Source organism: Chionomys nivalis, chromosome 12 (genome assembly GCF_950005125.1).
Source record: "Chionomys nivalis chromosome 12, mChiNiv1.1, whole genome shotgun sequence".
In the NCBI taxonomy this organism is placed as follows: Eukaryota; Metazoa; Chordata; class Mammalia; order Rodentia; family Cricetidae; genus Chionomys; species Chionomys nivalis.
In genome coordinates, this window is record NC_080097.1 from 31560378 (window position 1) to 31632466 (window position 72089).

Here is a 72089-nt window from a genome sequence, read left to right on the forward strand (position 1 = left end):
TGTTTAAATGTCAGAATGTAATATGAAAATCCAGAATACATCTAAGTGGTACAGCCACATTTGTCATCAGTTTCCCTCCCTGTGTGCTCTGTTTCCCCTTAATTTTTATAATTGTAATGCCATTGATACAATTTTATCACACTTATGGTATTCAGTATGATATCAAAATTCTATTTCTTTTTTATAAAAATTTGTTTTTCTTTTCTTTTTAATTTTTCTTTCAGTACATCCTTATCCTCTATTTCTCACAGTCCCACCTATCACACCTCCCTTTATCTTCCAGATCTGTTTTCTTTCAGAAATAAGCAAGTATCCTAGGAACTAACACGACACACACATTGCATACAAAGGGCAGATAAGATAGGAACAAACTGTTCTGGGTGAGGCAACCCAGTATGAGGAAAAGGGTTCCAACAGCAGATAAAAGAATCAGAGACACCTCCCTCCACTATTATGGTTCCCACAAAAAGTATCAAGCTAGCAACCATAACATATATGTGGAGGACCAAGGAGAGACAAAAGATGGCTCCGTGGTTGTGACTTCTGTCAATGTGAACCCTATGACCCCTGTTTAGTTGACTCTATGACCTGTGTTCTGGTATATTTAATTACTCTAACTCCTGTGTTTTTCTTCCTCTTCTTCTACAGGGTTCTCTAAGTTTTAAGGGGAGAGACCCAAAGGGGATTTTGCAGGTATCATAATTTTAAATTCTGATTCTGTAGTCAAAAGTCGTATTGTAGACCTCTTTCATGTCTATGGCTTAACATTATGAAGATATATGGAACACAAAAAATTATAAACTCTTTAAAAAGGAAATACAAGCTAGGAAGTGGTGGTGCATGCCTTTAATCCCAGCACTCCGGAGGCAGAGCATGATGAACCTCAATGATTTCTAGGCCAGCCTGGTCTACAAAATGAGTTCCATTAGAACCAGGAATGTAATACAGAGAAACTCTGTCTCAAAAAAACAAACCAATCAGGCAACCAAACAAATAAGCAAAACAAAAATAAAATAAATAAATAAATATAATAACAGATTTTATTATGTGTATACTAGTTAGAGTTTCCATTCCTATGATAAAACACCATGGACAAAAGCAACTTTTGGAGAAGAGTTTATTTGGCCTATACTTTCACATCATAGTCCATCAGTGAAGTAAATCAGGACAGGCTAAGAATCTCATGATACTCATATGTGCAAGTATATGTGGTCATATGCTAGAGCATAATCTCTCTCTCCTAGAAGATATACTACTGAAGACAATTCATGCTACTTTCTTCTTCAGCCATTTCTTGTCTTGAGGACCTCACATAGGGGTATAACTTCATGAAGACCTCTTCTGTACCACCTGGAATGTTGACTAGCTTGACTTGGTCAGGTTTTCTGTAGGAAACTGTACTTACATGAATTAATCAGGAATAATCTTGATGTGTCCAGATTCCTCTACTTTACAGCTGTACTCCATGACTTCTTGCTATCACAATGTCTTCAAACCTTCTTCTGTGAAGCTCCCTAAGCCTTGAAGAAAAGAGTGTAAAAATATTTATCTGTGAAGTTTGCTAAGCCTTTAAATAAGAAAGAAGTGTAAAAATATGTTCAAGTTAGTGCTAATCATGTAATAGTCAATGATTCTCTTCTTTCTGTCCAATTATAAATCTCTGTATTTTAATTATGTCTTTTTACTCATGTTTAATTAATGTTAGAGGAAATATCTACAATAATGAATATACATGTGATTTGTAAAATATACATGAATAATTTAATTGGCATGTCATTGTGGCTGTTTGAATAGGAATGGATTCACTTATTTATGTCTGGCGCATAGAGAGTGGCAATATGTGGAGGTATGATCTTATGAAGTAGGGGTGGCTTGTGGGAGGAAGTGTGTCACTGAGAAGGAAGGTTTTAATGTCTTACAATCCTTAGTCTGGCCAGTAGAACACAAAGTTTCCTTCTGCCACCTGCTGATGAAAATGTAGATTTCTGAGCTCCTTCCTGAGCACTATATCTGCCTGCATGCCACTATGTTCTGCAATGATAATAATGAACTAAATCTCTGAAACTGTAAGTCAGCCCCAATTAAATAATTTTCTTTATAAGAGTTGCCATGATCATAGTGATTCTTGGCAGCAATAGAAATCCTAACTAAGTCATTGACAAAATATGGATCTCCAAGATAGTTGATCTTAAAAGTTGTTCAGTAATGATAATTCTTTCAAGTTCTGTTAGTCATAGTTTTTTTTTCCCATAAACTAGGATCTGTCAGGATTGAAAAGTGTTACAATTTAATAAACTAGGGTAGGAATCAAACTCAATTTTGGTTTTTTTGTTTTGTTTTGTTTTTCGAGGCAGGGTTTCTCTGTAGCTTTGGAGCCTGTCCTGGGACTCGCTCTGTAGACCAGGCTGGCCTCGAACTGACAGAGATCCGCCTGCCTCTGCCTCCCGAGTGCTGAGATTAAAGGCGTGTGCCACCACTGCCCGGCCTCAAACTCAATTTTGAGTTGCAGTTTTAACATTGATATTAATGAATCAGAACCATGTGTAAAATTCTAATCTCAATATCACTGAACCTTCAAACTGGAAAGTAGAAATGCCTTTGCTTCTTTTCATGAGTTGTGAAAAACATCCTGTCATATAGTTTAAAACTGAATAGAATTAAAATATTAAGTTCATATAATATTGATCATGAATATATTCCAATAATTTTAATCTTGCTTAAATTTTTCTATGGGAGTGTAAAAAAACTTGACTTTTGATAAATAAGATGATAAATGAACATGATTTATATAAATGAAGGACAGGTACTTGGTGCTAAAGAAATCATAATAGAGTTTAGGAAAATATCAGTACTTTTCTCTGAAAATGGTGGAGTGAATTGCATCTAATGTTAATAATCAGAATTCACTAAGCACCGCAGGCTACTGGATAGGATAATCACACTTCTCTTATGCTAAAACCCATTTAGTCTTCACTTATTCAAATGATCCTAATGAGGACAGTACTGATTGAGTATTTTGACCCTTTGTATGACACCGTTTTCCCAGGCCAAATTTTACTTGTTCTCTTTCTCATTAAGCTTCTCTTTGAAACTGATTCATTTTCAGCACCGTAGGTGAAGAAAACTGGGCATTCATTCAGATAATTAATTAAAAAGAAAAAAAAATGTTTCAGTATGAAAATTTGAAATACAGCATCTCAGCAATGGCTGAGAATAAGATGTGATTCCCAGCAGCATGAATTTTTCCCTAGGGACATTGAAATTACTATCTGAATTAGACTCTACCCACTGAGCTGACTTTGGCACAAGGACAACATTTTTGATGTGCTGTTGTCATTCTCTTATAAGCCCCTCACTTACTTAAACAACAAATGTAAACTATAAAACTTATTTAATCACATTCTTCACATTTGTATGAGGAAACAGAATAAACATTTTCTGCAGAATGATTAAAAACTGACTTGATTACATGACGATTTTTTACACCTTAAAATAATAATAAATAGCATTATATGTAATAAATAGCCATATATAAATTGAGTGGCTTATATTTATAAATACATATGTATATGCAGATGTATATATGAATGTAAAAGAAATTAATGAAAAAAGAGAACAAACATTTGAAGGATAACAAAGAGGGGTACATAGGAGGGTTTGACAGAGGAAAAAGAAAGACAAAATGGTTTAATTAAATTTTAATCTCAGAAGTCAAGTTTTTATTAGTTACCAGATGATAACATGTTCATTGCTACCATTATTGTTTAGGTCATGTTTAGACATCTATGTTGGTGAGACTCTTTTGTAGCATTTGACATTCCAAAGAGACATGGAATCACAGAGAAACCAATTTCTTCGACTCTTAAAATCTTTCTACCTTCTTTCCTGTAATAGAAATATATATTCTCTCCAGATAGTATAATATTTGAGAATGTTTAACACCAACAGCCCTACCTTTAAAATAGTTAACTGAGAAACTAATAGGGATTAGACAGTGGCCTAAGACAGACTTCAGGCTTTAGAACAGCTGTTACAGGAGCCACTAGAAACTCACCTTATTGAAGAATCAACCAGTACTTGAAATTCTCCTGTATTTGTTTTTAAAAAGAAGTCTGGTAAATGGAGAATGGTGATAGATCTAAGAGCTGTGAACAAGGTAATTCAACCTGTGGGCCCTCTACAGTCTCGAATTCCTCTGCCTTCTCTATTTCCAAAAGGATGGGCTGTTATAGTAATTGATTTAAAAGATTGTTTCTTCACTATACTTTTACAAGAAAATGACAGAGAAAAATTTGTCTTCATGGTGCCTACTTACAATAATTCTCAGCCTATTAGGAGATACCAGTGGACAGTCCTCCTACAGGAAATGCTCAATAACACCACCCTATGCCAATACTTTGTAAGTCAGTCACTGGAACTAATACATAAAATGTTCCTAAATCTATAATTTACTATTACATGGATAGCATTTTGCTATATGATTCAAATGTAGATACTTCAGAAAGAATTTTTGAAGAAGTAAAGAAAGTTTTGCCAAAATGGAGATTATAAATTGCTCCTGAAAAAATACAGAGAAGAAATTCTGTCAATTACCTAGGTTACAGACTAGGTTTACAGAAAATTACAATAAAAAGGCACAAATTACGGGAGATTGATTGTGGACTTTTAATGATGTTCAAAGATTGCTAGAAGGCATTTCCAATTTATGACCAGCTGTTGGTATAACACCTGATCTTATAGTTCATTTAAACAAAACCTTAGATGGTGACAAAGACTTAATTAATCCCAGGGTATTAACAGCTGAAGTGGAAAAACAATTGATTGTCATTGCAGAAAAATTATAGGAGACACATATGGATAGCATGAATTCAAACTTAATTGCATTCTAGTCATATTGCCTTCCAGAATTTCCCCATAAGAATTTTAATGCAAAGGGAAGATATTATTTTAGAGTGAATCTTTTTACCACATAAACCAAATAAAAATTAAAAACTTATGTGAAAACAGTTTCTGAATTAATTATAAAAGGAAAATTGAGACCTCATCAACTAGCAGGTATAGACCTAGCAGAGATTATAGTAACTTTTACTACTGATGAAATTTTTTAAAAAATGGGAAGACAATGAACCTTGTCAAAGAGTTTGTGCTAATTTTTAGGAGAGATTAATAGCAATTTTCTTAAAGTGATAGAATTAACCTTATAAAGAGACCTCTTTGATCTTTCTCCATATTGTATGGTATATGCCAATAACTGGAGCCCATACATTCTATACTGATGCAAATAAATTAGGAAAGGCAGGTTATAAATCTGAAGAATTAAGTAAGGTAGAAAAAAATAGTTATATTTCTGTCTAAAAGGCAGAATTATATGCTATTTTCATGGTACTAAGGGATTTTAAAGAACCTCTTAATATAGTTACTAATTCACAATATGCAGAAATAGTTGTCTTGCATATTGAAACCACTGAATTTATAGAAGATGATACAGAATTTACTTTATTATTTATTCAGGTTAAAGATATAATCAGAGATAGATCTGTCCCATATACATTACACACATCTGATCCCATATGGGTCTGCCAGGTCCTCTAACACAAGGTAATGCAGAAATTAATTGATTGTTGATTGGAAGTCTGTTGAAGGCATCAGAATTTCATAAAAAAAATCATGTTAATAGCAAGGATTTAAAGAAAGAGTTTTCTATTACATGTCAATAAGCTAAGATGATTATAAAGAGATGTCCTACGTGCTTTTTCTATAACTAAACACACTACCTGCATGGAGTAAACCAAAGGATACTCAAAGGAATAAAATCTGGCAGATGGATGTGTTCCACTTTGTAGATTTTTGAAAATTAAAACATGTACACCACACCATTGGCACTTATTCAGGTTTTCAAAGGACAACTGCTTAGATCTCAGAAATGGCTGATTCAGTAATCACACATTTATTAGAAGTTATGACCATCATGGGTATACCTTCACAAATAAAGACAGATAACGGTCCAGTATATGTTCCGAAAAAATGAAATAGTTTTTTGCTTATTATAATATAAAGCATATTATAGGTATACCAGGTCAGGGAGTAATAGAAAAATAAAATCAAACTATAAAGGATATGTCAAACAAACAGAAAGGGATGGAAAATACACCCAAGAATAGATTACATAATGCTTTATTAATGTTGAAATTTCTTAAGGCTAATGAGAAAATGACAACAGCAGCAGAGAAACATTTGATAATAGAAGCCTTCTGAATTAAATCAGTCAGTGTATTTCAAGGAGGTGTTTACCTCACAATGGAAACTAGAAGATGTGCTACACTGGAGAAGGGTGTTTGCTCCTGTTTGTACAGAAGAAGAAACATTATGGATACCATCAAAATTAATAAAGATTCAATTTGAAAAAGAGAAATCTCTTGATTATCCACAGGGGTAAAAACCATACAGGTAATATGGAAACCTCACAAAGATTGGGGCAGGGTTCTGTTGTTGTCTTTGCAGGAAAATACTCATCTTCACAAAGTCAAGAGACCTTGGACATCTAGATGCCTAACAAGGAAAAGATATTTATCCAGATAGGATCACCAAGCAAAAAGAATTACGACTTGTGAGAATTGGTCATCTGAGGGTAAAAATTCTGAATACAAATTAGAATAATAGTCATGACTCACTGAAAAATAAAATCTGGCTTTAGAGTTGGACAATGGCTCTATCTTTTATAACTCCATAAAGCATGTTGTTAAAAGAAAAATTCAAGTTTCTGTCTTATGTCAGCAGCCATCTGGTATGGGACAGAAAGAAAAAATAATTCAGAAAAAATTAGTTTTTTATACTTATTTTTGTCTCTATTGTACCTTTCATTGAATATATGTCTGTATAAATAATGTTTAACTTTTTCTCAATGAACAATGAATTTTTTTGCAGTAATATTTGATGTTTCCAGGAAGAAGATGGGGCCCCACAACAATGACTAAACCTGTTTGATATGACATAATGATGCTGATATTGCTACTTTAAGACTTTGTTTTGAGTACCAGCTTCTCAATATGGTTACAACTTAGTTAGCTAAAATGGTGCACCTTTTTACAACATTCTGGCCAGAACTCCAAATCGGAACTTCAGAAAAATCTTACCAAATACTCAGAGACTTCTTGCGATTATACCAGACAGTAATCTTGAAACTTAATCATCATTTTACTTTCACAGGATCCCATAGAAAGAACATCACCCCTATGACAGCTGGAAGTAATTCTAGAAGATGACATCCTCTTTCCCAACAAAGTTTATCATCAGGGTTAGGGACATCAATTATGGGGTGATTATATGGTATAGGGTTGGGAGTTGGAGGAAAAATTATCAAGGCTCAGAGATCTCTTTGAAAAAATGGGGTAATAATAGATTAATGTGAGCTTGCTCACACTAATAATAATAGTGAGTAATAGAGTGAATACTTGTGAGCTATTGTCTGTAGGCAATTTACATTGGTATAGATTTTCATATATTGATATAAACTTAAATTTTATTAATATATTTCTATTTTTGTCTATAATATTTGTATATATAGACAAAGTTATTCAGTCATATTGTCTGCATGCATGTTTCTACCTCTTCTTAAGACATTTTGTATATTGACACAGATTTAAATATATTTTTCATATTGCAGTATACATTTCTACCTCTGATTAAGTTAATTATACATGGTTTACATTTTGAGGTCATTGTCATCATTTGTTGCACAGTTGTTTAAAGTTTGTTTAATATTTTAATATGAGGTCTTAGTGTTTAAGTTATGTAGGTTTTAAAATTATAGGTCAATAGTCATCTATGTTTGTCAAACTTATAGTTAGACTAATCAGTTACTTTAGATACATAAAGATTGTATTCTGCATAGATAGGTAATCTTCAACCACTTCAAAGAGCTGTAGAATATGGCATTTAAATAACTTAGGGTTCTGCTAAAGTGAGACACAATTGCACTTGGCAACACCTATCTATTCCCAAGAGAATGTTGAACACCAAAACACTGTTGACAAAATTCATGATGTCTGGACAGGACAAGCAAGATATAAGAAGAAAGACTGTCAAATCCTGCCAAGACAGGGTAAGACAGTTTTGAAATACTTCCTGCCTCTGAAAATGGTCTGTCAGTTACTCTAGGCCTTAGCCAAAGTTGGTTCTTCCAATATTGCAAATGAGACTTTGAGTAATTGCCCAGGTAGCCAATTGTCTCTGTCATTTGTTGTACAGTTTGGAAGCTGCTTGATTCTACTTCCTGATTACTCAAGTAATATTATTTCCCTTCATGGGACTTTGATGGATTTGAAGATAAGCTAGTCATAGTTACTTTCCTCTCATGACTTGACCAAGTTATTTATAATACAAGACTTAGACTCTTTAGGATAAGATAATTATTAAAACATTTATCATGTGTTTCTTGCTTGATATTGTTTATGCTAGCTGTAATTCTAAATTTTATACATGATATTTGTTCTTATTCTATATAAGTTTGTATAAGGCTTAGAACTGTATTATTTAAATAAAAGGGGGAAATTATTTAGAAAATCCTTCATCCAGTAGCCTTTAAGTCACACATCCACCTATGCATAGCCTCTTATACTATAAATGCTGATGTAAAGCATGTGTCCACCATCTCTTCCAGCTGCTGGATTCAATAACTGATTTCCTGTTTGAGTAGAGAACTTTGATCTGTGATTTTACCCCTAAATAAATAACCCTTTATTGTACTCAATTCTGAACTAATTTGAGATTTCTTTTTAGCAATTGTCCTCAACTCTCAGAGTTATCCTGAGCATAAGAACTGCCAAAGTATGCCAACACAATGACACACTTCCTCCAACAAAGTCATACCTGTAATGATCTGTTTGTCCCTTTAAGAGACAAGCCTGTCCACTCCCCCCTATGTTCACTGCCGAGGCAGGCAGATCTTCCTGCCTGCCTGCAGCCTGAGAACTTTTTCTTTCTGTCCCTCTCCCAAAGAAGTAGCTGCTGCCATGACTCCCCTCCTCTTCTCCCTTTCTTTCTCTCCTCCCCCCTCTTTCTCTGCCTCTCTCTCTCTGCTCTTCTCCATTTTCCCCTACCCTATTTCTCTTTTCTCTCCATAATCCACTAAATAAATATCAAAACCCACTCTGCATGGTGTGCCTATCGTCTGTCTGTCACCATCTGTGGTTGTGGCTTCTTGTGGCACTGATTGTTCTGTCTCAATCTCTCACCCACCACACAACTCCCTGCTTAGGCTCCCTGCATAGGAACCCCTGGCTCTCATGGCACATGGATCACTTGAGGTTCCACACCTGGAACTGGCTGCCATTGTGGCCTGTGTGGTCTCATGCCTGCTGCCCACTGCTGTCACTTGGGGAACAGTGATGTTTTATTTTTTATCATTACATTAATGCCATATCTCAGCCACTTGGGGACCTGCAGTGTTTTATTTTTACCGATTACAATACCCATTCAAAGTCACACCTCCTAATAGTCCCACTTTACACATGACTTTGAGGACCAATTACCTTCAAACTACCACACATGCTATTTGAGATTCAGAACCGAATTGAATAAACATATACAAACTTCCCAGTAGTCTTGAATCACTGGCAACTTTTTGTCACAGTTGGGGAATTGTGTAATGGATTAATTTATTAATAAAGATTACAGATGTAATAAATAAACTAACTCTAAATATGGCCTATTATTCCTTAGCTTATTTAATAAATGGATGTGGTTTAATGATGGTTTCCCAAACATTTATGCTACTGTGTTCAGTGAAGAATTGCTATCTATAGAGGAACAAATGCAACATCCTAAAGGCCCATCAAGTGATGAATGCATAAAGAATATATAGCATATACAATGATGGAAAACTGTTCAGCCAGAAAAATAATAAAATATATTTTGAAACTGGAATGAAAATGGAGAATAATAATCAATAAAATAGGTCAAATACAGAAAGGCAAACAGCAGAGCATCTCACAAATGTGGATAATTTATAAATGAAAACAGAATAGTATTTAACAAAGACTGGAAACATTAGGTAGAGGTGTATATCATAAACAAACCTTTTATGTTTCACTTAAAAATACCTTTAAAGATGTTAAAATGGTAATGGTAAACAGAACTAAAACAAATTAATGCAAACTCATAAAGTAGGGAAACATTGTAGGCAAAAATGTTTCACAAATATACTTAAGTTGTTTCTTGCTGGGAACTAGTTGTATCTCATTTCACTGATATCTTTATGAGGGAAAAAAGTCAAAGTGTCCCATAAAGCTGCTTCTTGTGCTTTTGAGACAATGAAATTGCTACCATTCTTTCAGCAAGAAGTATTTGCTTCACTAATGTCATGTTTATGCCCCACGGCTCTGCTTCTGTGCCTCTGCATACACAATAACACATTGCTTTCCAATTCTAAAGCACAGTGGAACACTTTAAAAGACATTTTAAATGGTAATCAAACTTGACATGTGTAGTTCTGATAATGTGCAAGATTCAATTGAAATAATTACAGTATGAATAGCTAAGACCAAGGTCATGGCTGCCAGGTAATGATAATTCTGTCAGAACTCAAACAACCTCTGAGCATTATAAGCATCAACAATGGTCAAATGCATTTCACTATTAGACTTTGTAAAATGTGCAACATATGATTCCTAGTATGACAAATATTGGCTCATAATAAATAAAGTAATATTTATGGATAGTAAGTACATATTTAGTAATAACTTTTAACCTTGATTGCCTTCATTTTTACTATTTCTCTTAAAAATAATAATTTATTAAAAATCGCATATCTTTATATTGTAATGTCTGTTCTAATAAATCTCATATAGTCTTTGATACCTAGAAATAAATTGTTTCTATGTGTTTGTATAACAATACAAGCATGTTAGGGCTGTTGAAAGTATTTTAGAGGTGCCGCAATTTTTTAAAGTTTAGTGAGATCAATGCTGAAGCTGTTACCAAATGCTAAAAAGCATTAGGAGTGTACAGTTAGAAAAGGTAAAGAGAAACAAGTGTAAAAGTTGTGTATACAAACAAACACAGATATGAGAAATTCAATGTAGTCATTAGAACTTAATTACCGAATTTTAACAAAAGCAAATATATTTGAATATATTCTGAAATGAAATCAAGAAGTGTTGGGACTAATTGAGTGCTGGCCTTCAGCAGCTCTTCCCTGCTAAAGCCTTCTAATTGAAGTTACTAAAAGCTGTGCTTTACCTGGAGGATAAGAGGATGGGATTTTCACCTGTTGGCCATTGACTGCAGGGTATTTAAGCCTTTGTGGTGCTATTAAAGAAGGGCTTTTGTACCAGCGATTAGAGGATTAAGAGGTCCTTGTGTGGGCCTGTCTCTGCCTGTGTTTCCTCAACCTCCAGCCCCTTACCTGGATTCTAGCACATAGAGCGCACGGGAGGGGGGGGGGGGGCTTTTTTCTGAGGTGCTATACTGAAGAGAAAAAAAAAAGTCTTTGTCATGTGGTATCATATGTAAGAAAATACAGCCATTTTTTTACTTTTTTATTTTTTCTTTATTTTATTCTCTTTTAATTAAAATTTCCGCCTCCTCCCTGTTTCCCATTTCCCTCCCCCTCCTTCCACACATTGCCCCCTCCCCCTCTCCCCACCCCTCTTCCCCTCCTCCCACTCCATTCCCCCTCCCTTTAGATACTGAAGAGCAGTCCAAATTCCCTGCCCTGCGGGAAGTCCAAGGTCCTCCCACTTTTATCCAGGTCCAGGAAGGTGAGCATCCAAACACGCTAGGCTCCCACAAAACCAGTTCATGTATTAGGATCGAAACCTAGTGCCATTGTCCTTGGCTTCTCATCAGCCTTCATTGTCCGCCAAATTCAGAGAGTCCGGTTTCATCCCATGCTTATTCATTCCCAGTCCAGCTAGTCTTGGTGAGCTCCCAATAGATCAGCTCCACTGTCTCAGTGGGTGGGTGCACCCCTCGTGATCCTGACTTCCTTGCTCATGTTCCAGGACCCAGCAATACCACTCTTAGGAATATACCCAAGAGATGCCCTATCATATTAAAGAACCATTTGTTCAACTATGTTCATAGCAGCATTATTTGTATTAGCCAGAACCTGGAAACAACCTAGATGTCCTTCAATGGAAGAATGGATGAAGAAAGTGTGGAATATATACACATTAGAGTACTACTCAGTGGTAAAAAACAATGACTTCTCAAATTTTGCATGCAAATGGATGGAAATAGAAAACACTATCCTGGGTGAGGTAACCCAGACCCAAAAAGATGAACATGGGATGTATTCACTCATAATTGGTTTCTAGCCATAAATAAAGGTCATTGAGTCTATAATTTGTGATCCTAAAGAAGCTAAATGAGAAGGTGAACACAAAGAAAAACATATAGTTATCCTCCTGGATATGGTAAGTAGACAAGATTGCTGGGCAAAAAATTGGGATCTTGGGGGTGGGGTGGGATGGGGGTAGGGGGAGATGTGGAGAGAAAAGTGAGAAGGGGAGGATGGAGGAACTTGGGGAGACGGGATGATTGGAATAAAGGAAGGGTGGATAGGAGAGCAGGGAAGCACATATCTTAATTAAGGGAGCCATCTTAGGGTTGGCAAGAGACTTGAACCTAGAGGGGGTCCCAGGTGCCCAGGGCATTGTCCCCAGTTAGTTCCTTGGGCAGCTGAGGATAGGGAACCTGAAATGACCCTATCTTATAGCCATACTGATGAATATCTTGCATATCACCATAGAACCTTCATCTGGTGATGGATGGAGATAGAGACAGAGTCCCACATTGGAGCACCAGAACAAGCTCCCAAGGTCCCAATGAGGAGCAGAAGGAGGGAGAACATGAATACAGCCATTTTGACAGAGATCAAAGTTATGTTACCATCACCAATTGGACAACCTTAAATACAAGATAGAAGACTACATAGAATTTTGTCCTTACGGCCTTCTTTTTGAAGTTATGATCGAACATCCTGTATCCACCTAAACTGTCAAATATCTCTTGAGTTTTTCAATTCCTTTCCTAATTCCTTCCCCCTACCTTTAGTCTTTTCTTTCTTGTATTTACAATTGCACTGTAATAATATAAACACTCTAAGGTTGATCAACAAGCATTCAAAGTGTTTGTTATGTGCACATGATGACCAGAATTTGAAACCCAGCACCTAATTGAGACGTTAAGCACTCTGCATTCTCCAAGCTTAGATATTTAATGCCTGTATTGAGAGTAAGAGACTGGGATGACTTGGACTTGTCGTCCAATTGGTAGGACTGAACATGCAACCTCTAGCATTCAGTGAGATAGCCTGTCTCAGCTAAGGGGAGAGTGATTGAGAAAAATGCCTGATGTTGAGCTCTGTCCTGTATGAACATGTGCAATCCTACCTTCTAACATGTGTGAACAAATACACAAATATTTGTGTAAATTACATACAAAACTTACAAAAACATAAATTATTGTTTGTGTTGGTAATATTTTCTTACACTATTTATTTGAAAATGTTCATCATGATAATTGAGTCTCTGCTAGGAGAAAGGGAGTGATGTGTAAATTATAAAAAAAGACTTAGAAATAGAAGACATAATAGCATTTATCATTGAGTAATGTTTTAGAGAAATTAATTTTGTATAAGTAAAAGATTCATTTCACATTTTTCCTTCTGAAAAAAAAATATGTTCATGCAACCATGGCTAAATTATAAATATATGGCTCAGGTTAATTTATTTTATCATTAATATCAGTTGGGATGACCTCAATATCTAACAAAACTTGATTAACATTTGATATCCAGCATTTTATCTGCAGTTCCCCATTTCTTATTTCCCAAAGTTAGCCCTTTAATTGACATATTTGAGTATCTCTCTTCAAACTAATGAATAATGGGATTATATCATATGTACAGGTGAGTACCTCTTTTGTTTATCCTATAAAAATTTACCAAGAATTTGGGTAATAGCATTTGACTCTTTTATTGAAGTAGATATTGTTATGAATACATTGTAAATTAGTTATTCTTAAAAGTTGTAAGAGTCTTGAGTTGTTTCTATTTTGGAGTTATGATAAATGAATACCCTCAAACACCCTTCATTAAAAAGCAAGTGTTTACATGTATGTACAGATGTTGTGCATAATGGTACATAGAATCTTGCATATATGTTATTTTAAAGGTATTCTACTACCAACACACAAAATAATCTCATAGAAGCAATGTTCACACATTTAGTGGCTTCACATCTTCAGTCATCTTTGGACTAAGGACTTCCTAGTATTCAAGCACCCATCACTCATGGGAACATTATTCTCTTTGTCAAATTCCTGTAAGTAAATTTTACACTTCTATTTGTATTACTTATGGATTTATAGTTTATGTAATGAGTGCTTTAAGATTTGTGTTCAGAAAGAGAAAATAGATATCTTTATAGTAAAATAAATGCATGCATACGAATCATCCCTATGGACAGGGAAAATCTAGAACCTTCATCTAGCGATGGATGGAGATAGAGACAGAGACCCACACTGGAGCACCGGACTGAGCTCCCAAGGTTATAATGAGGAGCAGAAGGAGAGAGAACATGAACAAGGAAGTCAGGACCATGAGGGATGCACCCAACCACTGAGACAGGGGGGCCGATCTATTGGGAGCTCACCAAGGCCAGCTGGACTGCTACTGGAAAAAACATGGGATAAAACCGGACTCTCTGAATGTGGCGGACAATGAGAGCTGACGAGAGGCCAAGGAGAATGGCACAGGAACTTTCATCTGGCGATGGATCGAGAGAGACAGAGACCCAATTTGGATCAACCGTCTGAGCTCTTAAGGTCCAAATGAGGAGCAGAAGGAGGGAGAACATGAGCAAGGAAATCAGGACCACGAGGCGTGCACCCACCCACTGTGACAGTGGAACTGATCTATTGGGAGCTCTCCAATGCCAGCTGGACTGGGACTGAATAAGCATGGGTTGAAACTGGACTCTCTGAACAAGGCGGACAATGAAGGCTGATGAGAAGCCAAGGACAATGGCACTAGGTTTCGATCCTAATACATGAACTGGCTTTGTGGGAGCTTAGCCTGTTTGGATGCTCACCTTCCTGGACCTAGATAGAAGTGGGAGGACCTTGGTCTTCCTGTAGAGCAGGGAATTTGGACTGCTCTTCAGTATCGAGAGGGAGGGGGAGTGGACTGGGGGGAGGAGAAGTGGAGTGGGGATAGGGGGAGGGGAGCGGGGGGGAGGGGGCAATATGTGGGAGGAGGGGGAGGGAAATGGGAAACGGGGAGCAGTTGGAAATTTTAATTAAAAAAAAAATAAATAAAAAAAAAGATTTGTGTTCAGAAAGAGAAAATAGATATCTTTATAGTAAAATAAATGCATGCATACGAATCATCCCTATTTAGAAATTATAGTGATACAATTTTTATCTAAGGCATATAATATGATAAACACATAAATATCACACTTAAGAGTCATTTGGTGTATCATCTCATTCAATGCCATATTATCTCTTTCACAGTAAGAGGAATCATAAGCCAAATAATTTTATTAACTGGATATATGATTATTGTAACCTTTGACCTGTTTTACCTAATATTAGATATTCTCATTGTTTGATAAACAATCTCCTTCAACTAATACCTAACTTTGATATATACATAGTTTATCACTCTATTTATGATCAAATTTATACATACAGGTGTGGTTTCAAAACCCTTTTTTTTTTTTTTTTTTTTTTGTTTTGTTTTTCGATACAGGGTTTCTCTGTGGTTTTGGAGCCTGTCCTGGAACTAGCTCTTGTAGACCAGGCTGGTCTCGAACTCACAGAGATCCGCCTGCCTCTGCCTCCCAAGTGCTGGGATTAAAGGCGTGCGCCACCACCGCCCGGCAAAACCCTTTTCTCTATGCGTAACTTATTAAAGTTAGCATAGCAGCAACCTAGCCATTTTATGAAAAAAATAGCTGGATTTCTTGCGTTTTTAAAAAACAAACACAAGCCGGGCAGTAGTGGCGCACGCCTTTAATCCCAGCACTCGGGAGGCAGAGGCAGGTGGATCTCTGTGAGTTCGAGACCAGCCTGGTCTACAAGAGCTAGTTCCAGGACAGGCTCCAAAACCACAGAGAAACCCTGTCTTGAAAAACCAAAAAAAATAAAAATAAATAAAAAATAAAATTAAAAACAAACACAATATTTATTTATTTATTTATTTTGGTTTTTTAAGACTGGGTTTCTCTATAGCTTTGGACCCTGTCCTGGAACTAGCACTTGTAGACCAGGCTGGCCTCGAACTCACAGACATTCACCTGCCTCTGCCTACCAAGTGCTGGGATTAAAGGCATGCACCACTACTGACCAGGTTGAACACAATATATTTTTTTAGAAATGGGAAACTGATATTAAAATTTTTCAGAACTTTTGAAACCATGAAACATTTTGTCCAATTATAAAAAGTGTTTATACAATAGTTATTTGTAATATAGAAAATAATTAAAATATTTATTAATAGGTGTACAAGTTGACAAATTGATTGTACACTGGATTATTTCCAGCAAAAATAAGAAATAAAATATTGGTTGGTGTAACAGCATGTAAAATAACACCCTAAATAGGGCTTTCAAATGATTTTTTTCTTCTCTATATCTATTCAATATCACTGGTAAAATGGTGACAAACATATCAATGAAATTTAATAAAGGAATGATGAACATGTGAAGTATGTGCTATTTTACATCTTGGTGCTGAACTGTTTGCTACATAAAAAATAATAAATAGATTACAGATTTCACATTTTGAAACTCATTGCATATCAAGAATATATCAGAAGACTAAGAAAATAGTTAAAAGAATTTGTGTATATTTGTTCCTCTAACTGATGAGTTTCATAATGAGATTTTATTCAAGTACATAAGATATTTTCAACATATTCATTTCCCTTACCCTCTCCTTACTCACTCTTGTATCTTACATTTTTTTCTTCATTCCAAATTGACCACTCTTTCATTTCATACAATATTGTTATATAACCATTTCCTCCAAATAGAAACATTATGTCCTACAGCAAGGACGGAGGCTTATAAGAGTTATGCGAGCATAAGAAAATTACAGAGCTCAAGATGTACAGAACATTGCAAGGTTCACAAGATGCCCTCCCCAAGACTATAAAAGTAGTAAATATTTGCTAGAGGAAATAGACTACTTATTCAGTAGAGATGACTAAAAGCTGTAAGAAGAACTGCAAGAATTTAATTGAGAGTTATCACAAGCTAAGGATGGCTTCTCAATGATATAGCTGTCTTTTATTATCCATATTTCTAATATTAACACATCACCCATGATTCTTGGAAATTCAACAAGCTGATGGTTTCTTTCATCTGATGTTGATGAGGTCACACCTATCTGAGGAAGAGATGTTAGTCACATTTCACTGGGAAAAGCCACATGACAGACACACATGATCAAATATATGTATGCATATTCATATATATATATGTCATTTTTAAAATGTGGCATTTGAATTTGGAATGGTATCTTAACACCTGTACACCAGCATTCCAGAATCTGAGACAGGATTATGCATTTCAATCTAATTTAGGCTACATAGTGATTACAGATTTCCTGTGTTACCTGTCTCATTTGGTTATATATCATTTAGTCCTTGTTTAATAATATGAGTAAACTATGTAGATTTATTCTATCTTTCTTCATGTAAGCATAACAACTGTTTTCTATTTAGCATAGGCGCAGAGTATCTGACAAGTAAAATAAATAACAAAAAGTATTTTTGTCAAATTAACATTTATTTTAGCTGTTGCTTGAAAATTTAGCATGTTAGTTTAGCTTTTAATTCTTTACTTAAACATATTTGCATAACATTTACTTGAAAACAAACTAGGTATCTGAAATTGCTTATTAATCACCGCACTAAAGTAGTCTAGCTGCACAATGCAGATTAGTTACTTTGACACTACTGCAGACACTGCATGATTATGTAAAATGTCAGCACTATGAATTTATGCTCACAATTCTAGAGCAATATCTTCTGTGTGCACAAATCACTAATTCACATGTGAAATTTTCTTGATTTTCATTCAGTTGTATTGTTAAGATTTGGACAAATTTGTTGGTTACTATTTTCCAAAATCTATTGTTGACTGCTTCATTCATGTTCTTCACATGATAAATAATATTGTGTTTTGTAATGAATGTTTGAAAAAAAAGGAGAGTAGAGACAACTTTTATCTGCATCATTTTGGGAAATTAAAAGCAGTTTAATAATTACATCATTGCTTGTCACGTACTAAGGCAATACAGTCAGTAGAAAGCCATGACCAAATGAGTGAAAAGGAGATATTCTGATAAATAACAACCCAGGAATGGATTTAAAATGATTTTATGTTTTCCAAAGGTTGCTAATATTCAGAACATCATTAATCAGAAAATGAATTTATAATTAGTGATGCCATCCTTGTTATGCCAGTTAGACATGTATGGACAGGCACAATCAATCATATACTGATTTTTTTTTGCACAAATAAGTAACTTCCCTTTTCTAGTTAGACCACACACACATGCACATACTCACACATGCCCACACTCATGCACATGCCCACACACACTCTCTCACACACACTAATACTCATAAGACAAAATAATTAATATTTAAATTTGGAAATAAAGCATTTTTTCTCCTTTAGATCACAAAAAATATGAAAAAATCTGTCAATTCTTTCATTGGCAATACAATTTTATATAAATGAAAATATTTCAGATTTATCTCAACATTGTCTTTAATTCTTTAAAAAAATATTTTTAAATGTCAACTATTAAAGAAAAAGACCATTATGTAAAACCACCTACACACTTAGTTGAAAAATAGCTTTCAGTGACAATAAATTCAGTAGGACAACTTTCACTTAGCTTTTATGATTGTACAAATTACTTCAATGCTAACTCGCAAATGCAGTTTTATGTTAAATATTTAAAATATAGTCACATTAGTGTCATTAAGTTCCACTGAAATTATTTATTTCTTTCTTAGTTATTTAAAACATTTTTTGAGTTTTCTTAGCTTGAATGTCTTTATTTAGATATGTTTACTAATTTTACACTAAAAGTTAAGATAGAAAGACCAACATCTCATTGACAATGGCAACTGCATGGTGACTTTTAGGATAGGCTAGGTTACATTAGAAAAAAATTTTACAAAACAATAGCAAATAAGCATTATAGTATGGTCAACAAAAATAATTGTAATATATATGCACAGAGTTAAACTGAAACTACCTTAAAATAGGAGAAACAATTTTCGTACAACAGAAACCATCAATTAAAAAGTCAAGAACAAATAACGCTTTCTTCTTTTGGAGCTGTTAGCCAATGAGATCTCATAGACAATTACTCAATAAATGCTGTTGTCAATACTCTTTGCTTATGGCTTATAACTTATGACTCTTAAATAAAATCGAGTCTCTTCTAGAGTCTAACAATTGATAACAGCTATGGCTTGAGGCAGGATTTTATGCCCATCTTCCCTCCTCCAGACTCTATGGCTGAAACAACTTATAATTGAAGAGGAAGAAATAAAGTTGTCCTGGAACCTTCATCTCAACTGGCTAGATTTCATAATGCTGGATTCTGCATGATATTTGAGAACAGTAAATTGAACATATATTTTGCACTCCTTCTTCCCATGTATCTGTGATCATTGTGGAAGATGAGTGGGATGACTGCAGAGGTGGTGAGTGGACTATGAGGCATCAGTGTCCTCTGCACAGAAGGACAGCCGCACATATTGGTTGTGACCATATCCAGAATCGGATGCTTCTAGACACTCATTTAGCAACACACACTCATACTCAATACAAAGTACTTTAAAGCTCAATAAGAAAATGAATATTCCACTAAAAGGTGCTTAAAATATCTGATTGGACTCCACACAAAAAAGAAATTGACAGGCAAAAAAAGAACATGAAAACATGGTCAATGATCAAGGGAGTAAGAAATTATGTGTTTAAACAAACTATATCTCCAAATTCTAAAAAGTTACACATCAAATGCTGGCGATAGTGAGACCAACAGAACTGTCAATCACAGCTTTGGAAATGATTTGCAAATGCACTCTGGATAGCAATTGGAAGTTTCTATTATAATTAATACTTTCTTGACATTTTTATATAGTAGTAATAGTTTAGTGTTTACACTTATAAGTTGAAAATCATTTCAACCAAAAATGTTAACATATGCTTGTTACAATTTTTTTCACAAATACCAATAAAATTATCCACATTTCTTTCACTGGCCAAATGAATACTCAAGCTTGTAATATACAAAGATCAAACGATGTTTTCAGCACTTATTGAGAAATAACTCTCAAATTATGAAAACACATGTCAGTATTCAGTTCCTTAATGGTGTCTACAGTGTTTGTAGTGGAAATTTTACGAGACAAGGTTTTGTGCATGCCTTCAAGAAGGAGAAAAGTAAATAATATAGACATTATATTCATTTTTATTCTAAAAATGTAATACACTGTTAAAACATATAATCTGAAAAATCCAAATGACGAACTACACTTACAATGAAAATATGATACTATGCCCAAAATAAAAATTAGTAGCTAAACAGTACAGAATAATTGAAAATAGTAAAATATAAAATAGTTATTTCTATTTCTATTCTAAAAGCATGATACTGCTTTTCCAGTCCCCCAAGGATTATGCTAAAGAGAAACACCCATTGGTTCTTGGTAGGAATATGAATTGTTACTAATCTTTTAAATTTTATTTTCAGAAATGTATAAAAATATATTTGAGTCAATATTTACTTATTAAAATTGTCCCAAAACATAATGGAAAAGTTTAAAAATTTAATAAGTATTTAATATAGGGCTTTTATATTGGACAAATATAGATTTATCTATTTTCTCTTGATTAGGTGAAGATCATTAAAATTTTATGTATATATGAATAAGGAGTTATTTAAACTTTTATTATTTTTGCAAAGGAAAACCTTGGCAAGAATTTATACCATAAGGCCATAAAATACCGTTTACCTTGTTCTTCTTACTCAATTATTAAATCAGGAAACACCTAATGTCAGCAATTATAGGGATTTGATCCTTGCTGCATTATATTACCCTTAACTAGCAACCAATTTAAATACCAATAAAAACTATGTAATTTCCAGTTCTTTTACGAATTACTATGGAGCTATAGGAAGCCAATAACCAGGTGGTAAGCTATGGGAGTTTTCTTATTATAAACTGAATTCTTGATTACAAATATTGTTCAACCTTCTCTCATTCCAGAGACAGTTACTTATGTTATTGATGGCTCGTTTAAAGATATAGGAGAGAATCACAACACAGACACCATCAATCTATTAATACTTTCTTTTCCTCAATACACATGTGGGAACTGGATGTATTAATTATCTATTATAGTTCATTCATAAACCCTTAAATATTATTTCACGTTCTGAAGGTGTAGTACCACTATTTCCAATTATAAACTTGTACTTGGGTTCACTATAACCTCCCAAATTTTATAGAAGAAGGAAATAAGCAACCTGATGCATTAACCCAACCAACTTTACTTCTCTAGAAAACTATTGGGAAGGGGTTTGCGGCTGTCTTTGCAGATGGATCCACTTAAATATTATGAATTATTTAGTTCCTCAGGACCCAAGCCATCAAACACAACAACCACAGAGGAAGAAAAAAGTCACAAAAATGATAGCAATCCTCCAGCTAAAGTGCAAAAGGAGATCTAGCTCCTATTATCTTTCTAATAGCTCTATGCTTGTAAATCAGAACTGTAATAGATTTCATTAATATGAAAAGGGGGCTATGTTTAATTTTTCCTTGGGATTTTAATCATTTCCCATTTGCTGAGGACATCATAACATTTGTATTCCTATTAATGGCAAATATAGTCTTACATTATACAATATAGCAGAATTGTTGATCACATGGGTCTCTTTTCAAGCTATTCTCTTGATTTTTCTCATCAATATAATAATGTAACCAATAGTACTAGACATAGTTTTGATTTCTGCTCTTAGTAACAGAGGGTTACAATCACCTTTAGTATTTTTAGAATAATATATTATAATTTGCTTGTTTATAGCATACTCACACAATAAATGACACTTAAATTTGCCTACAACATCACAAATCAAAACACTCTGGATATTCTGCATTTAGAAAATGAAAAAAATGGGAATGATGATGGAAAATGATCCAAGAATGGAGTAATATGAAAATTCTGAGTACTTGTATTAAAACACAATTAAAGCAAGACAAGTGCCTTGTGACCTCTTTTTCTCCAAAACCATGAAATTGCTCTTACAAGGTTTTTTCATCTTCCTTCAAAGTTTAGTAGATAGGAATGAGTTTACTTGATTATTCATTAACAGTGCTTTTGTTTGTTTGTTTGTTTCTATGCCTCTATGGAAAAACATGTTTTTTGCAACATACACCTTGTTCATCATCAAACTTGCCTACCACATGTGGCTTGCCCTTGGGATTGTATACTTTACTTATCTGACTTCTCTATAACCTCAGTGTATAAATTACCTGATGCTCTGAATAAAATTGCCTATTACATGGGGATTTAGTATACCTCATGTATCAGCTTCATCCTCCTAGCTCCCATAGCCTCCAGAGTAGTAAAGAATGAAGTTATCTTCTTTTGTATTTGGTTAAAATATTCTATTAGTCCACTTGCTTCAAAACATGCCTTAATATTTCTATCTTCAGTGTTTGTCTGGATGACATGCCTATTGACAAGAAAGGGGTTACTAAATCTGCCAGTATCAGTGTAAGAGGGACAATATTTAATTTATGCACTAGCAATGTTTCTTTAAGGAACTTGGGTAACCTTCTGTTTGTAGCATAGAGATTATGAACTACAATGTCCTCTTGGTGGATTTTTTCTTTGAAGACTATTTTATATCCTGTTGCAGAATATTTGTATGCTCTTTGTGAAGACTTGTCACCTTTTGATTGGTTTAATAAAGAGCTGAATTCCCAAAAGCTAGGCAGGAGAGAATAAGCAGAATTCTTGGGGGAAGATAGAACTCTGGAAGAAAGACAGGTGGGCAGACATAGCAAGATGCAAAACAAATTGGACATATAGTACAGAGAAGAGGTAACTGAGCCACACAGAAGAATATTGAATATTGGAGTTTTAAGAACTAGATGGGAACATGTTTAAGTAAAACATCATAAAAATACATCTCTAGTCATTATTTGTTGGGTGGCAGTCAAAAAATAGTCTGGCAAGAAAACTTGTTATGTGGTGTGGGAAGTCCTTGCTTTTATTGATTCATGAATAAAGAAACTGGCTTGGCCTATAGCAAGGTAGAAGGAAGGCGGAGTCAGAGAGAAGCCATATAGCCTGCTGTAGGCAGACACTGGGAACTTTGACCAGTAAGCCATAGCCACCTGGCGATACACAGATTAGTGGAGATGGGTTAATTAATATGTAAGAGTTAGCCAATAAGAAGCTGTAGCTAATGGGCCAAGCAGTGTTTTAATGAATATGGTTTCTGTGTGGTTATTTTGGGTCTAAGTGACCGGGAACAAACGAGCAGGCCCCTGCAACAGTTACAGTGCCCTTCCCTGCCTCTTCTGATTAATTTAGGTTTAAAGTCTCTTTTGTCAGAGGTTAAATTATCTATATCAAATTGCCTATTAAATCTGTTGGCTTGGAACGTATTTTCCTTCCTTTTACCCTAAACTGATATCTATTTTGATGGTAAAGTATGTTTCTGGAATCAGAAGGATGAATCCTCTTATAGCATTTTTTATGTTAGTCTGAGTATTTTTTTATTTTTATTTTTTATTGTTTATTTATTTATTAAAGATTTCTGCCTTCTCCCCGCCACCACCTCCCATTTCCCTCCCCCTCCCCCATCAAGTCCCCCTCCCTCATCATCCCTAAGAGTAATCCGGGTTCCCTACCCTGTGGGAAGTCCAAGGACCACCCACCTCCATCCAGGTCTAGTAAGGTGAACATCAAAACTGCCTAGGCTCCCACCAAGCCAGTATGAGCAGTAGGATCAAAAACCCATTGCCATTGTTCTTGAGTTCTCAGTAGTCTTCATTGTCCATTATGTTCAGCAAGTCCGGCCCACACACTGAGACAATGGGGATGTTCTATCAGGAACTCACCAAGGCCAGCTGGCCTGGGTCTGAAAAAGCATGGGATAGTCTGAGTATTTTCATTGGGAAATTGAGGCCACTTATTTTGATAAATATCAATTGGCAGAGTTTGATTCCTGCTATTATGTAGATTTATGTGTGTGTGAATTTCTCTTGTATTCATTTTCAAGTCTGTGATATTTTCCCCAGTGCTTTCTTAGGCCTTGATGGTCAACCAAAGTGTTAAGCTATAATATGATACGGAATTGCAGATACTTTGATCTAATGTATATTAAGTAGACAAATTTTATCTTTCGTCTCTCCAGTGCATGTGTCTATCCTCAGCCTGTATGTTCTTTCACTTTACCTTATGTACACAGCACAATATCTTCAGTTCTTTTCCCATTTTTTTCCTAACAGTTGAGGCAGCAGGATTTTAAGTTAGGATGTCTTCCTGGTCAACACAATTAGTCCAAGATCAATTTGTGCATCTTTTTGTGGACTTTAACTCAAAATAAGCATGGTAAAAGCCTAAGGGTAGGTTTGGTGTTGCATTTACCTTGCATGTCTGAAGTTCTAGGATTAATCCCTGGAATAACAGGAATAAGTAAACAAATGAATCAGGGAGAGAATTGGGGAGATTTAAAACCTTGATTAGGTTAGAATACTTTTAACTTAAAATAAGACAACATAGTCAATTCTAGTATAAGATACTTTTGAAAGGGCAACAAGATCCTTTAATGGGTATAGATTTGGTCACCATGGCAAATGTCCTGACCTTGCTCCCCAGGGCTTAAATGGTAGGAAAGAACCACAACTGACTTTCATTAACTGTCCTTTGGAATTTTCACATTCACTATGGCAGGTACACTCCACTTTCTTAAAAATAAATAAATAAAAACATTTTAACTGTCTTGTTGCTTGTATTGATGCTGTATAGGGACCCATGAAAATAATTTCCACCAATTTCATGCATTAAGACGGGATAAATATAATTAAATCACCAATAAAGTACAGGTATGTTTCCTCTGACAAATGTGCTTTTTTGCATATGCAAAGCATGCGATCTTCAATAAGTAAAAATATTAATATGTGTCAAAACATGCAGTGAATACTTTTAGTCTATTTGTCCATATTTCTATGACAATAGAAATAATTTAATTCAACAAATAAGTAGTTCGACTTAATTATTAAAAAGTCACTAAGTGTCACCTTTCCATGACAAATAAGAAAATGAAAACATAGCCATAGTAAAATGAAACATAACTATTTCACCCTTTGTTTATACCCTTGGGGCTTAGTCTGTCTTCAGTCTCTGAGTTATCTCAATAAACTATTTGGTATCTTCTGTTTTCAGAGTTCTTACAAACAACACTATTTAACTTCAACAATAACTAGGTAATAAGACAAACACTGAAGTGACTTCATGGTATTCTAGAAATGAAGAAATCTATTACACACTTTTCTATGAAAGATGAGATTGAATTGCTCATCTCTAGGACCTAGGAGGATAGAGAAAACAGAGGATCTGCTGATTAAACCACCTTAGAAATTACAGTTTTGTTGGGTGTTTTAATTTGCAAGAATCTGTCATATATGTGCAATTAAGAAGTACATCCACATGCCATATGCTGGCCCACAACTTCAAAGAAGACTTCAATTTTACCAGAGCCCAGGGTTGATCTAAATATTCCAGTCCCAGCAGAAATTTTTACTGCACTGGAAACCATACCATACTAGGAATCCCTGAAGTCAAGCCCATGCTAAGTACCCAGGAAGCCAAACAGTTACTTAGAAGCAAAGAGGCAACAGTGGTGCCCCAAACCCCAGAGTTTCTGTAGGCCCAGAAAAAACCCAGTAAAGAGACATTACTGGACCTCAAGATTTGCTAGTCACCTGAACCTTTGATCACTTAAGCCAGAAGACCAGAGAAGACATAGAAAACAAGGAAAAAAAGAACAAAACAATAAAGAAAAACACAGGGATCAGCACCTAAATATAATATCGTCCCAGACCCAGATGCTTAAATAGCAGTGCAAGAACACAATCAGTAACAGAAAGGGCACTATGACACCACCAGTGACCTACTATCTTAAAACAGCAAAACCTGAATAATCCAACACAGCTGAAGCATAAGAAAACAACCTTAAAAACAACTTCATGAAGATGATATTGTTTCTTGAATAGAATATTTTAAAAGTCCCTTCAAAAAATTAAAAGAAAAGACAAAAAATTTGAAGGAAATCAAAATTTCCTTAAAGAATGCCAAGAAAGCCAAGATAAAAAATAAACAGGTGAAGGAAACAGTTCATGAACTGAAAATGGAAAAGGAAGGAATAAAACACAAAATGAGGGAATTCTATGAATAGCAAATCTGGCTAAGCAAGCAGGAACTAAAACTGCACATATCACCAACAGAATACAAGAGATGGAAGAGAGAATCTCAGGTGTTGAAGACACAGTAGAGGAATTAGATTTATCAATCAAAGAAAATGTGAAATAAAAAAATCATAGCCAGGCAGTGTTGGCACATGCTTTTAATACCAGTAGCACTCAGGAGGCAGAGGCAGGTGGATCTCTTTGAGTTTGAGGCCAATCTGATCTACAAGAGCTAGTGCCAGGACAGACTCCAAAGCTACAGAGAAACTCTCTGGAAAAAAAACAAATAAATTCCTAACAAAAACAAGGAAATAATGAACACTATGGAAATATCAAAATAAAAATAATAGGAATAGAATAAAAAATCCCAGTTCATAAACACAGAAAATATATTTAGCAAAATCATATAAAACAATTTCCCAATTAAAAGAACATATCTTTAAAGGTACAAAAAGCTTACAGAGCAGCAATAGACTGGCTTGGAAATTAAAATCCTCACTCCACATACAGAATAAGGAAATAATAAATGTGTCAAGGGAAAAATATCAAGTAACATATAAAAGCAGACCTATTAGAATCACACCTGACTTCACAACAAAGACCCTTAAACCCAAAAGGCACTGGAGTGCTGTCTTGCTGACAATATGAGACAGATATGAGCCCAGATTACTATACCAGCAAAACTTTTAATAACTGTAGATTGAATAAAAAGGTATTTCATGACAAAGTCAAATTTAAAATACATTTGTCCATAAATCCAGCCCTACAAAAGATGCTAAAAGAGGAATTCTAACTCAAAGAAGTTAACCACACTCATGAAAACACAGGCAAAGGTAATCTCACATCAGAAAAAAACAAAAAGGTGATGTATACACACATGCACAACCACCACAGCCAACACCACCACCAACAAAATAACAGGAGTTAACAATGACTTGTAATTATTATTCTTCAATAACAATGGAATCAACTCTCTAATAAAAATATACAGGGTAAGAGAATTATTATGAAAAGAGAATTTAGCCTCTGTTGCAAAAAAGATACATATCTCAACTTCAAAGACAGACACAACCTCAAAACAGAGGGTTGGAAAAAGATTTTCCATTCCAATGGACCTAAGAAGCAAGGTGGTGTAGCTATCCTAATATCTAAAAGAGACTTCAAGCCGAAATTAATCAAAAGCAATAGAGAAGGGTGTTGTATACTCATCAAAGGAGAAATCCACCAAGATAATGTCTCAGTTCCGAACTTCTATGCCCCAAATACAAGTGCACTCACATTTGTGAAATATACATTATTCAAACTTAAATCACATATCAAACACAAGACATTAATAGTGGGAGTCTTCAACACACCACTCTCACCAAGGGACAGGTTGTTCAGAAATGATGGCCGGGCAGTGGTGGCGCACGCCTTTAATCCCAGCACTTGGAAGGCAGAGGCAGGAGGATCTCTGTGAGTTCGAGACCAGCCTGGTCTACAAGAGCTAGTTCCAGGACAGGCCCCAAAACCACAGAGAAACCCTGTCTCAAAAAACCAAAAAAAAAAAAAAAAAAAGAGAGAGAAATGATGGAACTAACAGACATTATGACACAAATGACCTAATGAATATCTGCAGAATATTTTACACAAACAAAAAACAGCCTACCTTCTTCTCAGTACTTCATACTACCTTCTCCAAAACCTATCATATACTTAGCCACTTGACGTGAGAGTCCCCTTTCTGTGTTGTGATTAACATTAATGAATAAAGAAACTGCCTTGGCCTGTTGATAGGGCAGAACATAGGTAGGTTGGGAAGATGGAACTGAAGATGGGAGAAGGGAGGCAGAGTTAGGAGCCACCACCACTGATAGATGTACTAAAACTTTGCTGTTAGGCCATGATCTCGTGGTGATATATAGATTAATAAAAATGAATTAAACCAAGATGTAGGAGTTAGTCAATAAGAAGTTAGAGCTAATGGGCCAAGCAGTGATTTAATGAATACAGTTTCTGTGTAATTATTTCAGGGTTAAGCTGTCAGTGCAGACAGGACAAACAAGTGGCCTCTCCTCCTACAGCAACTAAGCAAGTCTCAACATATAAAAAATAAATAAATAAATAAATTCCTTGTATCTTATCAAATCACCATGGATTCAAATTGGAATTTAACAACAACAGATGATGTAGGAGGTCCTTCTGTTTGTGTGTTGCTTTCACTGGTTGAATGAAGAGACTGCCTTGGCCTTTTGATAGGGCTGAACCTATGTGGGCAGAGTAGACAGAACAGGATTCTGGGAAGAAGAAAGCAGAGACAGAGATTGTTGCCATGGAGCCAGCCACCAGGTCAGAAACTTTCCCGGTAAGCCACGACCTCGTGGTGAACACAGATTATTAAAAAGTGTTAAATCAAAATGTGAGAGTTAGCCAATAAGAGGCTAGAAATAATGGGTCAGGCAGTAATTTAATTAATACAATTTCTGTGTGGTTATTTCTGGGGTTAAGCTAGCTGGGCAGTGGGATGCAGCCACCATTGCTCTTACTACAAACAGAAACAAGAGAAAGAGATTAAAGGAGTGGCCCACCAACTATTGGTCTAACCAAAACTCATACCAGGAGAGAAAGTCCACCTCTGATATAAACCGCAGCACCAGGGTCAATAGGCTGGATGACTCAGAGTCCTAAGCGAGCGGAGGGAGGAGAAACATCAGTCTAATAAAATAAATGAATATATAAATGCATCTGTAATTCATTGTATCTAAATTTCAAATGTCCCTTTTCAATTAAAACAGCTTTCAATTAAATCATCCAGAAACTGATGTAACCAGATGCAGGATGCAGTTAGCTCTGGGCCAAGCTCCCTGAGTCCAGTCCAGGAGAGGTAGAAGCAATAGTAGGAGCAAAGGGATCAAGACCATGAAGGAGATACCCGCTGACTTGAACTAGTGGGAGCTCACTGACTCTGGACTGTAGGGGAACCTGAATAGGCCCCAACTAGGCCCTCTGAACCTGGGTGATAGTTGTGTGTCTAGGGTAGTCTTTGGGGCCACTGGCAGAAGGATCAGGGTTCTGACTTTTTGGAGCTTATTATCTTTAGAGGAAAGGAATACCTTGCTCAGCCTAGATAGAGTGTGTGTGTGTGTGGGGGGGGGAGTTGTTCTTGCCTCAAAATGATGTTACAGACTTTGTTGACTCCCCATGGGAAGCTGTACACTCTCTGAGGAGTGGTGTGTGCCGTGCACGTCCTGGCACCCAGTTCGCGAGCTTTGACCAAGGGAGCTGGGGGTTAAAATACACAGACAGACAGACAGAGAGACAGCGGCACGGGTCATCCTTGAATTCCACAAGAATGCTCCCTTTATTGTGTTCAGGGGCAGATTATATAGAGATAGCCACGCCCGAGCCAAACCCACCAGAAACCACTCTCCCGCCATCAGGAACTCCTGAAGGTCTCCTGGATCAGGGGATTACAAGAAATTCAGAATCTGGGGTCTCACTGCTCCCAACAGTGTGGTTTACGAACCAGAATATGGAGGGAATGAGAGGAGGGGAAGAAAAGGGAACTGGGATTGGTATATAAAATGGAAAAAAAATTAAAAAATAAATATATAAAATGAAAGAAGTATCACTTTCAAGCACAAAGTGAATCTAACTTCAAATGAAATGATACTGAATTATCTATTATATTGTCAAAGTAATTACATTATAACAACCAATAATTTATTTACTTACTAATAATTTTCTTAAATATATTGGAGATATATATGTAAAATATTTTAATTAATTATTTTTGAAAATTAAATACTCTTCATACTGGCTTTGTAAAAAGACAGGATAACAGGACTTAAAATGATTTATGCCAATCATTATATGTACTGAAAAATTGGTAAAGAGCTATTTCCTTGTTTATGTCTCAGTAAACATAATGCCATGTTCAAATACTGACCACATACAGAAAATTAAGGTGAAAATATTTTATAATTTTTTTCTTTAATTTTTACTTAAATTCTCTATATATTGAATCCACCTATATTGGATATGTGTGAAGATAAAAATAAATCAATGTCAGACATGATTTCAACTGCAGAATTCAGTAATTTATGCAATGTAATTTGAAGGACTGTGTGCATGTTTTTTATTCTTTCTGATCTGTAAACATGCTAGCTTGAAAAGAAAGACCCCTTCTAAAACACTTGAAATCCATCATGTGTCTTGTATTTGATTCAGTAGCACTTTTGAGAAGTTCTATTAAAAAAGAAAATTCTGAGCCTTTTTATGGATCTGAAGGAAAGCAGAGTGGAGATTGCTCTTAGCACTGATAACTGCCCTGTCTTGCGTAGAGAATTTTTACTTCTTGTATTTTTTAGAATACAATACTTTTTATAAGTGATTAAGTACATAAAAACATATTATATGGGACATTATGAATTGTATTAAGAATGAAGTAGATAAGAAACCTTGACTAGAATATGCTATAAATATTTTAAATTGAAGCCTTATCTTCCTATCAACTTGGATGTATTAAATATAACCTTTACTTGGTATTTTGTCAGTACCTCAGTAGAAGAAAAACACAAATATTGGATTATTGCTCTCACTTGATAATATAAACCAAATAAAGGAAAGTAGGTGTTGCATAAATCTGTGCATTCAGGGTGAACTAAAAATACTCTAAAATTATTATCATAATTTGCTATCTCAGTCTTCTTCACAAAATGAAGCAAAGGTAAGGAAGGATAATAAAACACTTTATTGTTATTGTTTGATAGTCTTCATGTTGAAAGTGTGAATTTTTTTAAAAGAACATAAAAATGTGCCATGACACTTTAAAATTTCCAGCGTTTACTCACCAAGATCTGGTCAGCCTTTGCTTTGAATTGAGTATGTGTGTATGTGATGTCTGCCATGAAGTTATGAAGATGGTTTGCTGGATTCTGCTATCTGTATATACCTAGTGACAAAATACAACTCAGGTCAACATACTTAGGGGCATATGCTCTTACCTCCTGAGCCATTTTTGTCAGCCTCAAGTTATATTTTATAAAGTGAAAATTTTATCATTAATTGGTGCATTTCATTGTACAAAAGTAGGCAAAATTCTAACATTGGAGCATATTAAAATAATGCCATAGTTAATATGCAGATGTTATTGAGAAGGGTATGCTCAGAGGCTTCTTAGAAGAGGAACCATGGTATTATTATAAAAGTTAATTGTACACATTCTTAAAACATATAAATAGCTTTCTGCTGGGAACCGGCTGCTCGCTGTCGAAATGGGCAAATTCATGAAACCCAGGAAAGTGGTGCTCGTCCTGGCTGGATGCTACTCGGGACGCAAAACCGTCATCGTGAAGAACATTGATGATGGCACCTCAGACCTCCCTTACAGCCATGCCCTGGTGGCTGGAATTGACCGCTATCCCCGAAAAGTGATGGCTGCCATGGGCAAGAAGAAAGTCACCAAGAGATCCAAGATCAAGTCCTTTGTGAAGGTTTATAACTACAACCACCTGATGCCCACAAGGTACTCTGTAGACATCCCCCTGGACAAAACTGTTGTCAACAAGGATGTCTTTAGGGACCCAGCCCTGAAACGCAAGGCAAGGCGGGAAGCCAAGGTCAAATTTGAGGAACAATACAAGACAGGGAAGAACAAATGGTTTTTCCAGAAGCTTCGCTTTTAGGTATATTTTTGTTTACATCATCAAAAGTTTAAAAAACAAAAACAAAAACAAAAAAACACAAAAAACCCAAATAAATATAAAGCAAATTTTTCTGTATTGTTTATTATTAAAACAATGCCTCGACATTTCTTGAAGGGAATCTGAAAACTCATAAATTTTAGAGAAAAAAATGTCTCAGCTGAATGGAGCATGGGACATTCTGAGCACAAGTATTTTCTTATTATATTCAAATATATGTCACATGCTCATGCATTTAATCAGCTTAGAATGGAAATGTGAAAAAATGGTTGTACGAATGATATATCTTTTATCATCTTTATTTTCCAAATATTAGGGTTTTCACAATATTCACAGGATAGGAGGCATTATAAGTGATTGAGGGAATATTCAAAATTCATTGGCAAAAGCAAATAACCTGGTAAAAGACATAACTACTTTTTCTATAAATGACTTGAACATATACATGTTTGAGAATATCCAGGTTCCATATATTTAAATAAAAAATTGGTCAAAAGACTTTCTATCTTCATTTTAAGTAAAAATGAGTATTTTAAAAGTATGTATTATTTTAAAATTTTGATAAATATTTTAAACTAATTTATTTTGTCATCAAGTTAGTATTTAAAATTAAGGCAATTTTAAAGAATTTCAAATCTATGTTATGCCTAATCATTGAAGGAATAGATAAAAGACATTAAGGAATATCACTGTTATGAAACCACCCCTGCTTCTTCTCTAAAAGGTTTTATTTATGAAAACTAACATGATCACTGAAGTAATTTTTCTTGTTATTCTGACTTTTTTATGTTAAATAAGATAATTTCCTCTGTTTTTTTTCCTTTTCTCCTATATTCATTGTATTCCATATTGCAAGGTTTTCAAGGAAAGTGATTGAGTCTTTGAACTGACTGAGGTAGTCTTTGGGAAAAGGGGTTAGGGTTAGTGTTAGGGTTAATGTTAGGGATTAAGGTTAGGTTTAGAAAAAAAATAAAAAAATAAAAAGGTTAGGGTTAGAGTTAGAGTTAGGCGTTAAGATTAAAGTTTAGGGTTAGGGTTAATGGTTAGGGTTACAGTTAAAAGTTAGGTTTAAAATGTAGGGTTAGTATTAGGGTTAGAGTTAGTGGGAAAAGGCCACTGTGCTGTGTCTCATCTGCAACTGGGAATTAGTTACCATGGAGTTCTTATTTTCTTTTGTCTCAGTACTTTAAGATCTATATGAATTCTCTCAATTAAAAAACAATGAATTGCCATTTTAGCAATTTTTACAATAATTTCAGCAATTATTACTTTGTTACTTTTTTGCTTTATTTGTCATATGAAAATCATACAATACATACACTCTCGACCTCCACTTTCATCCTTCATTAGAACATGAACCTCACTGTTCTGGAAATTCATTTGGCCCTGAACATGGGCTTTTTTTGTCACATATACCAAATTCCCACTATATGGATCAGATATACTTATATGATCTAAATGTAGGAAAGATTAAATGAGGTTTACACATCAAATGAAAAAAGTTGAGGTAATAATGTTCAATATGTTCAATATGATTAAGTAATGCATCTTGAAGAATGTCTTCTTTAATATGAAACATTTTAATTTGTATTGAACTGCTTTCATCTCTATATGTTGGTTCTAATTCGGAAAAATTTATTGAGAAATATTGTTTATGATTATTTTGGTTCTATGTACTTGTTCTATCAAATGACTCTTTCCTTTGATGTGCCCTGGGTATTACATGAGGGATCAAGTATAATGAAAATTTATACAGAAGCCACATATTCTTTCAAGTTAAATTTCTTCTTAGACATTTTGTCCATGAGGATACTAGGTACACTCAATATTTAAATCAGTGAATGCTTTATACATTATAAAACATAATGTAGACACATTACTTGCAGAGAAAATATAATTATTCACTATTTCTTGTAAATCATCCCTAATTTCTTCTGAGAGAACCCCAAAATTTAATGTGTAGCATTATCAATCTATTTTAGGTCTATTAGATAGGTGTTCATTTTACCAATAAGTGCAAAACAATGAAACTCTGATTCGCTTGTGTCTCGTATTCTGATTCTCCTATTTGATAAATATAATTAAGTGACTTAAGCTGTTGTGTGAAACCATGTGAGGGCATTTGTTAGGAAATACAAGAAATTATGAATCCTAATAATTGTGACTTAAACAATTTGCCATTTCCATGACACCTATTTCCTAAGACACATTACTCAAACTTTCATGTTTCAAGGGATAATTTTGAAATAACAAAAGACATGTATACAAAGTTACATAAATATATCTGTATCACATTGGCAATCATTCTCCAAATCAAGAATTCAATGTTGCTTAGTAAAGCATATTGTTATAGTTTAAATCTACTAAAATCCCTGTGTTAAAAGGTTGTTTTGGGTAAGACGTGGAGTCCTGTTCTTGAATGAAATAACGAACCTCTAGCCTTTCCTTTCTTCATTTTATTCCTAGCTAGTGTTAGACTAGGAAATGCTCACTTGACAATATGTTCTAACCATAATAAAGTCACCACAAATTGAAAAATAACAGGACTAAAGAATTTCAGAATGAAATATCTGACTTTGGATTTTTTTTTTTCAATATAGGTTTCTCTGTAGTTTTGGAGCCTCTCCTGGAACTAGTCTTGTAGACCAGGCTGACCTCGAACTCATACAGATCTGCCTGCCTCTGCCTCCCCTGTGCTGGGATTAAAGTCATGCATCAGCACCACCTGGCTCAGAATGAAATGTCTGAAGACATTTGTTACAATAAATCTATCCTTACTTTAAGAAAATTTATGTCTAATATCTTATATTGTGGGGTGAAAAAAGTAATTAATTACACATGCTTTGTCAGCATCATTCATGTATTTTCACTTTTTATGTTAACATTATTAATAGAAATAAATATGCATCCTCACTCTAAGGAAGGGTAACTGTCCTCTCCTAGTAAATTAATTATTTTCTCTTAGCACATGTTCATTCACAAAGTGACTAGATACTTCAAAATGCCCAGATAAGGTGTTATAATATAGTCAAGCATATTGTGTTAATTTAAAAGTTTTAGGCTAGTTTTTAAACTTTGCTTTATTTTATATTCTTGAGTAATAATGCACAAAAATGTTTCAGACGTGATTGATTATTTTAATGTGGCAAAGTAGTTTGCAAAAATTTGTAATAAATGTAGTGAAGATTTAGTCAAATTTTAAAAAAAAATGATGTTACTTTGTTAAGAAATTCAGTTACTATACAATATAAGCTTTAAAAATTTCTTGCAAATGATATCAATTTCATATTAACAACTATTTTAAGTTGAGAGGAATAATTGCTTTGTTATCTATGATTATAAATGATATAGGTACAATCATAAAATAAGATTTTAAAACTATTTTATTGATGTGTAATGATATTACAAGTTCACTTAGTGTAGCCAATCTAAATTAATCTCCACAATCAATAATAATTTTAAATTAAAGGTAATTGTGTAAGATTATATTGATTTGGTAAAATACAAGTGTTTGGTTTTTGATATAATATGACTTTAATACAACTTATAAATCTGCACTTTTTTGATTTTCTGAGGCAGACTTTCTTTTACAACAGCCCTAGCTGTCCTGGAACTCTTTTACAAGACCAGACTGGCCTCAAACTCAGAAATTTACTGTCTCTGCCTCCTGAGTGCTAGTATTAATAGTTTGAAACATCTCTTCTGCTCTTCTTCAGAAAAAATTTTCGATTGCAGATTTTAAGACAGGAGGAAAATGTTGTAGGTGATTCTTCTATCGATGTGTTGCTTTCATTGGTTATTAATAAACTGCTTGGCCTGATAGGTCAGAACATAGGTAGGCAGGGTAGACAGAACTGAATTCTGGGAGGAAGAAAGCAGGGTCAGAGAGAGCTACCCACCATGAAGCTGCCAGGTCAGACATGCTGAATCTTTCCCAGTAAACCATGAGCTGGTGGTGACATACAGATTATTAGAAATGGGTTGAATCAAGATGTGAGAGTTAGCCAATAAGAGGCTAGAACTAATGGAACAGGCAGTGTTTAAATGAATACAATTTGTCTGTTGTTATTTCGGAGTATAAGCTAGCCAGGCAGCCAAGAGCCCGGCAGCAGGAAGTGACTCACAGCTCCTTTTACTACTAGAAAATATATATATATTTTAAAAAATATGCTATCCAAAAGTAACTCCATGGTTGAAAGCAAGTACTACTATGATGAGTACCCTAGTTTCATTCCCTGTACTCACCTTTAGTGGTTTACAAACTGGATCAGCAGAATCCATCACCCTTTTGAACTTTTATGGTCTGTGCAAAGAAGTGTGCAAGTCCACACATTCACACACACACAAATACATATTCATACACACACACACACACACACACACCAAACACAGAAAATAGCATAAATAAGATTCAAATAAAGAGGGAGAAAATGACATTAATGAGGAAGTAAGATTGAAAATTCCATGAAGCATTTTATTGCTAAAACTGTGTAATTATTTGATGACTACAGTATTTTCATGTACCTACTGTTGACTTTCAATTTCTAATAAAATTTATCACGTTTTACTTTTCTTTATGTTTCTTATTTTTCTATTGTGAATTCATAAATTTTCTGTATACTTCAACTGGCAACCATATTGCAGCATCACATTAATGAAAGTAAGTGATGTTTTGTGCTTCTATTTCATATAACAATTTTGCATGTCTAGAACAACTTTGATCTTTCATATTGCTAGTTGAATTAACTTCTTGACAACAGAATTCATAAAAATGTCTCCGCTTCCATTGTTTTATTGGCAAAGCATAAAGAACAATGAAACATTGCTCACTAGGATGTGTAATAGAAGTGAGAACATTGTAATGTTACATATATATGTTACAAATATGTGAGATAATATTGTTGACACTTAGACATGTGCATTGTCATACAGTAAAATGATATGGAAATTATACAATTTCTTAACATTAATACATCCTAAATTGTTCCTGTTTTTGTTAGGTTATTTTTAAAGTTTATTTAAATCTTTTTTTTATTCTTGGTATTTATGTGTTCTTTGAATGTGTGTTAAACATACACAAAACTGTGTGGGTCAGAAGAAGATTTCAGACTATCTATAGTGGGAGTTATATGTTGTTGTAATATATCAGGTGTGAGTGCTAGATATTGAACTCTGTTCCTCTGAAATGCCAAGATGCTGGAAACCAGCATCGACAAAAATACCACTTACGAGGGTAGAAGTAGGGGGATTAGAAAAATAAGTAAAGAAAATGAAGACATAATAAGACAGAAAACAGAATAGTACTGGGAGAAAGTTTTAGTGAATTCTGAAATCGTCCACATTTAATATTCATTTGGTAAATGTAGTGGGCTGGTTTTGAACTGCATGGAAACTCTGTGCAAGGGAGACTTGAGGTAAAGGAGGCAAACCTCTCCCATCAGTAGAGTGCCTTGCCAATGGTCAGTCCTTGAGAACACAGATGTGCACTGTAGTTCAAAGGCTCTGATTAGGTTGTGGTTTGTCTTCTGATGAGGTGTTTTTACATATTTTATTACAACAAGAGTTATTCCCATGACACCGAGCTTTTTGCTTAGATTATCTAGGGCACGAAGCTCTCGAAATTAGTCACACCAAGTGACTAGTCTATGAAACTATTTTCATGTATTATGGGAACCTAGTTTGAATCGTGATTTGAGTATTATAAAAAGACCACTAGCTTTGCAATAAAGTATGCAGTTGTATCCTATACTCTGCATCCCCTGTGTCCTGATTTCTGCGGCACTACCCAGGGTCATCCATAACCGAGGAGGTTGGAGAAGGGTCCCCAACAGGTAAACACCCCAGATCCCAAAAGGCAGGAATAAGATTAAAAACAACAACAACAACAAAACTGCATTAACATGATACAAGGAAATGAACAGACCAGTTGAAGATTATAGGCTACATTTGTAGTTAAACATTCTCTTGTTAGAACAAGACTAGTAATGCTCACAGCCTAGATCAAAGCATTCAGTAGGCAAAAACCACTCCCTGGGAGAATTCATTGTCTTTGTCTAAGGAACTTAGTTGGTTCCTTAGACTTTTGTTTGAGATAGAAACAGACCTACTACTCTGTACCTGAAATACAGGGTCTGGATATTAGTCACACCTGTTGACAATAACCTTGAGAGAGAACTCTCTGGTCTAAATCTAGGTGGAGTCTTTGAGGTAGAAACAGAAAATAACCTTGAAGAAATAGAAGTTGAAACTCTCTGACCTTTGGTCAGGGTGGAATGGCAACAAATTTAAGCAAGTTGAAACTCTCTGACCTTCAGACAAGGTGGAAATAGGCTCACACCTTTTGGGCCTCCACACCAAACCATCATTCTAGCACCTTTTAAGAGGTTTGGAACACCTTTAGTGCTTTGCAAAAGATCCCTCCAACATAAATCCTCATAACACTGTTTCTTCATATCAAAGAAAATACCAACTTAAAAATTATGATTTTTTTCCACATACAATATTTTCTTTTTAAATATTCTGTTTTTTTATCTTTATTCTTTCCACAGTTTATTTCGTTTTTATCACCTACTAGAGTAACAATAAACACCATATCATGCACAAAACCACTTATTTGTCACTTGCAATTGTTGAGCGGTGTTTTCTGTGGATGAGTACTTATACTCCTTCATCTTCCTATCATCTCTTGTACCGTCATCTCCTGTATATATTTTTTTTATTAATTAATTTATTTAATTATTAAAGATTTCTGCCTCTTCCCCGCCACCACCTCCCATTCCCTCCCCCTCCCCCAATCAAGTCTTCCTCCCTCCTCATCCATTGTCTTCTTAATGATATATAGTGTATATTTTATGTGTGGTGGGATTTTTCAGAAATATATAATTGTAAACATATCACTAAACAAACATCCATGCCGGATACCATAAATATTCAGTTTTTATTATTATTGAGAGTGAGTGAATAGTACAGATAAAAAATTTGTTATTGAGACATACTGACATTTCCCAAAAAAACATAATTATTTATTTCCTAATACTATATACTGTTTGTTTTCATCTTGGGAATTGTTCCCATCAGCATTATATTATACTCTTTTTTAGGAACATTTTAAGGGTGTCTGGAAACACATGCCTAAGGAGTACTCTGCAGAAAATGGCTGTGATGAAGACAATTCAATAATAAATAATTCAGAATGCACATAGATATCCAGCAGGGCTATAAGGTAAGCAATTATATTCCAACAAGCTTCATATGCAGCTAGTTTTCAGGGATAGGGATCAAATGTTACTGTAAAATTATTTCTGCCCATTGACAATTCAGTAATTAAACCAATTTATTAATATGTGTCCATTCTCATCTACTGATAAAACCATGTAAACACAGAGATACTCTTTCATTCCTTATATAATTTAAACCACCTTAGGAAAGGTAATGGTTGTAAATGTCAAGACATTTTTCTTGCTCTGAGACATATTATGACATATGAGGAAACATAGAGAAAATTTGTTCTACTTTATTCAGGACCTTTGTTTGGTGACATATTGTACCATGAGAACCACTTGATAAAGAAAGCTACAAGGTTGGAATTTGGGTGGCATTTGACATTGAAGGTCAAACCATAATATTCATTAGCTGACTAAAAAAAGATACAAAATTGATATTCCTAATATTTCTTTATATTAACTTAGAACAGAAGGTATTTATACCCTTTAATACAGGTAGAAACTTCTGAGTTCTAAAGAAAAAAATTCAAATGTTTGCTATATGCTGCTACTCATGGGTTCCTCATTCTTTTTTCCACTAAGAAGTCAGAGTGTATGTCACACAACCATCAAACATATATAAGGTAAGTAGTGCTGGATGTTTTCTAAAAGTCTTATACTCTTAAAAGAACACATAAGACCAATGTCTCACTTTCTTGCTCACTCAGCTACTTTGTTAGGCAAGAGTTCTGGGAGCATCAGCATTCCTAATAAAGTAGGTTGCCTGCATCTGTGAATCAAGGAACTTCTAAAAAAAATTAACTTTTAGTCTTCTTTTATAAGATGATATATCACTTACTTAGGTAAAATACCTAATCTGTTATTCTTTTGAATGCTATTCAGAACAAGGAATAACAAAATAACAATAATGTTCTTTTAAATTTTTTATTTAATACCTTTTTTGTTTACTTTTTAATTTAGCTCAATTTAAAGAAGTGAAAGAGAATGAAGTAAAAGGGGCCATACGTCTAAATTTGATGCAAAAGGGGGAATGTAGAAATGGTATGATCATATCATTCTCTTAAAAAAATAAAAATATTTAAAAATATTGTCAAGAGAATAAATTTGATGAGAAGCAGTCTAGAGCCTAAATTTATATACAATTCATGAGTATCAGATAGATTTCACAGTACTGTGAACTCTATTTATTTTTTATTTAAAAGAATTTTAAATGTAAGTACAATTTGATCATATTCATTCTCTCCACCAAGTTATTGACATTTTGAGACAGTCTTTTGTTATAGCATGTACTTTCTTTGACATATGCCTCTTGCTTCAATAATTTAGTGCTATAATTAGTAGACTGCCATATGTGCTTTATATGTTTATCAATGAAGCACCTTTTATATAAAATGTTTTAAAAATAAAATTTATATTGTGAATTCAGTTAATTTGATAAAAAATGAACAATTTCTGCAATACTCCGTGTATGCAAAAGGATAGAAATCTCATAAATTCAAAAAGTCAGTTAATGCATCTTGGATAAATTCTGGTCCCACTGCCATGTCCCCAACAAACAGATCAAGCCACATAACTACTCCCATTCAGGTTCCCCAGCTGTCAATCCATAGTCCATGAGCTCACACTAGCTCAGGTTACCTGTCTCTGTTGTTTTTCCCATCATTATCTTCACTGATCCTGCTCATATGATCCCTCCTGTTTCTTCAACCAAGCCCCAGGAGCTTAGCCCAGTGCTTGCTGTGGATCACTGCATCTGCTTCCATCAGTTTCTGGATGTAGATTCCTTGATGACAAATAGGGTAATCACTAAAGAAGTTAGTTCATTTAAATATACAGACCTGGCCCCCCAAAATGAGTCTCATTATGCAGCAATGGATGTCCTTGAACTGACTACGTAGAACAGTCTGAGCTCAAACTCACAGAGATAGAACTGCCTCTCTCTGCCTCCAAAGTCCTGGGTTTAAAGATGTCTAGAATGATGCATTAATTCTCTGTATATGTGTGTTTGTTAAGGTTATATTTGTCTCTGGCTTTTCTCTTGATTTCTGCATGTTTCTTGGTCACATGCGGTGAATGTCTTCTCTCCAGCATGGGCTTTCTGCTTGAACACTATGACTCCCAATTGGCGCTGGCATAAGTGACAAAGCAATCATAAACGTACACTGCAAAAACCTGAGCCAAGTAATAATCTCCTCTTTTAAAGGTACCTCACATATATTATCAAATTAGGAGATAGCTAATATATGAAATAGTTTTGTAAAAAAGTGACAAAATGCTTTAAAATGTTTACATTTGCATGAACATGTGTTCAGTTTGATAACTTCATAAAAGCTTAACTTGATCGTTTTAATTTTCTAAGTTTAGTTCTACATGCGAAGCATGAAAAAGAAAGCCATATATGTTCATCCTTTCCTTGTATTCTCTTGCACACTGTCCACAAACAATAATACATTTCCTTTAGGCAAACACATTCCATCCAAAAGCACTCAATTAAGCTAGTACTAATTACTTCTGATCTAGGAAATATTTTAAATGAAGGCTTTTGGTTGTCATCTATGGCAATGCGCTACTGATTTTATTGGGACTATGCCATAGATGTCACTAAACATCTTAGGTTACACATATCCTCCTCAGAGAAGCAGTAATTTTCAGTCCAAAACACGAATACTACAATGGCTGGAATGTACTAGAATATAAGCAAGTGTACTATTTTCTTTCTCGAAGTGTTTTGTAATGAGAAAGAAAACAGTCTATTGATTCAGTCTGAAGCAAGTCTGATTTAGTTTACCTTGCCTTAAACTGGGGATGACCTACATTTGATGTACCTTGTTTTCTTTGAGAAACTCTATAAGAAACTATATCATTTTGAGTTAGAAATGTTCTACATGAAATAGGATGTAGGTATTGATTGTGGTGAAACTGTCCTGAATTTAGAATTTGTACTGAATGCAAAGATTTTTGTTGACTTCTTGAGTATCTAAGTCTTTTAAAATTTCTCTCTCTCTCTCTCTCTCTCTCTCTCTCTCTATATATATATATATATATATATATATATATATATATATATATATATAAACAATGGTCTTTAATGTATTTCAATAAAATAAATATTTCTTTCTTTACTTGTAGGCAGAGACTTATCATTTATTCCTGGCTGCCCAGACCTGAAATAATCACACCTATTAGCTTATGTTTCTTATTAGCCAACTTTTACATCTTAAATTTACCCATTTCTATTATTCTGTGTGTTGCCACAAGGCTCTGGCTTACCAGGTGAAGTTCTGGCATCTGTCTTCTTTGGAAGCTACATGGCCTCTATCTGGCTTGATCTTCTTTTCTCCTCTACCTCTGCTTGGAATTCTTGCCTTGCTCTATTCTGCCGTATTATAGGCCCAAGCTGCTTCTTTATTCAATAACCAATGAAGGCAATATATAAATACAGAATAACTTCCCATACCATTTTCCTTTTCTGTCCAAATAAGAAGGAAGGTATTAACTTAAACATAGTAAAATTACATATATCAAAGTAAATATCAAGCCAGAATTACAGTTAAAATATTTATATCTATCTTTAATCATAACTAAAGAAAACTATTACTACCTATCTTCAACGCCATCAAAGACTCCAGAAGTATATAATATTATCTAAGTAAATAGGAGGTACATTGTAAGCATCTTCCCAAAATTTAGAATTGACAGAGACCTTTTGCTGCTTGGACAGTCACCCAAAGTTCTTCTGTAACATTGGGGGCATCTATTTTCAGCCTAAAGGCCCATAGTGTCTGGTGAACTTTTCTATGAAGCAGACAATTTCAAAGACAGTTCCACCTATTTTGGCAGTTTGGCAGTCACACTCTTCTGTATCCTGCAGAATGTCTGACAAATGCTTTAATTAAGCAGGAACTGTGAAGACTGTCTCAACTTCTTTAGGCAACTTCAGCAGTCCTTTATCTGTGGGCCCTGCATATCCCGTTTATAAAGTATACCATCAAACAGTACAGGCAAGTACAGTTTCTTATGCAAATGGCTAGCCTTGTCACATCGAAGACAAATTCCATAATGAATTTCTTCAACGCCCATCAACCTCTCTGATTGTAATTGGTGCTGCCAGAAGACTTTTGAGAAAAGATTGAGTTTGTAAAACACTTTAAATGCTATCTTCTCTACATCTTTGAAAATTCTGAGGAATACCTATCCATCTGAAATATATCTTTGTTTATCTAGAAAACCAAACTAACTTGACTACAAGTTTGACTATTATAGATGACTATTAATCTGTATTTTTAAATATACATTACATTTTTAAATAAGCTGCTTAAAACAATGCCTTAATAAAGATCAGAACTATGCATATAGCAAAATTGACCTTAAATTTGAATAAATAAGCCAAAATTTATACCAATGTAAAGTATTCATCTTTTTATCATATCTCCCTTTAAATGAAAACAAACATTTATAAGCAATATTTGGAAATTTGGGCATGGTTATCTTCAAACTACTTCCTGTTTTTGTTGGCTAAAATATTTTGGGGGGTTCATGGAGACCATTTAGGGGCTCTGGTTTCATCAAACCACATTAGTCTGAAAGGAATCCAAATGTTTTCATCCTCTATGGGAATAAAAGCAGAACCTCTTTTCCAAAACAACATATTCTGAGACCCAGGTTTTGAATTCAAGATATCTCTAAAATATATATGTTGGCTTAGCTTAGCAGCCTGTACAATGAAATGTCTCTCTGCAGTTAGGCCATTTACAGCTGAAAAATTTAAAGACAACACAATAATATACATAATCCAGACTCTCTGGGTATATTCTATCTTTATGTGGCTTATTTTTCTTATTCTATTCCCTTTTTTTACAAGTTTAATATTCATTTTATTATCTTTATTCATTTAATCCATGACTTTCTATACTCTTTTATGTTATAGCTGTTTAGACTTTTTCCCTCTCTCTCTCAAGCATATGTACATTTATCCAACACTGTGATCCATTACGAGGTCTTTTCCATAATTATTTTTTGACCAGGAGAGTTTTTTTTTTCTATTAAATGCTAAGTGGGCATAGCTAGGACTAACTCCATGGCCCTGCCTGTTGACTCAACACAATTCAACATGGCAGAGACTTGTTCACTGCTTTTAAGAGTCATGCACATTGCCCCAACTCTAGGGTCACAGCAGTTCTATGTACCATTAAGCAATTTGTAACATGCTGCTCACTGACTCCATTTAAGTGCTTAGTCTTCTGAAAGAGCCAGAATTGTTTGTGCAAGTAGCATGAACCAGGTAATCCTCCCCTAAAGACTATGCAGCCTTTGCTGCTAAAGCTGAGTCAGGAAAACCTTGCTTTGAGAAGCCACAACGCCCCTGCTCTTTGCAAGCAAACATAGCCTGTCTGAAAAATAAGCATAGCTACCAAGTCTACTTTTTTGTGTGTCTAGAATTCCTTTTCAAGCTCTCTCAGGTTTTATGTGGACATAGTGGCCTCACATTGGTACCATTTCGTAGGCAGAGGCTGCTTGTTTTTTTCCCCGCTGGCCAGACCTGAAATAATTACACAGAAGCTCTAGTAATTACAGCACTGCCTGGCCAATAGTATAGCCTTCTTATTAAGTTACTCTTACATCTTAAACTAACCCCTTTCTATTAATCTGTGTATTTCCACTTGTTGTGGCCTACTGGTATGGTGCTATCTGGCACCAGTCTCCTGTGGTGGCTACATAGCATCTCTCTGTCTTTGTCTTTTTTTTCCCCACTATCTCTGCTTGGAATTCCTGCCCTGCTCTATTCTTCCCTGTCTTAGGTCCAAGAAGCTTTTTCATTAACCAATAAAAGCAACACATACACAGGATTTCCCACACCACTTACCTAATTAATTAGGCTTCAAATGTTCACTTAAATATGCATTTAATATGTAATAAATGTGTATTTATTACAATTTAGGGATGCATGGATATAGATATTGTTTGCATGTAGTGATGGAATAGGTGTTCAAAAATAAATTATCAGCTGTAGACTAGAAATATCACTCAATGGTGGTTTTCAATGAGCATCCAGTATTTGTTTCTGAGTATGTTGTAATAAGAGCAGCAGGGCTGCGTCCCCGGCACCTGGCCGCCCGCATGGCTTATGCCCCAAAATAATTACACAGAAAACTGTATTATTTTAAACACTGCCTGGCCCATTAGTTCCAGTCTCTTATTGGCTAGCTCTTACATATTGATCTAACCCATTTCTAATATTTTGTGTAGCACCACGAGCTGGCTTACCAGGAAAGATCTTAACCTGCGTCTGTCTGGAGTGGGAGAATCATGGCGACTCCCTGACTCGGCTTCTTTCTCCCAGCATTCTGTTCTGTTTACTCCACCCACCTAAGGGTTGGCCTATCAAATGGGCCTAGATAGTTTCTTTATTAACCAATGAAAGCAACAGATTAATACAAGACCCACCTCCATCATGAGTACACCCTCTTTAAGAAAATGTTGGTCTGAGAAGGAAAAGAAACAGTAACAGGTGAACCAAATCATAGACCTGCAGATGACTGTCATGAGCAGTTGGCTTTAAGGAAAAGCAGATATAAGCATTCTAGGCAGCCTAGAAAGTCGTAATAAGAGATGAAGCACAAGGGGACCCATTATGTCCAAAAAATCATAGTGGAGTGAATCTCTGTAGTCAGTATGTGAATAGAGAAGTGTATTCATGGAAATCATCTGCAGTCATTTAAAAAAAATGCAATACCTAGATTTCAATTATTTTTCTTAGAAATACCTTCACAGTGGAGGTTATGTGGTAAAAAAGCAAAATGTAAGCTTGCAAATGTTCACCTAATGAGATAGCTCCACTAACTTTTGACATTTTTGACAGTGTATTTGACATTGACTGTAAAGCAAATTTGATATTAAGTTCACCAAACCTGTAGCTTATAACAATAAATACATTTCACGGCTTTGGAAGCAAAATATTATTTAATTTAATTTTGTCAATAAGAATGCAGCTCAGTTTTATGACTCAGCACCTGGCATATGTTACAGATTGTTTATTTAATTTTAGTATCTTAAAATCCTTAGTAGTTTTTGTCATATTTTGTGTCTTGGCTAATCTATTTCCTTTACCCACCTTAAATAAGTCATTGTGAATTTCAACAAGATAAACTTTGTAGTCAGAGACTGCTTGTTCATTTTCTAGCTGCCCGGACCATAATAATAACACAGTAACTGTATTAAATATAAGACTGTTTGGCTTATTAGTTCAGGCTTCTTATTGACTAACTCTTCAATCTTAAATTAATCCATATTTATTAATCTGTGGATCACCATGAGGCTGGGGCCTACAGGTAAGGTTTTGTCTTGCAGTTGCCTCTTTATCTTTTAGCAGCTACATGGTATCTCCTTGATTCTGCCTACGTTCTCTCTATATCTCTGATTGGATTTCTCTCCTGGCTTTGCTCTGTTAACTTGTTGGCCAAAACAGCTTCATTCACTAACCAAAGGTAATAAAACATATTCACTTATACAGAGGGGAATCCCACATCAAATCTTAGATGTAACTGTCTTACATATATTAATATAATACCATAACACCTATTTAAATTACATGCTATATATTTAATAGCATTTTAAATTCTTAGAATATAAAATACATGTCAATATCAGGTACTTACAAAACTTCTCAAATATTGCTACCATTCTGTCTGCATCACTGACTTTTTCTTTTGAGAAAGCACTACATTCTCTCTCATACATGTAAGCAACTCATGTGTTAAAAAAAGAAGCTGATATACCCATCTCTCTTTACATAAGTAATTATTATTTATCACTATACCACATTGCCCAAGTTGATTGAACTAATAAAATATCTGAGACTATAATTGCCACCTTTGCATCCCCATGATTTACAGTACTTAATTCCAAAATTGGACCATTAAGTTCATAACAAAGGTACACAAGTCCTTACTGAATATTTTATTGAATATCTATGAATTATAAAAGCTTGAAATCTTCAACATTCAGCTACTATATTGAAGTATAACATTAGGGTCATCCACACTGATGTTCAACAAATATCAGAAGTTTCTTTATTTCTGGCCCCCCCAAAAAAATGTTTACTGACAATATTGGCTGATTGAATGTCACAAGTTCAGTCAGTGAGTTGTGAATACAACCATGGCAGTTTCTTTCAGGTTGTAGAAATTAATTGCATTATAAATTGCCTACAACTCTTTTTTTTTGTTTTTTGTTTTTTGAGATAGGGTTTCTCTGTAGCTTTGGACCCTGTCCTAGAACTAGCTCTTATTCAGGTAGGCCTTGAACTTACAGAGATCTGCCTGTCTCTGCCTCCCAAGTGCTGGCATTAAAAGCAGTTGCCACCACCACCCAGCCAACTCTCTTATTTTTAGAAATTGTAAGTTGGCAGCATAGGAGGGGTTGGAAGTTTCTCCATAAATGTGTATTTCAGGGTTTCAAAAACTTTTAACTGTTCCTATTCGTCTATTGACTATGAATTAGGAAAGGCATCACAGTGTAGCTTTCAATATTCACACTTTTAAAGATTTGTTTTTCTAATTTTTAATTATGTGTAGTTATCTGTCTATCTTCATTTGGGTATGTGCACTTGAAAGAAGATGCCAGCTGAAGATGGGGCATGGAGCTTTCTAAAACTTGAGTTATAGACATTTAAGGCCTACTGAGATGGAGCTGCTGAAAGTTGAATGCAGGTCACCTGGAAAGGCAGCAGGAATTGTTAACTTCTGAGATCAATCTGTAGCCTTTGACATTTAATTGTGCTGTTTTTGACTTCTCTGTGTTACCATCAAACTTTGTGTTTGACACCAAATGCCATAAAATACCTAATACTGCCAATAATTCCAATAAATTGTTTCATGTGCAAAAAGAACCAAAGTAATAAAGAAAATGAATGATGTCATAGGTGAAATAAGTAATCCAATATTTTTAAGTCATGCCATAATTATCATTTTTAATAAATCACAGGAACTTCTAAACTAATATAGTTAAACCCAGGTATTATTGATACAAAAGGGGATGAGCAATGCTTCAATGGGGCATTCTTATTCTTTGGATTTTGGGGGAAGTTTCCACATATAACCATAAATTTATTGCCACTGTGAAAGTAACAAACAATACTGAAAATTTGTCTGAAAAATTAATAAGTTTTCTTTATAAGCTTTCTGCTAAACTTGTTTTTTTTCAGTTTTCTATATGTGAAATTTTTATTCATATGTTTAAATGATTATCTTTACTTTTAGCTATATAAATGCTAGCATTATCCTTGTGTTTCTCTTGGGAAACCTTTTACCCAAACATTGGAGAGATATCTCAGTAACTAAGATCACTTTCTGCTGTGAAAGTCAGTCTTGCTTCAAATTTCGAACATATTTATGGCAACTTGCTACCTTCTGGCATTCCAGATCCAGAACCAAAGTATTTAAGACTTTCTCTGATCTACACTGGTTGTTGCATGTATATGGAGCACATACACACATTCAGGCAAACTGGCATACATGCACACACACATATAAATTTGCCATGTGTTAATTTGCCACAATCATATTTGTAGAGTATAAAGGCCTTTATATCTACACCATAAAAGCAATAATTAATTTCAGTGAATATTATAAAGCAGGAGCTTCTTAACATCACATTAGCGCAGACTCTATGACTTTAACATATGTTGAGATTACAACCCCATGGTACTCTTCAGGTTTAAGATTGGATGCTTCAGCAAGCAAAATGTACTTAGGGTATCTGCAGGTAAACTCTTTTACACCATGCTATCCAAATATGTCTCTTTATTCTTTGTCTATTCTAATTCTCCGGTTCTAATTCTATTTTTTCCTAAATTCTTCTTCTTTAGCCTAAAAACTCTATTCCCCAGGTGGGGCTTGAAGCAATGAAAACTTACCTCTCATTGATCAAAAGCACATCTATATAGTAAGTAATAGGGAACCAAGCCATTACCATGGCAACACAAGGTTTCAAGGTTTCAGGAGAAAGACTGCAATCAGAGCCTGGTGGCACAGTGCTCACGTGTCTTTTATCAGCTAACTTTGTCAAGCAAAGAATTGATATGCTTTTCTCAGGGTGCTTTGTGCAGCAATCTTGGTTCGGAATCTGAGATGCTGACCTTACGTATAGCTGTACTGTTTGAAACTTATGATCTAGTTACAAAAAGAATTGAATCTAGTTTGTACTTGCACTGAGGTAAAAAAAAAAATAAGCTAATTGTGTGAGGTTAGTCTGAGAAAAATGAACAAACCAGTCTTTGAAGTATCTACAGTCCGCATGGGACAAGGGATCTAGTTAGGAAGCATATCCTAGTATATTTTCTATATATCAAAGTTATACTACTTATGAAAAGTCATCTTTCTGATCACTCACAGATAAATGGGCCCATAAATTTGAGATGTAATCATGAGATTACATTTACACATCACATGAGATTATACACTACGATTGTGTGTATTTTATTGGGCATTGGTGAGACACCAAAATGCTTTAGCAAATTTGAACAACAGTGTACAGAGTCAATGGTCTTGTAAGACTTGCTGGAAGGATTTAACTCCATCAGAGAATCACTCCTCTGCTGGGTTGACATCTGGAAACCAGTTGTCATCCGCTGTAACTCTTATGGCCTCTGACAATAATTTAATTGCATATTTCATATTTTAAATTTCTTTTCTTTGTGTGTGTGTGTGTGTGTGGGTTTCCAGACAGGGTTTCTCTGTGCAGGTTTGGAACCTGTCCTAGAACTAGTTCTTGTAGACCAGGCTGGCTTTGAACTCGCAGAGATCTACCTGCCTCTGCCTCCTGAGTGCTGAGATTAAAGGCGTGCGCCACTACTGACTGGCTAATTACACATTTCTGTCTTCCATTTCCTCTGTCCAAATCATTCTATGTAACCCTGCCCTCTCTTTCGCAAGTTCATGGCCTCTTTTTAAATTATTATTGCCTGTATACATGCATAAGTAATATTATTTAAATGGTCAGAGATACAGAACTACTTATTGTCATTGCTATTTCTCTGTAAACTACAATTCTTACATTTTCTTTTCAAAACTTACATTTATTATTCTTTATTTAAAGAGTGGAATTCTCAATTCTCTTCACTTTCAAATTTGGGTCATTATTTACTTCAACTTATACCTTTTTTTTCTTGCTTCACTTAAGCAGTATGGTTTGTGGCCCTAAAGATTAAGCCAAGATCTAATTCATGATAGCTAAAGTCTACCAGACTTATACCCTGACTGCTCAATGTCCTAATTTCAATTATGAAAATATCCTGTTTTGCTGGCTTGAATCAGCCTAATTGGACATTTTCTTATATTTCTAATACCTAATATTCAGTTTTAATAACTTTTTTTTTGTTTCCACTTCTCTTCTGGCATTATTACTCATATTGAAATATATAACCATTCTTTGATTTTTTTTTCTCTTTAAGGACTCTATTTTAAAATAATGAAAATATGAGTCTTTTTCCTATTACTATATTAAGTTTTTAAATAACTACTATCTTCTAATCCAATTTCTCTTAATTAAAATATGCTATCTTGACTTATTAATATTTATTCCTGAAACTTAATTTCTAACTACTATGTAAAATATCAAATATTACTTGCAAACTTATGTTATATTTCATAGAGCATATTAATTTAAGATCTGTGACCTTTTGGTCCTTTGGTAAATGAATATTGTATACAGTGATCAGTTAAACTTCCATTATAATTGATCATAAATAACTACTGCATTATAAATAATGTGAAGCTATTTTAAAATGCTTGAAAAGGTTTAGATATTTTTCGGGTACTCTTACATGTATATATAATATGCTGATCATACCATTAAAAATTAAAAGAAACCCACAATACTTTAAATATAACTATATTACCAATTTTGCTTTGTTAAATGTTTTTTCTAACATTTCCATTTATCAAATATTATAAAAAGTATCTATAAATAATTTTATTTTAAAATTAAAACAATGGACTGATAATGAAAGTATACATTAGAAAGCTAAAGTCAGTTGCTAAAATTATGTCTTCTTATAACAAGAACTTTATAATTAGTAAAACATCTTCAAAGTGCAAATGTACCTTGCATTTGTGTTCTATAAAGTTCTTGAGCAAAGGGGGCTTTATATTAACTAAACATGGATAGATATAATATTAAAACACTTTCCTTTAATTAAGAGACATTATTTGACTAAGTAAAATTAATCAAGTTAAGACCTCAATTCTAGAATTGTGTTCGCAGCCGTCGCCGCGCCGCCGCCGCTCTCTAACGCCAGCGCCGCCTCTCGCTTGCCGAGCTCCAGCCGAAGGAGAAGGGGGGTAAGTAAGGAGGTGCCCATACCATGGCTCGTACAAAGCAGACTGCCCGTAAATCCACCGGTGGTAAAGCACCCAGGAAACAACTGGCTACAAAAGCCGCTCGCAAGAGTGCGCCCTCTACTGGAGGGGTGAAGAAACCTCATCGTTACAGGCCTGGTACTGTGGCACTCCGTGAAATCAGACGCTATCAGAAATCCACTGAACTTCTGATCCGCAAACTCCCCTTCCAGCGTCTGGTGCGAGAAATTGCTCAGGACTTCAAAACAGATCTGCGCTTCCAGAGTGCAGCTATTGGTGCTTTGCAGGAGGCAAGTGAGGCCTATCTGGTTGGCCTTTTTGAAGATACCAACCTGTGTGCTATCCATGCCAAACGTGTAACAATTATGCCAAAAGATATCCAGCTAGCACGCCGCATACGCGGAGAACGTGCTTAAGAGTCCACTATGAGGGGAAACATTTCATTCTCAAAAAATTTTTTTTCCTCTTCTTCCTGTTATCAGTAGTTCTGAATGTTAGATATTTTTTCCATGGGGTCAAAAGGTACCTAAGTATATGATTGCGAGTGGAAAAATAGGGGACAGAAATCAGGTATTGGCAGTTTTTCCATTTTCATTTGTGTGTGAATTTTTAATATAAATGCAAGATGTAAAGCATTAATGCAAGCAAAATGTTTCAGTGAACACATTTCAACAGTTCAACTTTATAACAATTATAAATAAACCTGTTAAAATTTTCTGGACAATGCCAGCATTTGGATTTTTTTAAAATAAGTAAATTTCTTATTGACGGCAACTAAATGGTGTTTGTAGCATTTTTATCATACAGTAGATACCATCATTCACTATACTTTTCTAACTGAGTTGTCCTACATGCAAGTACATGTTTTTAATGTTGTCTGTCTTCTGTGCTGTTCCTGTAAGTTTGCTATTAAAATACATTAAACTATAAAAAAAAAAAGACCTCAATTCTAATTTTAACCTTGCATTTAGGTTTTACCTTTTACATAATATTTAGAGCTACATAGTTAAAATTGGAATACAATCAGAGAAATAACTTTTCCTGAGATATAATTTGTTGGTTTGGGCATATATAAAACAAAGATACTCCTCTTTACTATTTCATAAAGAAAGCTTTGAATTGGATATTTTACATAATTTCTAAACACATTCTGTGATTTTTAAAAACAAATATCTGTTTTGAAAAGCAAATTTTATGAAAAAATATGAATATATCTATAACCATGTCATTTTTGCTATTTTGCAACTAGGTTTAGTTAAAAAAAGCTGAAGTTCGGCCAGGCAAATGTGGTTGATGCCTTTAATTCCAGCACTCGGGAGGCAGAGGCAGGTGGATCTTTGTGAATTTGAGACCAGCCTGATCTACAAGAGCTAGTTCCAGGACAGGATCCAAAGCTACAAAGAAACCCTATATAAAAAAATAAAAAAAATAAAAAGCAAAAAAATTAAAAAAGCTGAGTTTCATAAATTAATCTAGCAATATACTTTGGAAATAATAACAAATAAATTTGTCTTAAAAATATTTAAAGAACAAACAGCCTTCATGTATTGTATATGCTGTGTCTCTACTTTTTATTTTATCTTATCTCCAAAAGGGAAGTACCTGTCACATTTATTATATCTGTAATATAAAATTTTTAGATACTTTTGATTCAGTTACCAAATTTCCTTGTATAAATGAATTAAGGTATTCAAAATTTTGTCTGGCTCAGTTTCAGAGAGTTTGAGTATTTAATAGTGGGGAAGCTGTTTTAAGAGGGAGTTTTTAGAGGAGATGTTTGTATTATAGGAAATTAGGAAGCTGAAGAAATGACTCAGGAAACCTCAAAAGTTTGCCTCTTGTGAGAAGTTCTGCCACAAGACTCATATCTTAAAAGTTTCATTATTTTTTAAACAATGCCACCAGATGCAGGCTAAGTGGTGAAAAACAGGAAAATATGATAGATATGTGAGATTCAAATCATAAGAAATAATAAAATTAATTTTCCACAATGTACATAATTGATTTAAGTAAGTAAACTGGAATTAATCTTTTAATTTTTCTCCATGATTTATGTACAATTTCATTTTCTAAAAAAATCTGTTGAATAGGGGCAGAAATATGTTATCTCAAATGCTAGTAATAAGAATAAGAATTTACTTTTTTATCGCCATGAATAAGAATAAAGTAATGTTTTTATAATATTAGGTTGATAGACGTTTCTCATTTGCTCTTAAATATGATGCAGAAACAAGAAAATTGTAATTATAAAGTATTATGATTTAAATATTTGTTATAGCTAAATGAAAATAATTTGACAAATCATTTATACATATGTAAATTACTTTATTTGATTGGCATATGAATAGAAAGTATTTTTATAAAATTAACATAACTATGAAGTCTATCACTACTTATTAAGAAGTTCAATATATACTTAAGAAATGCATTGAAAAATGTGCTGTGGTAAGAAATTCTTCAGTAAGCAGTAAAACACATAAAATAACTTCTTCTGTGAATGACATTTTTCATATTTAAGAAGAAAAGATGCCTCCCAAACCAAGACTAAAATAGGATAAGATCATTTGAATTATAGCAGGCCAAGGTTACATTTGACAAGTTAATTCTCCAAAGATCTAAACTTAATTCCATATAATGTTTTAATATATTAAGTTGAATGAGAAAGTTATTTCATATGTTAAAACGACTTTAAGCCATTGCAAATCAAAACAGTCCTCCACCCTCCCTGATAGACCATGCCCTGGAGATATTGCCTAGGCATTGCTTGAAGTTGACTTCTTGGAATGTGAATGTAATTCTCAGAATGATTTAGATCTGGAAGAATTTTAAATAAGATTTTAATAGGCCAGGAAGGAATTTTAGTACTTGAGTGTTCATAGATGCCATTTTATCACATATTTCTTTCCAGGAACATTTAGGGAATTATAAATCCCCTGAATTTGAATTACTGCTGGACCACCACTATTTTCTCAGATGTGCTTATTATGAAATCACAGCTATATTAAGTCCATGATTTTCAAGAGGTCAGATACCTCATATTTGATTTTGAATTACCATATTATTCAAAATGCTCCAGACTAAACAAAATTCATATCTTGTTGTTAATGTCCAAATTTGTTATCAGAGGGCCTCAGAAAAAAAATATTTTGAATACAACATGCATTTGTGGTGATGGAAAATACAATAATCCAAAACTAGTTCAGAATTACATATAATAAAGGGTTATTTATTTAGGAGTAGACAAATAGATCAAAGTCCTAGATTAAAGTCCTCTGCATGAATGGAGAACAGGAACTGAATCTAGTAGCTGGAAGTGAGAGCCAGAAGCAACAGAGTGAGCACATGCTTTACATCTGCACTTATAGTTTAAGACCATGTCCAAGTGGGCTGGTATCTTAAAAACTATTGGCTGGAAGAGCTCCTTTAGCACCTCCCCCTTTTGATTAAATAAGAGAGTTCCAAACCCAGTACAAAAAAAAAAATGTACACTAGGAACAGATATCAAGTATAAAGTTAGAATTACAACCAGCATAAACAATATTAGCATGGAACATAATCTAATGTTTTAATAAACATTCTATACTAAGAGGTCCAAGTCTTATATTGGAAATGGCTTGGCTAGGTCAAAATGGTGCCAACATGGACAACTAAATACACTTAAAACTTGAGAGAGCTTGGGAAGTAATTCTAGGCACAAAAGAACAGAGTTAAGCATGGCTTCTTGGTAGCAGCATTTTCTCAGGTGTGCTCTGTTTGGTAGAGGCATATGTGTCTCATTTAAGAGAGGTTTTCTGATTCATCTTTAGGTGTAAAATCTTGCATCTTTATAAAGAAACCCTACCACCAAACAATTAAATGGTGTTTATGAATAGCTGGCATCATGCTTCTTGGTGGTGACAGGGACTTTGAAACTCCATAGAGTAGTGGCAATAAACATGGCTACCACCAGTACCTCAACCATGAAGCCAGACTTTCAGAAAGCTAAGAAATGGGGTAGATCCATCCTTCAAAGCACAGCTTTAATGCTAGACATATCACTTAGCAAATTAAAGACTCATGTGGTCAGAGATATACAGTAAAGATCTATTCAGATAAAAACAAACAAACAAACAAAAAACAGCAACAACAACAACAAAAAACCTCTAAAGGGTTTAGCGTGTGTTTAAAATATATGTAGCCTTGGGATAAAAAAGAAAAAGGATAAAGTCCTTTTAAAAAAGGAAGAAAGGGTGTGGTGGCACATACCTTTAATCCCAGCACTTGAGAGGTAGAGACAGCAGATATCTATGCATTCAAGGGCAGCCTGGTCTACAGAGTAAGTTCTGGGACAGCCAAAGATATAGAGAAGCCCTGTTCTAAAAAAAAATAAATAAATAAATAAAAGAAATATAGTTTAAAATAAAGCCATGTAAGGATGGAAAATACACAGTTAACCTGGATACTGCACATTATTTGTTGTCTTTGAATTTTTTGATGTCTGAGGAAGGAGCAACAGCTGCTAAAAGACATTTGATTGCAAATGCTGCTAAATTAATTCAACATTTATATTTTGAAATTGCTTTGACTTCAAAATTTAAGTCAAAAGATATGTTACTTGGGAGAAGAGGTTTTGCTCTTGTTTCCACAGAAAATGAGAAGCTGTGGATTTCTTCAGGGTTAAGGAAAATAAGGTTGGATCAAGGAGGACACCTGAAAGATATTTGATAGGAGTGGATGGTCCAGATGATCCAGTATTTCAGAGGACTTCTATTGGAGTTTCCTTTGTGTTCTCATCCAGAACAGTTTCAAGACTCCTGGCTGAGATGATCAAGCCTCACAAAATACTCCAGTCAGGACTTTATTATGATTCTAAATTTTCTTTAAGCTCACATAAGATTATCAGTGCCCCCAAATGAGCAGAATGTAACATAAAAAACTTCACTCACATTTCCAAAAAAAAAAAAAAGAAGTATTATGGATGTTTGTCTTTGTTTAAAGTGTTGGTTATAAGTTACTATGTATATTGGTCAGCAAAAAAGCTAAACAAAGGAGATTAGATTCAGAGTTTTTGTTTTGAAGAAAAGGGGGGAAGTGTTGAGGGACAATGGCCTTCTACACTGGAAAGATTTGTCACTTGTATTGCTTTAAAAAAAATGCTGATTGGCCAGTAGCCAGGTAGGAAGTATAGTTGGACAAACCAGAACAGGAGAATCTGGAAAGATGAAAGAGTTAGTCTGCAGTAATCACCCAGACCCAGAGGAAGAAAGATGAGAATTCCTCACTGATCAAACGTAGCAAGTCACATTGCTAACACAGACAAGAATAATGGGCTAATGTAGGAGTTAATAAGAAGTCTGAGCTAATAGGCTAACCAGTTTATAATTAATGTAAGCGTTTGCATGATCCTTTAGGATTGAATGAGTATAAAACCGGGTGGGACAGAAATCTCTGTCACCATTTGGGTAAGTTCATTTGTTGTTTATTACTAAAAAATAAATCATATACAATAGTAACAAAAAAAATCAACAATGATAATTTAACATGATTTGGAAGACTAAGTGTACTCACCATGGCTATTTTTCAACCTAAGATTGTGGACAGCAGTAATACCAATGTATTTTGATCAGCTGAACTCACATCTAAGATTTTACTAAACACTTTGTCAAGATTACCTGTACCTAGTCAATAGCTTGTCATGTTTTCCTTAAGGTTTGATAGATACCTAGACTTTGAACTGCAGTTTAACCTGTTTCCTTATGGTCTGGATACAACCATTCAAAATTTCAGTTTGATTGCTTGTATTCAACATCAAGCTCATCAATAATCCACATTATGATATGAAAATGAAACATGACATTCATCAAGGATTGACAGAAATTATTAGTTACAATATTAAAATACTATCTCCATCTAACAGGAAAGTAGATAATTATCGTGATGATTTCCACTGATAGGCTGACATTGAATATGAAGAAAATAAAACATACCTAAGAAGACAAAAGTAAATAAACAAATAAAACCTTTTTTGTTGGCATTGGGTTAATGAAAATATCAATTTTAAATGACTTTTATTTGTTGTAGCTTCATCAAAGCTTAACCAAAATGAATTATTTATAGTTTCATTTATAAATGAGCAAATATTATTTTAAATTATATAATTATGTTATTAAAATTGAATAAATATGAGAAATAATTCACTTTAAACTGGTTTCAATTATAATCACACACACACACAGACACAGACACACACATATATATATGAGACAGGGTTTCTCTGTAGCTTTGGTGCCTGTCTCAGAACTAGCTCTTGTAGACCAGGCTGACCTTGAACTCCCAGAGATCTTCCAGCCTCTGCCTCCCAAGTGCTGGGATTAAAGGCATGCACCACCACTGCCTGGCAACTTTTCATATTTTAATTACAACTAAACAAAGCTTAACTATATTCAAATATTGATGAAGTAGATCTTTAGATATTTCTATGAAATTATCATATTTATAGCTACTTATTATTAAAAGAGCTACATTAAGCAATTGGTCTCTTTAAAAACAAGAAGTTTATAACTAAATGTGTCAAATGTTTTATGCAATAATCAATGCAAGAACTACATAAAGGATATATTGTCCAAATGTATAACATTTGTGCTTACTAAAGCTTTAAAAGGTCTCTAGATAACCAGCCTAGCAAGTAATTCAAAGATGATCTAGATCTAAGAGAAAATATATGTATTATATATATTTATAAATTTATATATAAACCCATATATTAATGTATAAACTATGACTATTTATATTCATGCATTTATTAACTTCTTCAGAAGTGAATGTCACTTCAAAAACTGTATCAATGATATTATAAAAGATTATTTTTTAGTCTATAGAAATGGTTCTCAGTGTTTGGGTCACAACCCCTTCATGTCAAAAGACCCTTTCATAAAAATCTCATATCACATATAATGCATACCAAATGTTACAGTAGGATTCATAACAGTAGCAAAATTACAGTTATGAAGTAATAGTGGAAATAATGTTATGTTAGGGTCACCACAACATTAGGAATTGCATTTAGAAAATTGAGAACCACTGGTCTAAACATTAAGGTTTCTTGTGATGAAACGTCTTTGTCAAACTTCTAAATATTTTCTGAGTATATAATAGAAATAAATGATAGGGCATTAAAGTTCAGGATTTTGACAATATTGAAATGAGCAATACACTAAAATGATCATTTCAATGTGCCTTCAAGTACTTAGTGATAATTTCTTTATATGAACAAGCATCATCAATATCTTGTCACAGAAAGATCTAATAACACTTCTAGCATGTTCTCTGTTCTCAAGGGTAATAATTTATTTTGCTTAATTTTTGTCATCATTGCTTTCTATCCCCCCCCTCTTTTTTTTTACTGACACAGTCTAGACTGAAGATAGTATATAATTAATGGCTTCCAAGGTACACTTATAAGTAAAAAGTTTTTAATTTTTATACTATCTTATTTTACATACCATTCCCTGTTCCCTCTTCTTCCAGTACTCCCACTCTTCCCACTTCACCCCCATCCACTCCTCAAAGATGGTAAGACCCTTCATGTGGACCTCCTTAAACTAAGAAGCTTCTGTAAGGCAAAGGACACAGTCAACAAGACCAAACAGCAGCCTATAGAATGGGAAAAAATCTTCACCAACCTTACATCTGACAGAAGGCTGATCTCCAAAATATACAAAGAAGTCAAGAAACTAGATATCAAAATATCAAATAATCCAATTAAAAATTGAGGTACAGATCTAATAGAGAATTCTCAACAGAGGAATCAATCTGAAAGCTGGAAGGCACTTAAGGCTCAATATCCCTAGCTGTCAGGGAATGCAAATCAAAACAACTTGGAGATACCATCTTGCACCTGTTAGAATGGCTAAGATCAAAAACACTAATGAAAGCTTATGTTGGAGAGGATGCACGTAAGGGGAACACTCATCCATTGCTGGTGGGAATACAAACTTGTAGAGCCACTTTGGAAATCAATGACAGTTTCTCAGATTATTGGGAATCAATCACTTTAAGATTCAGCATACCACTCTTGGGCATATATCCAAAGGATGAATCCTCATACTGCAAGAACATTTGCTCAACTATGTTTGTAGCAGCATTATTTATAATAGCTAGAACCTGGAACAACCTAGATGCCCCTCAACTAAAGAATGGATTTAAAAAAGGTTTTAAGTAGAAAATATATTTGACAGTGAAGATCATTTTCCAAAGAGAGGGAAAATATTCCTCTTTTACATCTCAAATTGTAAAAGACTGCCAAAGAACAATGAGATAGACTTAAACAGTATCCCACTTTATTTTTTTCTCAACCTCATAAGAAAGCATGGGAGAAATGTGTTTAAAATCTCCTCTAAAAGACAGACACAATGCCACCGGAAATAAACAGGGAAAACTGAAATCTTCTTCTCAAAAGATTAAGAAGTTATCAGAGGTATATCTGATAATTCATAATAGCGGAAAGCTGCTTTGAAGCCATCGCATTTGTTAAAAATAGGGAAAGAAAGACATGCATATGACATCAACAAATTATGGCGCAAAGATGAAGAAGTGACTGGGCTATGGAAACACCCAGAGCCCCCCCCCCCCCGCCTCGAACAAGGTCCTAAAGACCCCTGACATTCTGGAAGAGCAGTAGCAGCCAGGCAGAACTTGTAAACTAGGAGCAGAGAAAATATTTAACAGCAGGAGGTCTGCTCCACCGATCTGTGCCCTGATGGGACAGTGAGGAGAGTTGGCAGGAATAATCAGCAGGCGGTGCAGATAAGCAGATTAGAGCAGGCTGACAAAGAACAATTACCAAAGATGTGTTAATCACTTCCTTTCATTCTTCCTCATACTCCTGTGGGGCCCATATAAATTAATACACCAGTATTAGGAGAGATAATCTAGTTTCAAAAATGCTTGATTTACAACTAGCCTGTGGGAGAATTTGCCCTAACAATGCACTCCGTTCTCTACCTTTTATTATGACGTATTTTTATTGCTATTGGTATATCTGCAAAAACCGCATTACATGGAGATGTCTGGCTCAATTAATAAACATAATTGTATCCAGGCTGTTATTGCCTGCCATATAATATACCAGGGGAAATACTTTTCGATGACAAAATGGCGCTTTTTTTTCCCACTGAGGTTCAGATTTAATTTTAAAATATTACAAAGATCTAGAGGTAAATGTAGATATTGTAGGTATCAGGCTAACATGAACCACTTCTTTCCTTTGCTGTTTCCCTAGATCCATTCAATTTCTTTGTGGGATTACTCAGATCTTTTACTGATTGCCATAAATAACTCTTTGATGTTCTTTCTTTGTTATGTAACAGGTAACTAAGATAAATCTTTCAGTTTGCCAATGGTTTTATTTTTATTAAAACGCCACCCATCAATCATTATCTACATAGTAAGAACTCCAGGTAAGGGACAACATGTTCAACCTCCTAAGGAGAACAAACCAAGGTGTTTGTTATCTATAAAGAGAAACCATTCACAGTCTCCAGGTTCTGCTTTCACCTTTATACCATGCTTAGATAGGCATGTCTAGAGATCTGTCAAAGACATTTACAGTGTTCAGCTTTTACCACTCAATTTGTTAAACCCCCCATGAGAATGTATAATGAGATTCCCTAAAAGATCAAAAGATAATGGACTTAAAGACTGCTCTCCAACTTAAGCTTATGAATCATTGGTTTTTCTTTGAAAGTTTATTACTAGTATAGAGAAATCCCTTAGGATTTTGATGCAAATGCCTGCCTAACTGTAAGATATTCCAACCCCAAAGTGATCTGTAGCCTTCATTACTCACACATTTTATTTTATTTTATTTATTTTTTTTCTTTTACTCACACATTTTAGTTACTTTCCTCTGCTATGATAAGACACCATGACCAAGACAGCTCATAGAGGAAAGAATGTATTTTCCTTTCTAGTTCATAAATGTTAGAGTTCATATGTGGAGGGAAACATTTGAACAAGGAACAGACAGGGATGCAGGTTCAGGAAACTGAGAGTTCCCATCTTTAACTGCAAGCAAGAAGCAGAAAATGAAGTGACAGAGATTTTTAATTTTGAAACTCATTTCTAGTGAAACACTTTCTCTAGCGGCAGTGCACTCCTTCACCTTCACAATTAGTTCAACTAACCTTGGTCCGAGTAGTCAAATTCATGAGATTATGGAAAATATGATACTTTTATCATGTTTTCATTAAAATCATTTGAGTCATTAAAATCTCCATATTTCCATATTAAATATATTATTATCTATGTATTCTTAACAGAATATGACATGTGATTCAAGAATATGATTTGTTTTACATACAAATGAGTCCTAGCATTACAATAAAATCTTTAAAAATGTATTTAAGGGCGAGATTAAAATAAAGGTAGCAATGCAAATTAAAATAATCATAAAACTGTATAGAATTTTCTTAGATTATGAAAAGGCTACATATGAAAAAATAAATGCATTACTGAATATAGAAAAGACATAAGACCTAAAAGAAAAGTGAAAATACAGTATATTTTAGGACAGGATATTAACAACAAATTGAAATGGAATGTTCGAATGGTAGGTGAAACACATCACTCTTCAGGCAAGCTCTTAAGGTCAGAGAGTAAATATTCAACGAAGAATATGTCTTCAGGGAATTTTTGAAACTGCCCAGATTTACTATGGCTGCCCTTTTCCAAGAGCATATATGTAAAGCCTGTGGAGAATAACTCTCAGCTGAGCTTAGCTGCTTTGAAGAGGCTCAGATAAAGGAGTCTGAGAGAATTAGAAAAATGTCAGCAGCCAGGAAAAGGCAAAGACAACATGAGCAGCCTGGAAGAGGAGAGACCAGCTGAATTGCCTGAAGAAACACCAAATTGTGTCAGGAGATTCAGAACAACTGAACCAGTGGGAAAGACTGTCTTTCATCCTATTGCTATACCTGAAGGTGGAATAGTGTTTTCTAACTCTCCAGCTTCTGTGAGCTATCACATGCTGAGGTGGGCTTTGGTGATACAGCTGACTTTGAGTCATTTATGCTCCTGTCAGTAAACCCTCACCCATATACCTGTAAGTAACACCAATATAACTCAGTAGTTCACCACTGAGTTTGAAGCTTTTGTGCTAATAGTAGTTCGGTCAGGCATTTGTTTCCTCTCTGGGGTGGTAGGATACCTATTCATGTCTCTCCAAGAATGACGACACACAAAACTTAGTATGCCTAAAAATCATCTATATTTAAGTTTACTGTAGCACTTCTCTTAGTAGTTAAGACACAATCCTCACAAATATCTATCAGTGAATGAAAGAATAAAAAATCAAAAGGGATAAAAAAACTCTTACTTTTGTTATCTTAAAAAATGAGAGTGAATAATAAGATTTATTTTTTATGGTTGGAAATGGATCTAAAGAAAATGAATAGGACAGAGAAAGGACCAAAAAAGGCTGTGCTTGGTGAGAATGTTTTGAACTTTACTATTGAGTGGGAAGCCACTATTTTCTTTTTACACTCATTCTATTAAGTAACATAAGGCTATTTTCCAGATTTTATATAGTAATAGTAGAACTTCAGTGTGTTATTTATACTGTGAGTGTAAAATAACGTCAGACAAAAATTATAGCTACTGATTCAACCAAAATATATGGAGATATGGTTATGGACATGTTATTTTGTAACCTCGACCTGTACAAAATAAGTGTTTCCAATATGTCTCAGCATCTGTTCTGAGTAAGTCATTGGAACGAAGAGTGTTGGTTCTTATCAACTAAGATGACATGCATGCCTTTTAATTTCTATCAATTCACAGATGAAAAGATTTCTAGAAGCAACTGAATTTATTTCAAGTTGATTTTATGTTATATACTCTATTAGTTAGAATGAATTCTCTCTTCAAAGAAAAGTAATTAGGTCCATGAATTTAGTTAGCATTTCCTGTTTCCCATCTCATCCATTTGTGATAATTCAGAGGCATTTGCTCTGTATGTTAAATCAGAACAGTGACCAACAATCTATGGTAGAGAGTATTTTTAGGCAGAAAGTGGCATTTAGATTATGGATACTTATTATAAGCAATTTGTACATAATTTACATATTTCAGAAGCAATAAACATATTTGTCATTTTGCAAAAGATTATTGAGACAGCTGCAAAACATTCATGGAAAACTGAGTGTAAGGGACATTTTGGGACAGGCGAGAAAAAGATTGTATATTTTTTGTTGTTTCAGTGACATTCAAACCCAACTGAAATGAAAATAAGTATGTAATATTTTAGGTTTTAAAAATGTGTACTAAAGACAAGAGCTCATACAGGAAATTGTACGTATTATAAGTATAAACATATTATTACTCTCAAATATGAAGCATCCATTGAGTCAGCATATATACAAAAATAGAAAAAATTACTTGCAGTACAGAAGCCATGTATAAGTCCCATCTCATTGTTAATATCTGTACAAATATTCTAAAAATCAAACTTTATAGTATCTATTATTTTGATTATTTTAAATGTAAAATTTATCGTATAGTATATAATATTTTAAATCTATTACTTTAAATATACATAGTCTCTTCTTAGATTTGCAAATAGCAGGACTCACAATTCGAGTGTGTCATTATCCATGGTCTCCAGTACAGCTTGTATGAAATCAATTAAAATTATTTTCATCTACTATTTGGACATTTATGTTGTTTTCATTTTGATTTATAAAAAGTATTTAAAATATTCATATATGCATCTGCATATATATGTAGCACTGGTGAATATACTGGGATTTTAAAATAGTTGAATTATTTTTATTTAGCTTCTAATTTTTCAAGTTGGGCTTTGTTGTTAAGGATCTCATTACACAGACCCAGTTAACCATGTACTCATGATATAGCCCAGATTATCTTCAGAAATATGATAATCTCCCTTCCTGTAGTAAGGTGAAGCAAAAACTATCATTTGAAAATTGCATACAGCAGTCCAATAGGAAAAAAAAAAAAAAAAAAAAAAAAAAAAAAAAAAAAAAAAAAAAAAAAAACAGTCCCAGGAGTAGGCACAAGAGTCGGAGGCCTATTTGTTTTCACATTCATGAGTCTATAACGAATAGCTGTAATATCTGCACAGCGGGCCTGGTGGAGACCATGTAGGGTCTACGCTTGCTGTTTCAGTCAGTGTGAACTCATCTGTACTTTGGATCCCTCTTCCACTGGATTCCCCCAGTACAGATTGGAGGGAATTGATGAAGACCTCTAATTTTGCCTCCCTCTCTGCATAATTTCTTGCTGTGGGTTTCTGCATATGTTCCCATCTGCTGCCATAGAAATCATCTCTGATGAATAATAGATGTGATGATAGCAGAAAATCATCAAGAATCTTTTTATTGATTTATTGACAAAACAGTGTTTGCTTTCACCCCAGGTTCTTCATTGCTCAAGCAATGCTGACTTTGAGTTCCTTCTCCAAGAATGGGTCTCAAGTCAAATCAGACGTTGGCTGGCTGCTCGCAAAACTTTTGTGCCACCACTGTCCTAGAGTATATTGTAGGTAGGACAGATTGTAGTTCAAATACTTTGTGGATATGTTGGTGTTCACATTTCTCTTTCTGCTGCCTGCAAAATATCTTTCCACACCAAAGAGACCAGAACAAAAGGGAGAGCACTCCGTGTAGACACAAGCTCGTCTTCTCTGATCAATGAGTTGGTGCTGTCTTTGAAATGTAAGCAGTTACTATGAGACAAGTTTAATGCTTTAGTCTGGCAAATAAAAATAATTGTAAAGACTTAAATGGTCAAAGTACTCAAATTATTTATTACAACATGATTTTACATTTAGCAACACCTTATTCCAGTGTAGATAAACCTATAACTCAATGGATAAGTACTACACACTGTTATAACTAAGATATGTATTTGTTACAACATATGCACAAGTATATCTTAGCTGGGCAGTGGTGACAAATGCCTTTATTCCCAGCACTCAGGAGGCAGAAGCATGTAGATATCTGTGAATCTGAGGCTAGCCTGGTCTACAAGAGCTAGGTCAAGGACAGGCTTAAAAGCTGGCATGTATTGAAAACAAACAAACAAAAAATATATCTTAGCCTCATGGCATCATTAAAAACTAACATATAAAAACATCTTAAATTTCTATGAATCTCTGTTCAGAGATAGATCTAAGTATGGATTTTTTAGTATTGTGCAACATGTGACACTCTAGAAAATAAAAATACACTGCACATGGTAGCCTATACCTGTAGTCTAAAGTGTGTGATAGTCTGGATGGAGTAGTATTGGGTGTGTGAATTCATCTGTTTGACACTGTCTCAATGAAGCAAAGTCCAAGTGTGTCATTTAGTGGTGATTTTATTCTTCAAACAGAAGAAAAATAGAATGGAGAAAGGACAAAAGAATAAGGATGTATAAGCATGAAGACTTAATACTGAATCTTTTATAAAACAGGATAAAATTTTCTTCCATATTCAAACAAATTAAGATCAACTTTGTAAAGTCAGTCAGGTGTTTGAATGGCTTTATTCACCAGTAAAGCAAGGATTTACTCATGCTTGCTGAAATGCCCTTGGATCCAAAAAATGGATGAACACAACAGACATAAGGAAAATGGGTTACATTGGCCTGGTCTATATTCTTATACATAGACATGTGCATACCTATACAGTAGGATAACAGAATGCATATCAATATAGTAATATCATAGATGTTATCATAAAAAGTATATAACTATAACAGTTATGTGTATATACACTTGAAATAAAAGACAAGAAACATCAAGAATTTCAGAAGGTGATAGATGAGCCAGGAACATGATCCACTGATGTATTGTTGACTTCCTAGTGAACAATTATACAATCTTAGCAAGAAAGTCTCATGAATCAAAACATAACCGTGGCAAGGAGATTCCCTGAAATACACACCAAGACAAGTCACCACACAGATCACTACAGCAGCAATCAAAAAATAACTGCACAGTCATTTACTAGTCCTTTCTCCACCGAGGGAAGGAAGGGGATAGATATGTTAAGGACACAAAAATATGAAGAAACATTATTTCCTGAAGATTTGCAAGTTCAAAAGGGAATAAGAGACTTTGGAATCAAATTAAAGTCCAATTTTGCTTGACATAACTCCCTTTCATCTTTTTTTTTTTTCAAGATGATGTTTTCCTGGTTTTTTTTTTTTTTTTTTTTTTTTTTGTCAGATAAAGTCTTAGACTATTCCAAATCCCTCAAGATTTTAAAGTTCAGTTTCAAACACCATGCCAGGCACCTCACAACAATCTGTCTCTGTCTGAATGAGATGATAAACCCTCTTCTGTCTCCTGTGGGCATCTGTAGAGTTGTCACATGCAAACATGCACACACACAAATATAATACAATTTACAAAACTATTCTGGTTGCATTCAATTATTCAAGTAATAAAATATTGAATTATATTGTGCACATATTATTTAAAAATAATAATTCTTTAATAAAGGGAATGGAAAGTCTGTTGTTCTCAACACCACATGAAAAATGGGAACATAAAAGTGAGTGAGTGAGTGTGTGTGTGTGTGTGTGTGTGTCAGGAGACTTTCAAAGATCTTTGAAATGGCCAGGGAAGAATTTAATTGTCTATATCAAAACTGAGTAATTTTAAGATGTTGTTCTCTGATTTCTCTAACAACATGGTGTCATTCAGCTTGGTTTGCTTCCACTGTGTCACCTACTGGAGTGCTTAAGAGTATGTGCCAACATGCAATAATTATTTCAACAAGCACTGTCTCCTTCCTTAATTAATCAAGCCTTTCACTTAGTCCTCAGAGGATAATTAAATCAGATAACCTCTGAATGGACTGCTTACTGGAGCTTCTAAAGAATATGCTTAATCACAAAAATTTTCTCCATCTTCAGGTAAATGATCATATTAACAGCCAAAGTAAATTCTAGCATTTAGTTATAAAATCTTATTTGTGAAAAGTTGTGATATTGGAAAAGAGCCTGACATTTTTCCAAATCTATTTTCATTATCATTAATGACTTTAGGCTCATATTGAAACTATATAGATTTGTCAAATGGGATAAAATTTCAAATCACCTGAGAGTATTTAATAATTTTAACAATGAATTAACTGAAAAGCAAGAAGAATTTCAGGTAACCACTGCAGTGAAATCAACTGTGTTTCAGTATCTTATATATAATTTAACTATTTTACTTAAGAGGGAGGAGGAAGCAAATGGTGCAATCATTGTTTCCTATTAAAAATAAACATGGGCATTTATTTTACTAATTTGAAATTGTTCATGTGTGCAAATCTGTGCCGATGTCTTTTATAGACAAAGTGTTTTAATGCTTGTTTTATTCTCAAGAACTCTGATAAACTTCACGCTCTTTAAAATAACTGAGAAAATGCTCGATCCATTTCTATTACAGCAAATATTCCTTAAACTTAGGATAGTCATTTTGTGTCTTAGTAACAAAATAATTTTGACTGACACAAATTGGCCAAATTGTCCTTTAGCTTATATCCACATAACCTGATATTAGAGTCAAATGCTAATTGTCCAGGATGTATAGTTTCAACAACTAACAGTGACAATAGCAAGAGCCATTCTTTATGTATTTACTATGACATATTCTCTGTCACTTTTATTTTGAAGTAAAAAAGTACTTTCTTGATGCAATAAAACGCTAAGTAAGTGAGATAGTTGAGTGGGTAGAGACACTTGCTCTCCAAAGTTGAGACTCCAAATTTGATTCTGCAGAAATCCACTTAAAAGACAGACAAAATATCATGCTTGTAATTCCAGTGATTCTATGGGGAAGGGAGGGGGAGTCAGGGGAATGCTCAGAAAAAAAATCACAGACCAGCTAGGATGATACTTGCATATGAAAAACAACAAAGAGATATATTCTCTTTCAAAAGATTGTGGCAGGAAAAGAACCATGGTGGTGGTGGTTGGGGGGTATCCATTAAACTCATTCATGCCATTGTAGGTGTGTAAAACCTCTACCCTATCTCTCTTCCTGACACATACATACATAATTGAGGGAGGGGGTGAAGAGAAAAGGAAGGAGATGAAAGGCAAGCATAAAAATAAGAAAAAAAAACTGTGAAAATATAATTAAACAGAAACTCACTTTTACAATACACAAACAATAGTAATGTTTGAGTCATAGTTGATCTAGTTTTAAATATTCCTTGAGAAAAACTCCCCCAAAAAGGAAAATATCACCCTTAATGAAATCATTTAGAGCATCCCATCTACTTAAATCTCTTAACAATATCACTAGCATTCTGGTGCAAATTCTGTACTTATTTATTTAGATCAAGTAGTATTTTTTTTGAAGGAGTTGTGTACATGTTTCTTTGCAATTAAGAAAGTCTCTCATTAAAAATTTGTTAATGTAAAATTTTAGCAGCACAATTAATTAATACATATATAACAATGTTCTTTCTGTAATGCATGTCATTAATAAGTATTGATTATATTTTGTCAAAAGGACAAATATTTACACAGACTTGTGAAAAAATAGCCTCTATTCTGTTGACCTGTGGGAAAGTCTATGGGACATTTTCCTGATTGCTTATTGATTTTGGAGGCTCTTTCCATTGTAGGCAGTGCTATCCCTACAAATGTGGGCCTGGGCTATAATTTAGCAAGCCAGGGGAACAAGACACTAAGCAGCACTCCTCTACGTCTCTGAGTTAGTTACCATGTCTATGTTCCTGCTTTGGTTTCTTGACTTCTCTTCACAGGGTGATTGACTGGAATCTATAACACCAAGAATTATTTCTCTCTCCCCTTTGCTTTCAATCAGTGTTTTGTCATAGTAGAATAAAACAAACTAGAACACAGTATATGATAGGGGTAACTGACTTTCACAGATTTGTAATGATATATACAATGTATCATCTTGAAGTTAGATTAAGGACTAATGTTTACACGTCTCTAGCATAAAGCAAGTTCAGAAACCCCAGTAACAGGTGGAAACAGAACACAAAGTACTCAAATCTCTCAACAAATTATTGAGTGCACTAGACCCTGACTAACCAATGGTGTTTGTGACACTGGCAAAAACTATTCTATAAGTAATTCATGTACTTTATTCATTTATAGATAAACCCTGTAAATTTCCATTGAATATTAAAATAAAGAGATCTGAATCATTTGTTATTTTTCTATGCAAATATATAAGAAAATATTAAAAATGTATATCACTATGTAGAAAAATGTATTTAGCAGTAACATGATTTACAGTTAGTTCATATAATAAATAGTGAAATGTTACCTGACTTCTCACTTCTGATGGAAGAGCTTATCACTGTCAAAGTATTTAACAAAAACAAAACAAAACAACAAGAAGAGTAAAACCACACTGATATGAAGGGGGGCAGACCATCGTAGCATTTGCTCCTTTTCCAGATGAATGTAGTATGCACAGTGTTCAGTTGAGGAAAAAGCACTGAATGAAGGAATGGTTATGAGTGATAGGTAGTTAGAAAGGATAAACATTGTCTCTGACATTCCTCTAGGACAGCAGTTCTCAACCTATGGGTCATGACCCATTTTGGGGGTCGAATATCAGATATCCTGCATATCAGATATTTTCAACTGTGATTCATAGCAGTTACAAAATAACAGTTGTGGAATATCAGCAAAATCATTGTATGGTGCAGGTTCTCCACAACACAATGAACTAAATTAAACAGTCAAAGCATTAGGAAGTTTGAGAACCACTCTTCCAGGATGTCATAGAGTAATGCATGCTGTTCATGCACATAGCTATAAAACGGGCAAGATACAAATTCAAAGTTACTGCTAATCTTCTGTTTTAACATTAATAAAAGCACATAAAATTGTTAAAAATCAGTGCAAAATAGATATCCTGTTCCAAAGCCTGAACTCCAAGCAAAGAAAATGAATTTTGAGAAGGACAAAAAGTAGGCAAAAAAAAAAAAAAAAAACCAACTCGGTTAAATAGCAAATATTCAGAACATCTGGAAGCAAGAGAGTGAGTTAATATACAACTATGTGTAACCTTTTCATTTGAGGTGAAGTGATGGGAAACAGCTAAAGATCTCTGTGAAATTTTAATGTACTGTGTGTAAGAGGGGGCTAATCTATCTTAGCATTTTCTTATGCAATATTTAAAAATAGGAAATCTTGCTCCTTCAGAGTCACCTACCAAATATTTTTGAAGGAATATCAGGTCTCTTTGCTTGATTTCATTAAATGAATTCATTTCAGTTTTCTTGATAAAATTATTATCTTTTCTTCCCTTCTTTATTCAATGATGACTTTAATCATTTTAAAATCTTAACCAGTTCTTTCTTGGTAGCTTTTTGTATGTCAGATTATCTGTGTAATGCCAGACATGTCACCTGATACACATTCATTATAATATGTCAACTGAACTTTATTAACACAGCATGGGCTTTTATGAGTTTATTCTAAATTTAAGTTTCAGGGAAAAAAGGGATATGATAAAAAAACAATGTGAGTTTGTATTATACTAATAAAAAGAGCTATGCAAATAATTTTGACTTTTAAGCTTCAGAAAAACAATAAGTGATAGTATTTTTGCTCTCATAAACAACATTTCCTAATTTGGCCCAATTAGCTTTTTTCTAATCTGCTCCAAGTTATCTTTATTCTTCTAATGATAAAGCAAACTTGTATTTCATAAGTGTTACTGTAAATAACACGTTATAGCTATAAAACCATTGTACACAATTGGTAATTTTTTCCCACAATACGTGCTGACTAAAGTTTTAACAATTGTAGCTAAACTGAGACCTATATAAATATACTCCCAAACTGCTGCCAAATCACCACTCAAAATTTTTTTCATCACTTATATTTGATTATGGTAAATTTTAGCTTTATGTAATCATTCAAGATGAAAGATACTACTTCAATAAATTTTACAATATATGTGCATTAAATTTTTTTAATGATAAAGAAACCGCAAATGAACCTCTCTGTCATTGAGGCAAAATTTGCAATGTGGGCTAGAGTGGCAGTTCATTAGTTAACGATGTGTTTTGTTCTTTCAGAGATCTGAGTATGCTTCCCAGCACCCATGTTGGTCAGCTCCCATCCAGTTCCAGAGCAAATGTCACATTTCTCCCGTGTTGATGACCTACATACCCACAGCCTGTGTTCACATGGACGTCCATAAATTAAATTAGATTTAAAAATGCAGTTCTTATTATTCATGCTATTTAATTTTATATTTGAAATAACATAATTCCTTTCTTCTATGTTTGGTTCATTTTCTATGTCTTATAGTCAAAATCGATGCTAA

The 72089-nt window shown here is 34.3% G+C and overlaps 2 protein-coding genes across 2 annotated transcripts; both read left to right on the forward strand.

Annotated features, from left to right (window-relative positions):
• The first annotated feature begins 31779 nt into the window (after positions 1-31779).
• LOC130885160 (60S ribosomal protein L27-like) lies at positions 31780-32190 on the forward strand. The gene has a single exon (XM_057786584.1). It carries the CDS (start codon positions 31780-31782, stop codon positions 32188-32190), a length of 411 nt encoding a protein of 136 aa, XP_057642567.1.
• A 19495-nt stretch (positions 32191-51685) lies between these two features.
• Positions 51686-52714, forward strand: LOC130884612 (histone H3.3A). The gene has a single exon (XM_057785694.1). It carries the CDS (start codon positions 51793-51795, stop codon positions 52201-52203), a length of 411 nt encoding a protein of 136 aa, XP_057641677.1. The 5' UTR covers positions 51686-51792; the 3' UTR covers positions 52204-52714.
• The last annotated feature ends 19375 nt before the right edge of the window (positions 52715-72089 follow it).

Bases quoted from the DNA above. Each gene is read 5' to 3' on its own strand.
- LOC130885160 (XM_057786584.1), top strand. From the start codon at position 31,780: ATGGGCAAATTCATGAAACCCAGGAAAGTGGTGCTCGTCCTGGCTGGA.
- LOC130884612 (XM_057785694.1), top strand. From the start codon at position 51,793: ATGGCTCGTACAAAGCAGACTGCCCGTAAATCCACCGGTGGTAAAGCA.